This window comes from Leptodactylus fuscus, chromosome 2, assembly GCF_031893055.1.
Source record: "Leptodactylus fuscus isolate aLepFus1 chromosome 2, aLepFus1.hap2, whole genome shotgun sequence".
NCBI lineage: Eukaryota > Metazoa > Chordata > Amphibia > Anura > Leptodactylidae > Leptodactylus > Leptodactylus fuscus.
Genome location: NC_134266.1, coordinates 1 through 55000, shown reverse-complemented (window position 1 = coordinate 55000; position 55000 = coordinate 1). Strand labels below are relative to the sequence as shown.

The 55000-nt window shown below is 46.8% G+C and overlaps 1 protein-coding gene across 1 annotated transcript; it reads left to right on the top strand.

Moving 5' to 3' along the window:
• Positions 1–8799: 8799 nt before the first annotated feature.
• LOC142193525 (uncharacterized) lies at positions 8800–37452 on the top strand. Its single transcript, XM_075262498.1, has 10 exons — positions 8800–8899; positions 9000–9668; positions 23868–24200; positions 25703–25903; positions 27091–27306; positions 28708–28776; positions 29738–29840; positions 35338–35431; positions 35909–36031; positions 37164–37452. Exons 1-10 carry the CDS (start codon positions 8800–8802, stop codon positions 37251–37253), a joined length of 1998 nt encoding a protein of 665 aa, XP_075118599.1. The 3' UTR covers positions 37254–37452.
• The last annotated feature ends 17548 nt before the right edge of the window (positions 37453–55000 follow it).

Below are 55000 nucleotides of genomic sequence, written 5' to 3'. Positions count from 1 at the left end.
GAGAGAGAGGGACAGAAGGAGAACAGAAGGTGGAAGACAGAAATTTGCACGGCAGCTGCTGATGTGCTGAGCTCACAGAGCATTGTCTAGACTGAATACAATTGTAACAAACCCTCAGCAGTGCAGCTATGGACAGGGCGAGTCTCCCGTGAAATTCAGTCCATGTGTTGACCAGATTTCCTGGCTCGAACAGTGTGCTGGGGAAAGGGACTCCGAGACAGCACCGTACCTCTAATGAGGCGACCTGAGGCAACTGCCTCAGGCGCCGAAATGCCAGGGGGCAGCATTTTTACTGACCTAAGCCAGTCCAGGACAAGCTGTGTGCGAACTGTCCTGGACTGGCTTAGCATCACGGAAGCCCAGCAGGGGAAGCTAGTGGTGGTGTGGGGTGGGCCTGTGGCCGCCCCTCATCCCTAGCAGAGAGCAGGTCGTCTTCCTGCCTGCTCTCTGCATGCTAACGCCGCCCGCTCCTACTCCCCTCCCCACACGCCAGGTGACGTGGCCACATAATCAGGCCCGCACCCGTCATGTGCCTGCGCTCCTACATGGTCTCCAGTGACATGACTGCTGCGCAGGCAAAAGCAAGAGCAGGTAAGCTTCTGCTGAAAAAATACAGTGATTTTTCAAGTATTTAGTCTGTAGTGCTCCTATTAACCCCCAAGTGCAAGAATTGCAAGTGGGTGGGGAAAAAAAAAAAACAGTTCCCAAACCCAAGGATGGACCAGAAAGACATCCAAAAGCCCCCCGCCCCGTTCCCCAAACCCCCTCAGCACTCCAACCCTTCCCCAGCACCCCAACACAATAATGGTGTCTGCTGTTTTAAGCATTAACCCCCCAGATTTGACTGAGGCGCCATTTTACCAGCAATCGCAGGCACCTGGAGCAAGCTTCGGGGCCTGTGTGTGTTTTTCTGGCAGCCGGCAGCCTTGTGAAGGCTCCAACTTTTCATTCTATATTTCTATGTAGCCTGCAATAGAAATGCCGGATTTTTGCAGTGCATTGTATCACTGATCAGTCCCCTGGGGGGTCTAATAAGTACAAAAATAAAATGTAAAAAATTAAAAAATAAAAATAAAAAGTATTAAAAATTCAATTCCCCCCCCCCCAGAACACATATAAAAGTAGTGAACTACTGTGACACTCCTACACGTTAGGTCTCCCCGTGTCCTAAATCGCCGGCTCTACAAATCTATAACAATATTTTTCCTGTACGGTAATCGCTGTAGCAGGAAAAAACAGTCAAAAGTGTCAAAGTCATATTTTTTTCACTGTTTTGCCTCTGATAAAAATTTGAATAAAAATGATCAAAGCAATAAACAGTCCCCAAAATGGTAGAACTGAAAAGTACCCCCGGCCCTGCAAAAAAAGACGCCCTATACATCGCCGTGTAAAGCCCCCTTTGGCCACACCCCCGGGTAGTGGGACGTTCGGATAAGTATGCGTTGCCGTTCTACCTTGCTTAGCGCAGTGCCTCCACCCTTGTCGGTGATATTCTGGTGCTTCCGGGGTGACAGTACCTTTCTTCAGATCTCTGCCCGGGGCTTGACAAGGGAAAGACCCACCCACACCAACACGCCAGAGAGGATTGTGGTATAAACAAAGAAATTTTTATATGGAACTTAATAAAGTAATGGTGAAGTACAATATGCAATAACATTCACAGCATCAGTAAGAGGTGATACTGTAAGCCATAAACCAATCTAGAAAATGGCAGGTCTATATGGCAAAGCCCAAGGACAATGTATAACAATCACAAAGCTCAGTCTTAGTACAAGGCCTGTTGCCACGGTTCTGGAAAGAATCTTCTTTCGTTGGTGCACATGAAATATGTCAGAAATGAACAATGCTCCTTTAATCCCTAGCAGGGGAATATTCCTTAGTGCAGGAGATTTAGTACTGGCTACAATCATCTATCAGCAGCAGCGGCCGGCGCTATCCCTTACAATAGGACATGGCAGCACAGCAGGTGCCCGGATGCATCAAGTCTCTTTTACTCCTTCTGCAGGGCTTCAGCTTAAACAGTTATACCATACCGCCCAACTTTTGAAGAACCGAAAGAGGGACAAAATGTGCAGCGCGCGTAGTGGTAAATTTAGCCCCGCCCACTTTTGTGTTGACTCCGCCCACTCATTAATTTTTCATGTGCCCGCACACAGTATAATCCTCCTACAGTCACCCGTAAATTATATGTCCCCCCTCTATCTCTCCCCCAGTTTCATATACACCCTTCATCTGCCCCAAGATTCATGTCCCCCCATCTCTGCCCCCAGATTCATGTCCCACATCTCTGCCCCCAGATTCATGTCCCCTCCATCTCTGCCCCCAGATTCATGTCCCACATCTCTGCCCCCAGATTCATGTCCCTCCATCTCTGCCCCCAGATTCATGTCCCTCCATCTCTGCCCCCAGATTCATGTCCCTCCATCTCTGCCCCCAGATTCATGTCCCCTCCATCTCTGCCCCCAGATTCATGTCCCTCCATCTCTGCCCCCAGATTCATGTCCCTCCATCTCTGCCCCCAGATTCATGTCCCTCCATCTCTGCCCCCAGATTCATGTCCCTTCCATCTCTGCCCCCAGATTCATATCCCTTCCATCTCTGCCCCCAGATTCATGTCCCCACATCTCTGCCCCCAGATTCATGTCCCCACATCTCTGCCCCCAGATTCATGTCCCACATCTCTGCCCCCAGATTCATGTCCCTCCATCTCTGCCCCCAGATTCATGTCCCCACATCTCTGCCCCCAGATTCATGTCCCCATCTCTGCCCCCAGATTCATGTCCCACATCTCTGCCCCAGATTCATGTCCCCTTCATCTCTGCCCCCAGATTCATGTCCCACATCTCTGCCCCCAGATTCATGTCCTCTCCATCTCTTCCCCCAGATTCATGTCCCCACATCTGTGCCCCCAGATTCATGTCCCACATCTCTGCCCCCCGATTCATGTCCCTCCATCTCTGCCCCCAGATTCATGTCCCTCCATCTCTGCCCCCAGATTCATGTCCCTCCATCTCTGCCCCCAGATTCATGTCCCTCCATCTCTGCCCCCAGATTCATGTCCCTCCATCTCTGCCCCAGATTCATGTCCCCTCCATCTCTGCCCCCAGATTCATGTCCCTCCATCTCTGCCCCCAGATTCATGTCCCTCCATCTCTGCCCCCAGATTCATGTCCCTCCATCTCTGCCCCCAGATTCATGTCCCTTCCATCTCTGCCCCCAGATTCATGTCCCTTCCATCTCTGCCCCCAGATTCATGTCCCCACATCTCTGCCCCCAGATTCATGTCCCCACATCTCTGCCCCCAGATTCATGTCCCACATCTCTGCCCCCAGATTCATGTCCCTCCATCTCTGCCCCCAGATTCATGTCCCCACATCTCTGCCCCCAGATTCATGTCCCCATCTCTGCCCCCAGATTCATGTCCCACATCTCTGCCCCAGATTCATGTCCCCTTCATCTCTGCCCCCAGATTCATGTCCCACATCTCTGCCCCCAGATTCATGTCCTCTCCATCTCTTCCCCCAGATTCATGTCCCCACATCTGTGCCCCCAGATTCATGTCCCACATCTCTGCCCCCCGATTCATGTCCCTCCATCTCTGCCCCCAGATTCATGTCCCTCCATCTCTGCCCCCAGATTCATGTCCCCCATCTCTGCCCCAGATTCATGTCCCCCATCTCTGCCCTCAGATTCATGTCCCCTCCATCTCTGCCCTCAGATTCATGTCCCCTCCATCTCTGCCCCCAGTTTCATGTCCACTCCATCTCTGCCCCCAGATTCATGTCCCCACATCTCTGCCCCCAGATTCATGTCCCTCCATCTCTGCCCCTAGATTCATGTCCCCCATCTCTGCCCCCAGATTCATGTCCCCCATCTCTGCCCTCAGATTCATGTCCCCCATCTCTGCCCCCAGATTCATGTCCCCCATCTCTGCCCTCAGATTCATGTCCCTCCATCTCTGCCCCTAGATTCATGTCCCCCATCTCTGCCCCCAGATTCATGTCCCCCATCTCTGCCCTCAGATTCATGTCCCCCATCTCTGCCCTCAGATTCATGTCCCCCCATCTCTGCCCCCATATTCATGTCCCCCATCTCTGCCCCCAGATTCATGTCCCCCATCTCTGCCCCCAGATTCATGTCCCCCATCTCTGCCCCCAGATTCATGTCCCCCATCTCTGCCCCCAGTTTCATGTCCACTCCATCTCTGCCCCCAGTTTCATGTCCACTCCATCTCTACCCCCAGTTTCATGTCCACTCCATCTCTGCCCCCAGATTCATGTCCCCCCATCATCTCTGCCCCCAGTGTCATGCCGTCCCCTGCTTCATCTGCCCCCAGTTTCACGTTCCACCTCCACATTACACTTACCTTCTCCTCCGCTCCCTCGCCGCTCTCTGCCCGCCTCTCTCCCTGACACATGCGGCTGAAGCTGCTCGCGTGCTCGCTTCGCCGCTGCGTCTCTCTCTCGCTGACACATGCGGCTGAAGCGAGGAGCTGACCTGTGTCAGCTCCTCGCTTCGCCGCTGCCGCCGGATCCTGGTTTGTACATCGCGTCTACAAGTCAGGAGCCGGCGGCAGCAGTGAAGCGAGGAGCTGACACAGGTCAGCTCCTCGCTTCAGCCGCATGTGTCAGCGAGAGAGAGACGCAGCGGCGAAGCGAGCACGCGAGCAGCTTCAGCCGCATGTGTCAGGAAGAGAGGCGGGCAGCGGCGAAGCGAGGAGCTGACCTGTGTCAGCTCCTTGCTTCAGCCGCATATGTGTTCAACTCAGATCTGCGTCCTCTGGACGCAGATCTGAGTTGAAATCGGGACATACCTCCCTCCAACCGGGACCGCGGGACATGTCACCCAAATCGGGACTGTCCCGCGGAAATCGGGACGGTTGGGAGGTATGGTTATACTAGCCAAGAACCACTTACTCCTGGATCATAGGATGCAGTCTAAATAAGAATGCTGGTGGTAGGTACACTTACAGTCCCAGAGGGATTAACGCTGTCCTGTCCAACAGGCTGCCAAAGGGTTAAGTCTGGAAGAACGTTCCGGTGTAGCAGGGAGGCACCTCCGTCCGTTGTGGAGGGTATGGATACCCTGTCTATTCAGCAAATCGTCCTGTGGAGTCGGTAACCTTTTCTCTGAAGGAATTAAATCCTCTTTCCTTTTGCTTTCAGCCTCTGGGGGCTCAGGAGATCTTCCTCCTGCATCCACCTGTGATCCCTCTCTCCTGCAGACTGCCTGAGCACATGGTCTCCCCTACCAAGCAGCCCCTCCCATCCTCCAAGGATTAGATAAACAAACACAATTGCTTCCATGCTGCAGGCATAAGGTTTGCAAACTGTTAACCCCTCGTTGCCTTGAACTGCACACAGGGGTTACACCCGAACAAGGACATAGAAAAAAGTTACAGGTGTCAGAATATGGTGACTTTATTTAGGGACTGTTAGGGGCATTATTAATATAAGGGGGGGTATTATTAGTAAGGGGCGCTATTTAAAGAGGACCTTTCATGAGTTGGGACACATGCGGTTTTATATACCGCTGAATTCAGTGTACTGTCGGCTTTCCAGCGGTATATAAAACCGCATGTGCCCCAACTCATGAGAGGTCCTCTGTAAGGGGCTTTGTGCACGTGAGGACAATATGGGCCAGGTGCCTGGAGAAGTGAGGAGTCAGAGATGTCTGTGTTGCAAACCTTACAGAGACAAATCACAGCTGGAAGAAGTGGCCATGGCGGTCCAGACGGAAGAGATGGGAAATAATGTGAGCGATTAGTCAGGGACGTCTCCGGTAAGTCACCACAAAATGTCACATGTTACTCGCTGTATTGACTATTAATGTTACTACTAGCACACACACACACACACACACACACCCCCCGGTATTCAGTCCGGCAGGGAAGGGGGGGATGGGGGCGCCTCTCTGACGTCCGCCTCAGGCAGCAGAAATGTTAGGTTCCCCACCGCTCCGAGCCATACATGTATCTATGCTGCCCCCCAGTCACATACTGTCTCATAGAGATTATAGTATCAGACAGTATGGCGCCGGGTGTAAGGACTGATAGCAGCATACATAACTATAATACTAGTCCCTGTCCTGCTATAATGGACACATGGACTCAGAGGGTGAATCTAGGAGACCCCTGGGTGACCTCAGCCGTGTATATAGGAGTCCCTGCACCATACAGCATGAACTGATCATGTTACTTCTCTAATATATATGTATGAGGTCTATACAGTGTATATATATATATATATATATATATATATATATATATATATATATATATGGTATGTACAGTGTATATATATATATATATATGTATAAGGTCTATACAGTGAATATATATATATATATGTATAAGGTCTGTACAGTGTGTATATATATATGTATAAGGTCTGTACAGTGTGTGTATATATATATATATATATATATATATATATATGTATAAGGTCTGTACAGTGTGTATATATATGTATAAGGTCTGTACAGTGTGTATATATATATATATATATATATATATATATATATATGTATAAGGTCTGTACAGTGTGTATATATATATATATATATATATATATATATATATATATATATAAGGTCTGTACAGTGTGTATATATATGTATAAGGTCTGTACAGTGTGTATATATATGTATAAGGTCTGTACAGTGTGTATATATATGTATAAGGTCTGTACAGTGTGTATATATATGTATAAGGTCTGTACAGTGTGTATATATATGTATAAGGTCTGTACAGTGTGTATATATATGTATAAGGTCTGTACAGTGTGTATATATATGTATAAGGTCTGTACAGTGTGTATGTATATGTATAAGGTCTGTACAGTGTGTATATATATGTATAAGGTATGTACAGTGTGTGTATATATATATATATATGGTCTGTACAGTGTGTATATATATGTATAAGGTCTGTACAGTGTGTATATATATATGTATAAGGTCTGTACAGTGTGTATATATATGTATAAGGTCTGTACAGTGTGTATGTATATGTATAAGGTCTGTACAGTGTGTATATATATGTATAAGGTCTGTACAGTGTGTATGTATATGTATAAGGTCTGTACAGTGTGTATATATATATATATGTATAAGGTCTGTACAGTGTGTATATATATATGTATAAGGTCTGTACAGTGTGTATATATATGTATAAGGTCTGTACAGTGTGTATATATATATATATGTATAAGGTCTGTACAGTGTGTATATATATGTATAAGGTCTGTACAGTGTGTATATATATGTATAAGGTCTGTACAGTGTGTATATATATATATGTATAAGGTCTGTACAGTGTGTATATATATGTATAAGGTCTGTACAGTGTGTATATATATGTATAAGGTCTGTACAGTGTGTATATATATATGTATAAGGTCTGTACAGTGTGTATATATATGTATAAGGTCTGTACAGTGTGTATATATATGTATAAGGTCTGTACAGTGTGTATATATATATGTATAAGGTCTGTACAGTGTGTATATATATGTATAAGGTCTGTACAGTGTGTATATATATGTATAAGGTCTGTACAGTGTGTATATATATATGTATAAGGTCTGTACAGTGTGTATATATATGTATAAGGTCTGTACAGTGTGTATATATATGTATAAGGTCTGTACAGTGTGTATATATATATGTATAAGGTCTGTACAGTGTGTATATATATGTATAAGGTCTGTACAGTGTGTATATATATGTATAAGGTCTGTACAGTGTGTATATATATATGTATAAGGTCTGTACAGTGTGTATATATATGTATAAGGTCTGTACAGTGTGTATATATATGTATAAGGTCTGTACAGTGTGTATATATATATGTATAAGGTCTGTACAGTGTGTATATATATGTATAAGGTCTGTACAGTGTGTATATATATGTATAAGGTCTGTACAGTGTGTATATATATATGTATAAGGTCTGTACAGTGTGTATATATATGTATAAGGTCTGTACAGTGTGTATATATATGTATAAGGTCTGTACAGTGTGTATATATATATGTATAAGGTCTGTACAGTGTGTATATATATGTATAAGGTCTGTACAGTGTGTATATATATATGTATAAGGTCTGTACAGTGTGTATATATATGTATAAGGTCTGTACAGTGTGTATATATATATGTATAAGGTCTGTACAGTGTGTATATATATATGTATAAGGTCTATACAGTGTGTATATATATGTATAAGGTCTGTACAGTGTGTATATATATGTATAAGGTCTGTACAGTGTGTGTATATATATATATATATATATACTAGCTTTGGCAATGCCAAATATCCATTCGGACCTGCCAATAAAGCTTGTTTGATTTGCTATTCAGCAGCAGCTCAGAGTGTAAATCATTGTCAAGGGTTAAAGTCTCCAGAACTGGAAAGTGAAAGTAATTTTAGCGACTACAATGAGTTTTCCCGCCAGAAACATGTGGAGGAGCCGGCCACAGATCTGTGCACTGACTACAGTCACTATTACTATACTGGCCATCTCCCAGGTGATTCTCGGTAAGTTCCCACATCACACGTCCGGGGGCTTCTGTGTTATTTCCCTCCGCTCAGAAAGCCCACGGAACGGACCCAAAGGGATAGTGTAGGGGGCACATGACAGAAAATGGTATGCAGAGCAGACAGGTTCATGTAAAGGACAGAGGGGGGTCAGGAAAGGGACAATAGGTGGGGTTTAGTTATTGTTTAATAAACAATAGATGCTGGCAGACTCTCACTTAGTGACAGGAGGCTGTTGGAGTAACTTGTTCCTACTCACCATGTCCTTATCCGAGGATATCGATGCACTTCTGCGGCAGGTTCGGCAGGCTGCGGAGCTCCGTGGTCCTGGATGGCTGCAGGAATGCTTGGGGACCGCCCGTACAGATGTTCCTCCTGCATCTGATGGAGCACTTCGGCCGCGCAGGAGACGCGCGCGGCCGCCGGAGAGACTGAGCCCGGAGCTCTCCCCGCCGCCTAGGAGAAGCAGACGGAGCCCCGCAAGGGAACCTTCAGCGCGTGCTTCCGCTGGGCGCCTTTCCTCAGCTGGGGGCAGCGCTGGGAGGAATCCGGCCCCGCGGCCTAGGCGGGCGGCACCGGGGGGGTCCCGCCGCGAGTCCCCTTCCCCCCGGCGACGTGGACGTGAATCCCTGGAGGCGGCCGCTTCCCCCGCTGAGGCTCCAAGCGGGGGGCGGGCCAGTAGATCCCGGAGGTCCGGCAGTCGGGCCTCTTGCCTGCTCCAGCCCGGCGCCTAGGTCGGAGCGCCGGGCTTCCAGTGATGCGGATTGCGCTGCAGCCGCACCGGAAGTACAGGGCCGGCGGCCATCTTTGGTTTCTCCTCTGGCGGCTGGCAGTGGGGCGGGCCCGACGTCTCCTGGCTCCGCCCCCGGATCCGGAAGCGACGTGGAAGAGTGTTCCCTTGACGAGGAAGGGGCGGCGCCTCTGTCCCTGCTACGTCCTGATGCTGCGCAGAGCCGGAGAACGCCCGGGGAGCGGGCCTGCTGCAGGCGCAGCTCTTCTGTTCATCCTCCTGCCTCCGTGAGTGGCTTGATGCCGGCTCGGGTCGACGATCCCCATGGACTTCCTCCGCTGCCTGGAGGCAGCGGCATCAGTGAAGGGACGGCTGCTGGGGCGCAACCCCATAGAGCTGGTGAGTTGAACGTCACCCCTTCTGGGAGGGAGGATTTTGGGGAGGGTAGGGGACAATTGTTTGAGACTATGCAGGTTTTACTTAGGGATGTCCGTTTATTGCTTGGGCGTGGTGGGGGTTCCCCGGCTGGGGTGTGGGGTTCCCTAGGGCAGGGGTCTGTTGGGTCTGGGGCACTTAGTGGGCAGTCCGCGGTTCCTGAGGCGGTTGGGAGTGTGCCTGTGAGTGGTTCTGGGGAGGCTGTGGCGCCGGATAAGGTTAAGGATGACGTCCGGATGGCTGATTCTGCGCAGGGCGAGGTGTATGTTTGCTTTGAGGGCCCCTTGGGTGCCCATTTAAAGCAGGAGGTACGGGAGAAGATTTGGAGGAGGGAGTACGTGGAGATATTCTCCCTGCTCCCTTTGGAAAAGTTTAACTTGGACCGGGTTAAACCGGACGAGTGCAAAAAGGAGGAGGAGGAGCGCCGCCGTTATCGGTTGATCCCCCGCACCTTCTCTAATTGGTTGCAGGCATTTGCCATTTTGGCCAGTGTCGTGGGTGAAAAGGTGCCGGAGAGCTGTTCGGCCCTTTTCTGCTATTTAGATTCTATAGGCGAAGCGTACCGCGTGTATGGGGGTAATGCATGGCTGCGGTACGACGAGCATTTTCGGCAGCGTATGGCGGTTCGTCCTTCCTTGCGGTGGGACCATAAGGACATTAGCTCATGGATGAAGCTAATGGCTGCCCCTAAGAGTACGACTGGGCAGTCCTTTCGGGATGGCGCCGGCGGCTCAGGGTCTGGGCGTTCGGGCTCCGGAGGTAAGGGTTGCTGCTGGCAATTCAATGAGGGGCACTGTAAATTCGGCAGTGACTGTAAATTTAAACACGAGTGCTCCGGATGCGGCGGGGCACATGCCCTCACCCGCTGTTTTAAGAAAGGTAAAGGAAAGGGGGGCGATGCTGACCAAAAGAGGGGCGACGCCGGTGAGGGTGGCAAGGATGGCGGAGTTTCTCGGGCTTTACCCAGATAGGGCGGCGGCGGCGCGTTTACTTAAGGGATTTTCTGACGGGTTTTGCATTCCTTGTTCTAATGTTGGGTCTGGGGGGGAGCCGCGAAATCTGGCGTCGGCGTTGGCACATCCTGAAGTAGTTTTGGATAAGCTGGTGAAAGAGGTGGAATTGGGCCGCATGGCGGGGCCGTTTGTTCTGCCCCCGTTGGAGGGTTTGCGGGTGTCCCCTTTGGGGGTGGTGCCCAAGAAGGAGCCTAACAAATTCCGCCTCATCCACCATCTTTCCCATCCGCATGGGGGGTCGGTCAACGACGGTATAGATCCGGATTTGTGCGCGGTGTCTTACGCTTCGTTCGATGCGGCTCTGGCATGGGTGCGGCGTTATGGTCCTGGGGCCTTGTTGGTCAAAACTGATATTGAGGCAGCGTTCCGTCTTCTCCCTGTGCATCCGGATAGCTTCCACTTACTGGGGTGCAAATGGCAGGATAGTTATTATGTGGATTTGTGCCTCCCCATGGGGTGCTCGATCTCCTGTGCTTATTTTGAGGAGTTCAGCACCTTCTTGGAGTGGGTAGTGCGGCAGCACGCTCAGGTGGATTCGGTGCTGCACTACCTGGATGACTTCTTGTTCATTGGCCCCCCAGGGACGTGGGTATGTCCTTTGTTGTTGCGAACTATGGAGGATTTATGTCGCTGGTTCGGCGTACCGTTGGCGCCGGAGAAGACGGAGGGTCCAGCTACTGTGGTCAAGTTCCTTGGTATTGTTATAGACTCGGTTCAGATGGAGTGCAGGCTGCCGGAGGACAAGTTGGTGGAGTTGCGTGATCTGGTGGGGCGGGCGGCACGGCAGAAGAAGATCCGATTGCGGGATCTACAATCTCTGCTGGGGCGTCTTAATTTTGCGTGCCGTGTTTTGCCGTCGCCTGGCTGCGGCTACGGCGGGTGTTCGGCGGCCCTTTCACTTTATTCGTTTGAGTGCTGAGTTGCGGGAGGATTTGGTTGTTTGGGGGGAATTTTTGGGGCGTTATAATGGGAGATCACTGGTTCGGGCCGCGCCGGTCACCAACTCGGATCTAGAACTGTTCACGGATGCGTCTGGGTCGTTTGGGTTTGGGGCCTATTTTCAGGGTCAATGGTGTTCCGGCGGGTGGCCTGATAGTTGGCGGCGGGAGGGTCTGGTACGGAACTTAGCTTTACTCGAGCTCTTTCCGATTGTTGCGGCTACCGTCATCTGGGGCGAGCGGCTGCGTAACCGCAAGGTCCGCTTTCAATGTGACAACATGGGGGTGGTCCAGGCTATCAATTCCCAAACTGCTAATTCGCCGCCGGTAGTACGGTTGTTGCGTCACTTGGTTTTGCGGGGTTTGGAGCTGAATTCTCATTTTGTTGCGGTACACCTACCAGGGACTAAGAATGTAATTGCTGACTCCATCTCTCGTTTCCAGTGGGACCGGTTTCGGGAGGTGGCGCCAGAGGCGGACCCGGTTGGCATCCCTTGTCCAGGGGAGCTGTGGACGTTGGTGTGAGGACGGCAATGGCTTTGGTGAGGCGGTCCCTAGGGGACTCGACTTGGAAGGGTTATAGTCAGGTGTGGACGGAATGGGAACAGTTGGTGGGGGAGGTTTATGGGGATGGGGTGCCTGGGGACTGGGAATCGGTGTTGTTGTTTTTCGTAGGGTCTCTTTTTGGTTCCGGGGTTTCCCCATCGGGCCTGGCTAAGCGGTTGGCTGTATTGGCCTTTTGGTTCAAGTTTCGGGGTTTTAGGGATTTTACTAAGTCCTTTTTAGTCCGACAGGCCGTTAAAGGTTTTCGGAGGGGTTCAGGGTCTCGGGATTCTCGCCGACCTATATCATTTCGTGTTTTAGTGGATTTAGTGGGGGCTTTGGGACAGGTGTGCAGTTCAGAATACGAGGCGGTTTTGTTTGGTTTGGCCTTCTCTTTGGCCTTTTTCGGGGCGTTTCGTGTGTCTGAACTGGTGTCTCCGAGTAGAGGGCGTCCCGGCGGTTTATTGCTTTCTGATTGTTGGAGGTCCGGGGATGAGTTGGTGTGTCGCATTCGGAAATCCAAAACGGATCAGCTGGGGAGGGGTTTGTTAGTGCGGCTTCGACACCTACCGGGGTCGGCCGTTTGTCCGGTTGCTAACTTTGAGTCGTTTCTGCGGGTCCGCCCAGAAGGGGGACTTGCCCTGTTATTGCACGCTGATTCTTCTTGTCTGTCCCGTTTTCAATTTGTCCAGGTGTTGAGGCGGGGGCTTCAGGTTCTTGGTTTGCCTTCTAGGGACTATAGCTCACATTCATTCCGGATAGGCGCCGCGACCGAGGCTGCGCGTTGGGGATTGCCACAGGACATGATACGACGAATTGGGAGATGGGAGTCGGACCGTTTTAAGATTTACGTTCGGCCTCAGCTCCTGTAGGGTGGGATGATTTTCTTTGCGCATTGGTTCGGCTTCTTAGCTGCCTACTGTATTTTGGTGTGTTTTTCTTTGTGTTTTTCAGATCCGGCTTCATGTTTGGTCTGGGTCGTGGGCCACTCATACGTCTACTGGGGTGGAGCGCGTGCTGCTGTCCGTCCTTCAGGGAGGCAACTTGGTTTTGATAGGTCCGTGGCGCAGATCAGGTGGCTGGGGGTCCGGGGAATGTTGTGGTCCCGTCTTCTTTCTGAGGTGCAGTATTATTCTGATATGGATCGTCCCCCTGATGTTTTAGTTGTGCACGCAGGGGGCAATGACTTGGGTGTCAGAGCTTCGAGGGAGGTGATGCGTGACATTAAGCTGGATCTGCTGCGCCTGTGGTCGTCTATGCCTGGGCTGATTGTCGTCTGGTCGGACATTGTGGCCAGAATGCACTGGCGCAATGCCCGTTCGGTCGCGGGCCTTGATAGGGCGAGAGTGAAGATTAACAGAGGGGTTGGGCGTTTTGTGGCTAGGAATGGGGGTTTGGTTGTGCGTCATCGTGAGTTGGAGTCTGTTTCGCCTGAGCTTTTTCGCTCTGATGGTGTTCATCTTAATGCGGTTGGGATGGACATTTGGTTGTTGGGGATTCAGGACGGCATAGACCGGGCTGTGCGGGTGTGGGGTGACGAGCGCGTATAAGGTGTCATACGCCCTCGGCTTGGCGTGCACAGGAGGGGTCTTTGGAGGCACTACGGGGGTGGAGGACTAAGGGGTGATCCTCACCCCCCCCCCTTGGACGGTTACTGGTTGGGAAACCAGCTTAGTGAACAAGTCCTGTAGTAAGGGGATACAGGATGGAGTTGCCCTCCGATGGCGGTGCCCTTGGGCTAGGTGCATTACGGCCGGGGGTAATAAGCGGAGGTTCTGGTTGTGTCTTGGGGTTGGTGCCTTCAGAGGCCCCTCCTTTGAGGAGGGGAGGAGATTCTGTTTCCATGATTGTTTGGGATTCCAGTGTTATAGTAGTGGGTGGTGGTAATACATATGTTAATGAGATGTTAATGATATGTTAATAATATGCAAATGTCGGGATGACAATATGTTAATGTAAATGTGTATTATTGGTTTTGGTGGTTTATGGTAATATAAGGGATGTAATAATAAAATGCCGCTGTGGCCTTTCCTTCCAACCATTGTGTCCGTGTCCTTAATGGGTAGGTACAGGTAAAAGGGGGTTGGGGGGTTAGCCACAGGCTCTACTAGACCATTTTTATAGTCATGCTTTCCTTCTACTCTCTGTATATACTGGGGGGGGAGTTATCTAGTCTTGTCTGTCTTATTTTAGGTTACATGGACACGGCTGTAGGGGATTTTACAGATTCATATAATGCAATAAACTCGTCCACATTGCAGTAGAATGTCATCCGCAGTCAGGGCCGCTGTTAGATAAGTGTGACCCTGGGCAAAGGTAATAGCGGGGCCCCAAGTGCTGATATAGAAGCAGCAGCGTCTTCAGTGATGTCACAAGGCAGTGCAGCTCCTGACGTGACCGCCCCTCTAATAACATCCAAAAAGTATTAATAAGTATTTCCCACACACAATATCTATAACCATGTTTAGACCTGCTAGTCATCAGTTATTATATCGCCTCATTATAAATAATATTACACCTTATGTCCTTATAAATGACTAGCTGTTACCCGCGACTTGGTCTGCGGTGATTGTAGCAGTGGGTATATACAGGCGCGGGTAAGGTTTTCGTACTGTGTATAAGGTATGGGATATGAAATGTAACTTTGTATCTTGTTTTTGCTGTAATTCAGAGAATCCGTGAGACTTTTGTGTTGCAGTTACTTTGTATTTGAGCTGCTATATATACGGTGTTGTGAGAAACTTTACATAGTGACTTTGGGACAGAAGTATTTGAAGTTAACCCTTTCCCGCCGATGGCATTTTTTGATTTTCGTTTTTCGTTTTTGACTCCCCTCCTTCTAAACCCCATAACTTTTTTATTTCTCGGCTCCCAGAGCCATGTGAGGTCTTAATTTTTCCTGGGACAAATTTTTCTTCCTGATGCCACCATTATTTATTCTATATAATGTACTGGGAAGCAGGGGAAAAATTCAGAATGGGGTGGATTTCAAGAAAAAATGCATTTCTGCGACTTTCTTACGGGCTTTGGTTTTACGGCGTTCACTGTGCAACCAAAATGACATGTCTCCTGTATTCTGTGTTTCGTTACGATTCCGGGGATACCAAATTTATATGCTTTTCTTTACATTTTGACCCCTTAAAAAAATCCAAAACTGTGTTAAAAAAATTTTTTTTGAAAAGTCGCCATATTCCAACTTTTTTATACGTGTGTGTACGGGGATGTATAGGGCAGCTTTTTTTGCGGGACCGGGTGTACTTTGTAGTTCTACCATTTTCGGGAAATATTATTGCTTTGATCACTTTTTATTCAAATTTTTATCAGAATCAAAACAGTGAAAAAACGGCGGTTTGGCACTTTTGACCATTTTTCCCACTACGGCGTTTACCGAACAGGAAAAATATTTGTATAGCTTTGTAGAGCAGGCGATTTCGGACGCGGGGATACCTAACATGTATGTGTTTCACAGTTTTTAACTACTTTTATATGTGTTCTAGGGAAAGGGGGGGGATTTGAATTTTTAATCCTTTTTATTTGTTTTTATATTTTTTTTTTACTTTTTTTTAAACTTTTTTTTGCATTTATTAGACTGCCTAGGGGTATTGACATGGGTGGGCGGTGTTGCGGATTGTCAGAGCGTTGGGGGTCTGCAAACATGGCTGCTCCGGAGCGTTATAGAGCGCCTCCTGGAGTATCGGTAAGGTGAGGGGCAAAGTGGTAAAGTCTATGTATATGTGATTGTGTGGGGTTAGGGGCGAGGCTGTAGAGGGCAATATGAATTTTGTGGCTTGCTATGGTCCAAAGTGTGTGAAATTGCAGAGATGGTGGTGTGAGTTTGGGTTTTGTGGGGGTCCTGGCACAAACGTATGTGCGCTATTGTGACGAAAAGTAGCCTATTGCGCAATGGGGTGTATTAACTATGTTTGTGGAAACTTTCAGCCAAATCGGTCGAGCGGGTTTTGCGTGATTGAGGAACAAACATCCGAACATCAATATTAATAGGATAAATAGTGCCCTGTATCAGTCACCCCTTACAAATAATACCGCTGCGTTATAAAGAGCTCCTCCTTATAAATAATAGTCCCCATTATAAATAAACCCATTAACAATTAAACCCCCCTTATACCCCACATAATATAATGCTCCACAGTGCCCTGCACAGTATAAAATGTTCCCCCGACTCCCAATAGTGGCCCCACATTGTATATAATGCTCCACACAGTACAATAGGCTCCCCAAAGCCCACACACACTATAATACCCCTTAGTAGCACCACACAATATATTTCCCACAGTGCCGCCCAAGTATAATGTTCCACAGTGGCCCAATACAGTATAATATACTCCACAGTGGCCCAATACAGTATAATATGCTCCACAGTGGCCCAATACAGTATAATGTTCCACAGTGACCCAATACAGTATAATATACTCCACAGTGGCCCAATACAGTATAATATACTCCACAGTGGCCCAATACAGTATAATATACTCCACAGTGGCCCAATACAGTATAATATACTCCACAGTGGCCCAATACAGTATAATATGCTCCACAGTGGCCCAATACAGTATAATGTTCCACAGTGGCCCAATACAGTATAATATACGCCACAGTGGCCCAATACAGTATAATATACTCCACAGTGGCCCAATACAGTATAATATACTCCACAGTGGCCCAATACAGTATAATATACTCCACAGTGGCCCAATACAGTATAATATGCTCCACAGTGCCGCCCCAGTATAATGTTCCACAGTGGCCCAATACAGTATAATATACTCCACAGTGGCCCAATACAGTATAATATACTCCACAGTGGCCCAATACAGTATAATATGCTCCATAGTGGCCCAATACAGTATAATGTTCCACAGTGGCCCAATACAGAATAATATACGCCACAGTGGCCCAATACAGTATAATATACTCCACAGTGGCCCAATACAGTATAATATGCTCCACAGTGCCGCCCCAGTATAATGTTCCACAGTGGCCCAATACAGTATAATATACTCCACAGTGGCCCAATACAGTATAATATACTCCACAGTGGCCCAATACAGTATAATATACTCCACAGTGGCCCAATACAGTATAATATGCTCCATAGTGGCCCAATACAGTATAATGTTCCACAGTGGCCCAATACAGAATAATATACGCCACAGTGGCCCAATACAGTATAATATATTCCACAGTGGCCCAATACAGTATAATATACTCCAGAGTGCCCCAATACAGTATAATGTTCCACAGTGGCCCAATACAGTATAATATACTCCACAGTGGCCCAATACAGTATAATATACTCCACAGTGGCCCAAAACAGTATAATATACTCCACAGTGGCCCAATACAGTATAATATACTCCACAGTGGCCCAATACAGTATAATATACTCCACAGTGGCCCAATACAGTATAATATACTCCACAGTGGCCCAATACAGTATAATATACTCCACAGTGGCCCAATACAGTATAATATACTCCACAAAGACCCCACACAGAATAATATACTCTCTCCAAACCCCAAAGTATAACAATCAGAGGCCCAGAAGAGGGAAGTGAAAATAACAAACAGTTGTACTCACCTCTCCTGGGCATCATCACGTTGCTCTGCTGTCTCTGCCACCTTCCTCTACAGGTCTGTGGATGACTTCATGTGTCTCAATCACAGGCCTCTGCTCAGAAATGGCCAGAAGATGATGCTGGATCACTGGACTCCCAGGAGAGGTGACTAAAAATGTTTGTTATTTTTACAGACCTCCACTGGGCAGTTTCTATTGGAAAGGGGGCCCACGGTATATGATTCTGATTTCCATTATTGTCATGGCCGGACCTGATGGGATTTCAGTCATCAGGTTCTGCATCCCAGTGGGCCCCTTTGGGGATGAGGGTCTTGGGCAAATGCCTTAACGTTGGCCCTTTCCACAGTCACAAATGCACAAAAATACTGGTACGATCCCCTACACTTGTATGTGAGAGTCTATGACTTCCTCCAGTTTTTGTACTTTCTACAGCTCGGACACTGAAATGAATCGTTCCGTATACTAAATGCAATTGCTGACAATATACTAAAAACTACTATGGTGGTGTGAATGGGGCCTTATTCTGCACCATTTAAAATATTTTATTGCACTGTTTTCACAAGGCTTGTCACTTTGCTATTGGATGAGGGACGTGGGCGTGGCTTATCTATAGTAACATATTACAATCTATAGCATGTATCAGTTCTATTCTTAAAAAGAGACCCCTGCCCTCTGCTACATAAGCAAATAACAAATACAGTTTCATATTGAATTTGTACAAAGTTGAAGCAGCTGATCGGTGCAGGGTCTGGGTGTCGAACCCCAACCAATCTGATACTGATGATCTATTCTATTCTATAATATATATTCTATATTCTATTCTATTCTAGGTCATCAGTATCCAACTTTCCTGGTTCCTGGACAACCCCTTTAATTCCTCTGTCCTCAGTCTAATATGGCCACACCCTCACAATACCAGTCTGTTCTGTGGCGATCCATTATCTGCATCCCCCAATGGAGGTCCACTGACCACCACCGTACTTCCAAAGCATGCAGACCCCACTGCCTTAGACTATTAAGAATAAAGACATTAAATGGGTGTCTCAGTCTCATTTTTATACTGCCAACCTATAGTGACCTCTGTACCCGGCACTGATCAGCCTGCCTGGCTGTCTCTGAGAATCAGAAGCTACTGATGTGGAGAGGGCAAGATGTGGATTCCATCGATGTGGGCTCCATAGATGAGGGCTCCATGGATGTGGGCTCCATGGATGTGGGCTCCATGGATGTGGGCTCCATCGACGAGGGCTCCATCGACGAGGGCTCCATCGACTAGGGCTCCATGGACGAGGGCTCCATAAACGAGAACTCCATAGATGTGCACTACAGAGATGAGGGCTCCATAGATGAGGGCTCCATAGATGAGGGCTCCATAGATGTAGGCTCTATAGATGAGGGCTCTATAGATGTGGGCTACATAGATGTGGGCTCCATAGATGTGCGCTCCATAGATGTGGGCTCTATAGATGAGGGCTCTATAGATGTGGGTCCATAGATGTGGACTCCATAAATGTGGGCTCTATAAATGAGGGCTCCATAGATGAGGGCTCCATAGATGAGGGCTCTATAGATGTGAGCTCCATAGATGTGGGCTCCATAGATGAGGGCTGTATAGATGAGGGCTCCATAGATGAGGGCTCCATAGATGTGCGCTCCATAGATGTGCGCTCCATAGATGTGCGCTCCATAGATGTGCGCTCCATAGATGTGGGCTCCATAGATGTGGGCTCTATAGATGTACGCTCCATAGATGTGGGCTCCATAGATGAGGGCTCCATAGATGTGGGCTCCATAGATGTGGGCTCCATAGATGTGGGCTCCATAGATGTGGGCTCCATAGATGTGGGCTCCATAGATTGTGGGCTCCATAGATGAGGGCTCCATAGATGAGGGCTCCATAGATATGGACTCCATAAATGTGGGTTCTATAGATGTGGGCTCCATAGATGTGGGCTCCATAGATGCGGGCTCCATAGGTGTGGGCTCCATAGATGAGGGCTCCATAAATGAGGGCTCCATAGATGTGGGTTCCATTGATGAGGGCTCCATAGATGTGGGCTCCATAGATGTGGGCTCCATAGATGTGGGCTCTATAGTTGAGGGCTCCATAGATGTGGGCTCCATAGATGTGGGCTCCATAGATGTGGGCTCCATAGATTGTGTGCTCCATAGATTGAGGGCTCCATAGATATGGACTCCATAAATGTGGGCTCCATAGATGTGGGCTCCATAGATTGTGGGCTCCATAGATATGGACTCCATAAATGTGGGTTCTATAGATGAGGGCTCCATCGATGTGGGCTCCATCGATGTGGGCTCCATAGATGAGGCCTCCATAAATGAGGGCTCCATAAATGAGGGCTCCATAGATGTGGGCTCCATAGATGTGGGCTCCATAGATGTGGGCTCCATAGATGTGGGCTCCATAAATGAGGGCTCCATAGATGTGGGCTCTATAGATGAGGGCTCCATAGATGAGGGCTCTATAGATGTGGGCTCCATAGATGTGGGCTCCATAGATGTGGGCTCCATAGATGTGGGCTCCATAAATGAGGGCTCCATAGATGTGGGCTCTATAGATGAGGGCTCCATAGATGAGGGCTCTATAGATGTGAGCTCCATAGATGTGGACTCCATAGATGTGGGCTCCATAGATGTGGGCTCCATAAATGTGGGCTCTATAAATGAGGGCTCCATAGATGTGGGCTCTATAGATGAGGGCTCCCTAGATGAGGGCTCCATCGATGTGGGCTCCATAGATGTGGGCTCCATAGATGTGGGCTCTATAGATGAGGGCTCTAGAGATGTGGGCTCCATAGATGTGGACTCCATAGATGTGGGCTCCATAGATGTGGGCTCCATAAATGTGGGCTCCATAAATGTGGGCTCTATAAATGAGAGCTCCATCGATGTGGGCTCCATAGATGAGGGCTCCATAGATGTGGGCTCCATAGATGTGGGCTCCATAGATGTGCGCTCCATAGATGTGCGCTCCATAGATGTGGGCTCCATAGATGTGGGCTCTATAGATGTACGCTCCATAGATGTGGGCTCCATAGATGAGGGCTCCATAGATGTGCGCTCCATAGATGAGGGCTGTATAGATGAGGGCTCCATAGATGTGGGCTCTATAGATGTACGCTCCATAGATGTGGGCTCCATAGATGAGGGCTCCATAGATGCGGGCTCCATAGATGTGGGCTCCATAGATGTGGGCTCCATAGATTGTGGGCTCCATAGATGAGGGCTCCATAGATATGGACTCCATAAATGTGGGTTCTATAGATGAGGGCTCCATAGATGTGGGCTCCATAGATGAGGGCTCCATAGATGAGGGCCCCATAGATGAGGGCTCCATAGATGTGGGCTCCATAGATGTGAGCTCCATAGATGTGGGCTCCATAAATGTGGGCTCCATAGATGAGGGCTCCATAGATGAGGGCTCCATAGATGAGGGCTCTATAGATTGTGGGCTCCATAGATGAGGGCTCCATAGATATGGACTCCATAAATGTGGGTTCTATAGATGAGGGCTCCATAGATGTGGGCTCCATAGATTGTGGGCTCCATAGATATGGACTCCATAAATGTGGGTTCTATAGATGAGGGCTCCATAGATGTGGGCTCCATAGATGTGGGCTCCATAGATGAGGGCTCCATAGATGAGGGCTCCATAGATGTGCGCTCCATAGATGCGGGCTCCATAGATGTGGGCTCTATAGATGTGGGCTCCATAGATTGTGGGCTCCATAGATGAGGGCTCCATAGATATGGACTCCATAAATGTGGGTTCTATAGATGAGGGCTCCATAAATGAGGGCTCCATAGATGTGGGCTCTATAGATGAGGGCTCCATAGATGTGGGCTCTATAGATGTACGCTCCATAGATGTGGGCTCCATTGATGAGGGCTCCATAGATGTGGGCTCCATTGATGAGGGCTCCATAGATGTGGGCTCTATAGATGTGGGCTCCATAGATGTGGGCTCCATAGATGTGGGCTCCATAGATGTGGGCTCCATAGATTGTGTGCTCCATAGATTGTGGGCTCCATAGATGAGGGCTCCATAGATATGGACTCCATAAATGTGGGTTCTATAGATGTGGGCTCCATAGATGTGGGCTCTATAGATGTGGGCTCCATAGATGTGGGCTCCATAGGTGTGGGCTCCATAGATGTGGGCTCCATTGATGAGGGCTCCATAGATGTGTGCTCCATAGGTGTGGGCTCCATAGGTGTGGGCTCCATAGATGTGAGCTCCATAGATGTGTGCTCCATAGATGAGGGCTCCATTGGTGTGGGCTCCATAGAGGTGGGCTCCATAGAGGTGGGCTCCATAGATGTGCGCTCCATAGATTGTGGGCTCCATAGATGTGGGCTCCATAGATGTGGGCTCCATAGATTGTGCGCTCCATAGATTGTGCGCTCCATAGATTGTGGGCTCCATAGATGAGGGCTCCATAGATATGGACTCCATAAATGTGGGTTCTATAGATGTGGGCTCCATAGATGTGGGCTCTATAGATGTGGGCTCTATAGATGTGGGCTCCATAGGTGTGGGCTCCATAGGTGTGGGCTCCATTGATGAGGGCTCCATAGATGTGTGCTCCATAGGTGTGGGCTCCATAGGTGTGGGCTCCATAGATGTGAGCTCCATAGATGAGGGCTCCATTGGTGTGGGCTCCATAGAGGTGGGCTCCATAGAGGTGGGCTCCATAGATGTGCGCTCCATAGATTGTGGGCTCCATAGATGTGCGCTCCATAGATTGTGGGCTCCATAGATGAGGGCTCCATAGATATGGACTCCATAAATGTGGGTTCTATAGATGTGGGCTCCATAGATGTGGGCTCCATAGATGTAGGCTCCATAGGTGTGGGCTCCATAGATGTGGGCTCCATAGATGTGGGCTCCATTGGTGTGGGCTCCATAGATGTGAGCTCCATAGAGGTGGGCTCCATAGAGGTGGGCTCCATAGATGTGCGCTCCATAGATTGTGGGCTCCATAGATGAGGGCTCCATAGATATGGACTCCATAAATGTGGGTTCTATAGATGTGGGCTCCATAGATGTGGGCTCCATAGATGTAGGCTCCATAGGTGTGGGCTCCATAGATGTGGGCTCCATAGATGTGGGCTCCATTGGTGTGGGCTCCATAGATGTGGACTCCATAGATGAGGGCTCCATAGATGTGGGCTCCATAGATGAGGGCTCCATAGATGTGGGCTCCATAGATGTGAGCTCCATTGGTGTCGGCTCCATAGATGAGGGCTCCATTGGTGTCGGCTCCATAGATGTGGGCTCCATAGATGTGGACTCCATAGATGAGGGCTCCATAGATGTGGGCTCCATAGATGTGGGCTCCATTGGTGTGGGCTCCATTGGTGTGGGCTCCATAGGTGTGGGCTCCATTGGTGTGGGCTCCATAGATGTGGGCTCCATAGATGAGGGCTCCATAGATGTGGGCTCCATTGGTGTGGGCTCCATTGGTGTGGGCTCCATAGGTGTGGGCTCCATAGATGTGGACTCCATAGATGAGGGCTCCATAGATGTGGGCTCCATAGATGTGAGCTCCATTGGTGTCGGCTCCATAGATGAGGGCTCCATTGGTGTGGGCTCCATAGATGTGGGCTCCATTGGTGTGGGCTCCATTGGTGTGGGCTCCATTGGTGTGGGCTCCATTGGTGTGGGCTCCATAGGTGTGGGCTCCATAGGTGTGGGCTCCATAGATGTGGGCTCCATAGATGAGGGTTCATGTGTTTAATGAAGAAACTCAGGTGGCCGGAGACAGCCCTGAATTCACCCCCATCCAACACCTTCGATGAACTGGAAGGGCAATAGTACCCCATCTCCCCAGCATCAGTGCCTGACCTCGCCAGCACAATTAGCACTGACACATCGAAATGTTGTAGAAATCTTTCCTATCAGACTGGAGGTTGTCATGACTGCATAAAGGGCCCAGCTCAATATGAAGATATGCCGGGGTTCACATACTTTTATGTAATACTGATTATCCATATACTACAATGTCATTTATTTTTTTCATATCCATAACCCTGATTTTCTTCTTTTTAGGACTAGATCCCCTGGTAAACTGCACACACACAAGCAATGGAGGCAACGCTAGCGTTACGTGTAAGATCCCACCGCATATGGAGGTCATACAAGTCACCTGGCAAAGGAGAGCCGGGAAATCTTATGAGACCTTGGTGACACACAGTGAAAAATACGGGGTAAAGATCTCCAAGCAATACGAAAACCGTCTCTCAGTGACTCAAACCAAAGACCAAAGGACGTCGTCCATCGCGATATCACAACTGGAAAAAGAGGACCAGGCCTGCTTTATGGTTATCTTCAACATCTATCCTGCAGGGGCTCTGAAGGGCGAGGTCTGTCTGCCGAAAGTGCGTAAGTACAAGACAACAATCCGATGTGACGTTCCCTCTTTTATTCAAGACAACTTCTGGAGACAATGGTGAGAATGAAGACCCCCCCCCCCCATAGTGGGCATCACCATGATAACAGCCAACACTAGTCAAAGTCCCCAGTTGTTCAGCCGCCCCCTGTAGTCACAGTACGCCCTCCCTCCATAGTGGTCACAATAGTGCTCTGCTCCTCCAGTGGTCCCAGTAAGGACTAAACTCCTTTACCCCATCAGTAGTGCCCGAAGTCCACTCCATCCCATACACTTCATACATACACTCCATCCCATACACTTCATACATACACTCCATCCCATACACTTCATACATACACTCCATCCCATACACTTCATACATACACTCCATCCCATACACTTCATACATACACTCCATCCCATACACTTCATACATACACTCCATCCCATACACTTCATACATACACTCCATCCCATACACTTCATACATACACTCCATCCCATACACTTCATACATACACTCCATCCCATACACTTCATACATACACTCCATCCCATACACTTCATACATACACTCCATCCCATACACTTCATACATACACTCCATCCCATACACTTCATACATACACTCCATCCCATACACTTCATACATACACTCCATCCCATACACTTCATACATACACTCCATCCCATACACTTCATACATACACTCCATCCCATACACTTCATACATACACTCCATCCCATACACTTCATACATACACTCCATCCCATACACTTCATACATACACTCCATCCCATACACTTCATACATACACTCCATCCCATACACTTCATACATACACTCCATCCCATACACTTCATACATACACTCCATCCCATACACTTCATACATACACTCCATCCCACTCATCCTATGAAAGTAATGTTATGATGTCTATAAGGTTTTGTTCACACAGAGGTATTTGACGCAGACAAATCCACTACACAAACTCTTCTAAAATAAAAACATGAGATTTATACAAAGTTTAGGATGACATTTTTGCAGTGGCCACAGCTATGAGGATGTGATTTTGATGAGGTGAGGTTTTGGTGAGGTTTTGGGGGTTTCCGCCTTGATGCCGCACATTTATATACATTCCAAAATGGCGCACAAGCATGAAAACTCCAAGACACCTACTGTATATGGTCATCTAAGAATATACAGGAGGTGACAATGCAGGGGGACAATACATATGGAGGATTGCTAAATGTCCAAACCAAAGCTCTGGATCTAAATCCCACTGAGATGATGTAGGGATGTAAAACATTCTGTGCAAGCAAGAAAATGCCCACACGGTTCCAAAAATTCTCCTAGTCAATATGAAGGAGACACAGACAGCAGGTCCTGCCGGAGGTCACAGGAGGTGGGAGATCAGATTGTAGTTTTTGATCTATCATCGGTTCTTGCTTGAGAAATTGTTGCAAAGCTGTTTGTTACTTTGCTTTACTTTGTTCCATTTCTACCATCCAGGTGGGGTCAGAGAGGTCATCTGTAAGGGTCCGGCCGACTTCAGTGTCACCTTAAACCCTCCACAGATAAAGACCCAACACCAAGAACCACCTGGAACCAACATACAGAAAGGTCTGTGGCTGAACAGTAACAACAATATATCTCCGGGGTGTAACTTCCAGCTACGAAGTAAAACAAAAAGAAAGAGAAGAAGTGTCGCAGGTGAGAGCAGAGCGTCCCAAATATGGATATTGAGGGGGAATTTACAAATACGGTGCCGCCATATTGTGTCGTCCTTGTATCCTGCTCACCACCAAACCTGTCCAGGACCAGAATGTCCTGAACTGTCAGATTTATTATAACTCATGTCAGAAAACTGGTGCGAGTTATAGCTGAGATCTAGGCCAGTGCAGATATCAATGCGCTGGATCACACAAGAGGAGGCAGAGAGGAAGAGGGGGACTTGATAATTTGGGCACATCTGCCGACAGGGCTCACAGTATTAAGACCAGCGCTTCCATCCTTCTATCTTAGTTCTGATACCATGTGTGGGACTGAGGACACAAGTTCCAGGTGCCCTTTTCTTTGACGTGCATGAAGGTTATTGCTGCAGTCCGACACTCAGGACCCCTTCTGCACCTTGTGGGAGGTACAGGCAAAAACCGTAACCCCGATTACACTGAGTACAAATGACAATGCAACTTAAGCTTACACATAGTGAGGTTCATAGTGTGCAAGGTCTTGTCCCAGACGACATTGAAGACTGAAAAAAAAAAAGTCAAAAGTTGCTTTACAAAAATTTCAAAAATGAAAATATTCTTGAGCAGGAAGGCTGAGGAATATTATTACTTGGTCTGTTCAAATGGACTGGTGCAGGATTCCTTACATAAGTCATGTAGAGACTGACCTAAGGCGGCCTATTGGCAGGCCTGGGAGGGGACAAAAAATGTGGCCGGCATTTCGAGTATTGAGTCTCTGACTGCTTTTAAGATCCCTTGACAGGCGCTAATATATGAGAACCATGACTAATGTAAGGCTGCATTCTCAGCTCAATCTCCTACACACAAATCCCAGACAAAGTCCTGACAGTCCCTCTTATGGCCAGTGGAGTTCCTGGAGACCCGCTGCTGTCCATTGGCTCGTTGTCACTATTTCTGGTCCTGCAACAGACCAGAACGGATACAACGTTCCAGATGTGAACTCAGTGTGCAGGGACACTCTGGGAGGACTATAGAGATTGGTGCGGGTGGCTCAGTATCCTGGATGGTCACAGGACAGAGGGGAATTGAACCGATTTATAATAAGAAGATGATGTCATTATACAACACAAATCAATCTGCGGGGTTTATATATCAAATTGTATAAAAAGAGCAAGAACATAAATGTAAACTTATAAATTTCTTTTTGAGTTTCTGAAGATCAGGATGAAATCTTTACAATCGAGTGTAAGACGTCCGGATCACAAAGAGCCTCAATAACCTGGAACAATGGAGGAGATCCCATAAGTAGGGAAGAAAGAGTGACCAGAACCGGAGACCTGATCACAGTCACCAGCTCGCTGCACCACAACCTGTCCACATTACCCAAAGGCGAGGAAATAAGCTGCAATATATCCTACGGCACAGGTACGTTTCTGGCCAGACTTTTATATACTTCGCACATCTGTCCTGAGATGTTATTCCACTTTCTATGACACGTCTACAGATAGGAGATTGTAACAATTTTTGCAATTTTTTTTAAGAAGTTGCATTTCATAAATTGAGGTACATCTGCCTGCCCGGCTGTCTCCACCCATGTGCCGGGCTGTCTCCACCCATGTGCTGGGCTGTCTCCACCCATGTGCCTGTCTGTCTCCACCCATGTGCCCGGCTGTCTCCACCCATGTGCCGGGCTGTCTCCACCCATGTGCCGGGCTGTCTCCACCCATGTGCCGGGCTGTCTCCACCCATGTGCCGGGCTGTCTCCACCCATGTGCCAGGCTGTCTCCACCCATGTGCCAGGCTAGCTACTTTAGTGCCCACTTTTCGCTGTTACAGAAATCCAAAATGTTTCAAATATTTATACAACTACTATAAGCTCAAAAAGATTCTATTTTGTGACTTTTTGTTGCCATAATTGTGGTGAAAAATATGCAAATCTATTCTCCAGGATGAAATTAGGAGAACAGTGCACTCTGAATGCCGCCCTCTATGATTATCCCCTGACCCTGGTCTATAGTCTCTCACTCTGCCAAATCAGTATCCCTGCGCTATCCTGAGGAGGTCCAAAAGACCGAAACAGCGCTGTCCATAGCTGGGAATCTGTTCCTTTTGGAATAGAAATACTAATTTGGCAATAAACTCCGCACCATGTCAGTAGGCTTATTAACTGAGTCATGCATGATGTTAAGGAGGCTGTCCTCTATAGGGTGGCGTACAGAGGCACTGATCTCCTAATTACATCCTGGAGAATAGATTTGCATATTTTTACCCAGAATCCCTAGCAGAGCAGGAATGACTTGTAAGTCTCCGTACTGCCTATGTAGGCACACACTCTCCCTGATGTGTACGATTATCCCCTGAGAATTGTGGTGCACAGGGATTGATCGATTCCTCTAAGTAGTTGCTAAAATGAGCGGATAGATGCAGATAGAACCGGATTTAGCACAAATGTTCCAAATATTTCGGGCTTTACCTGAATGCAGAACTTTTGGTTATGCACCCATAAAAGACTATTATACTCTGGGGTCTCCTCAGACCCCAGAGTATAATACGTGAAGGCCCGGTGGAGGCGAGTAAAAACAACAAACACTTATACTCACCATGTCCAACCTCTCCTGGAAAGAGAAGAGGAGAGACACAATAAGCTGCTGTCAGACATTGATGTCGTCTATTTCCAGGAACCAATAGAGAGAGCTTGTTAACATGCAATGTCTGAAGATGCCCCCGTGTGACCCCAGCCGTATGGTTTCCATTATATCACTCACTGCATTACGGTATTCTGTGTCCTTATCACTTATTATAATCTCTCTCTTTCCTTTATTGTAGACAGTGCAGGAGAAGAAACAAGTGGAACGATGGAGAAGAATTGTCTCTCCTCCTGCCCACCCTGTGCTGGTAATGCAGAGCCCTCTGGGATATTACAGATTACACGACGTGTTGTACATGAGTGACGCCTGTTCACATGAAGAGGCTTGGGAGAATCTAGGTGGAGAGTCTAGGTAAAACGTCTAGGTGGAGAGCCAAAATGGAGCGTCTAGGTGGGAGCCTTAATGGAGCGTCTAGCTGGAGCGTCTAGGTGGAGAGCCTTAATGGAGCGTCTAGGTGGAGAGTCTACTGTAGGTGGAACATCTAGGTGGAGAGTCTAGGTAGAACGTCTAGGTGGAGAGCCTAAATGGAGCGTCTAGTTGGAGCGTCTAGGTGGAGAGCCTTAATGGAGCGTCTAGGTGGAGAGTCTACTGTAGGTGGAACATCTAGGTGGAGAGTCTAGGTAGAGTGTCTAGGTGGAGAGCCTAAATGGAGCACCTAGGTAGAGTGTCTAGGTGGAGAGTCTACTGTCGGTGGAGCGTCTAGGTGGAGAGCCTTAATGGAGCGTCTAGGTGGAGCATCTACTGTAGGTGGAGCATCTAGGCGGAGAGTCTACTGTAGGTGGAGAGCCTAAATGGAGTGTCTAGGTGGAGCGTCTAGGTGGAGAGTCTACTGTAGGTGGAACATCTAGGTGGAGAGCCTAAATGGAGCATCTAGGTGGAGAGTCTACTGTAGGTGGAACATCTAGGTGGAGCATCTAGGTAGAGTGTCTATGTGGAGAGTCTACTGTAGGTGGAGCATTTAGGTGGAGCATCTAGGCTATTATCAATGGTTTTTCTTAGAGGAAGAAATCTGTAACATATTATTATTATTGTTGCCTGACGCTGGAGACAACAAGGTGCTTGTGCTGTCAGTGACTGGGGATAGGGGGCGCCATATAGGAATGGCCGTAATTACTCCAGGACGCTAACACGGATGCATACCATGGTCTGTAACCTATAGGAGTGCTTGGATGTCTCGGAGATAACAATTCCTTCTTCTTATCTCTTAGCCCCCCTACAAGAGAACAATCATGGAGGCGTCATTGTGAGAATCGTCATTCTGTCACTGGTGGTGCTGCTCTTGGTGGGGGTCGTCTGGGTTGTAGTTAGACAGTAAGTGACACTTATTATTCCATATTATAATATTTATATCCCATGCATGGCCACAATGCACAAAATCTGTTTCCTTGCTACAATTTTTGCTGAAAATCAGGGGAAAAAACCTTTGTAATATGATGATAAAAGCGTCAAATGTTGGCTGACCTTTCTGAAGGCCCCGAGCCCTGGTTTCAGTTTCCACATACGCCTGAGCGAGGCGGCCTTTACATCTCCGCATTAGCATTGCCGTGTGTTGTATTAGTGATCAGATCCCCCGAAATTAAAGACCCCCTAGAGGGTGTAAAAGTCAAATATCAAATATTCCCAAAAAATGGTATAAAAAGAAATAAAAAATCCCCTGAAATAATTACAAAGTACATCAATACATGTATGCAAAGTATAGACAAGGTGACGGGTGTCTGGATTTGGCAACTCCAAGAAAAAAGTTTCTATTTCAAAGATTTGGAATTTTATTTAAGGTGTTAAAACTGAGGTTGAGCGATCGGGATCAGAAAAGATCGGATTCCGATCGGCGATTGAGAAAATTTCACGATCGCGATCGGAATTCCGATCCTGATCTTTTCGGACGGGATCAAGATCATAGGTTATTTCCTACAATGCTTGGATACTGACCAATCATTGTGGGAAAAGCTTAGCACCCATAGGAATGAATGGAAGCGGCCGGCCACTTAACCCCCTGTGTGCCAGCTGCGCCCATTCATTCCTATGGATTTACCGCTGCCTGCCACTCTTCTGCTTCGTCCCTGTTATACTCAGCTGAATATACGGTAAAACAGGGACGAAGCAGAAGAGTGGCAGGCTGCGGTAAATCACTGTGTGCTGAGCTGCTGTGAGGACGACGAGGCAAGTTCATGAGTAGATAGATACTACTGTACACTGACCTGTCTATCTACTGTACTCATGAACTTTACTCAACTTACCTGCACAGAAGTTCTGCCACTGCCCTCTGCTGCTCCGCTCCTCTGTCCTTCACATGACTCCGGAGCGCCCTGCACCCCGCCTCCTTAGACTAGTATTAGGAGAAGGCGGGGCTTAGGAGATTGTGGGCGGGTACTGGGAGGGGAGCCGCATCAAGCCCCGCCTACTCCCTGCATCTCTACAATACTAGTCTAGGGAGGTGGGGGGGCGCAGAGGACCCGTGTCAAGGACAGAGGACCGAACTAAGAAGAACTGGGAGCTGCAGCTGTGCAGGTAAGCGGACACCGGTGAGGGGTGGGGGTTAATCACTACACAGCATAGGGTCCAAAAATTGAAAACATTTTTGGACTACATGCAGTGGCGGATCCAGGGTTTGCGGGGCCCTGGGCAATTGACTTTGGCGGGGCCCTACTTACTGGGGGTCTTGCACTTCTAAACTGTACTTCCCAACTGTTGAAGACTAGAAAGAGGGAATAAAGCGTGCGGCGCGCGCCGCAACAAATTAGGCCCCGCCCACTTTTATGTTGACTCCACCCATTCTCATTCAATGTTCATGTGATTCCACACAGTATAATCCTCCTACAGTCACCCGTAAATTATATCTCCCCCATTTTCATATACACCCTTCATCTACCTCTAGTTTCATGTCCCCCCTCTATCTCTGTCCCCAGTTTCATGCCATTCTCCCCCTTTATCTGCCCACAGTTTCATTTCCCCCGTCTCTGCCCCAGTGTCATGCCATCCCCCCCTTCATCTGCCCCAGTGTCATGCCGTTCTCCCCCCTTCATTTGCCCCAGTGTCATGCCGTTCTCCCCCTTCATCTGCCCCAGTGTCATGCCATTCTCCCCCCTTCATCTGCCCCAGTGTCATGCTGTTCTCTCCCAGTTCATTTGCCCCAGTGTCATGCTGTTCTCCCCCTCTTCATCTGCCCCAGTGTCATGCCATTCTCCCCCCTCCATATGCCCCAGTGTCATGCTGTTCTCCCCCCTCCATATGCCCCAGTGTCATGCTGTTCTCTCCCCCTCTATCTGTCCCAGTGCCATGCCGTTCTCCCCCTCCATCTGCCCCAGTGTCATGCTGTTCTCCCCCTCTTCATCTGCCCCAGTGTCATGCCATTCTCCCCCCTTCATCTGCCCCAGTGTCATGCTGTTCTCTCCCCCTCTATCTGTCCCAGTGCCATGCCGTTCTCCCCCCTTCATCTGCCCCAGTGTCATGCCATTATCCCCCCTCCATCTGCCCCAGTGTCATGCTGTTCTCTCCCCCTCTATCTGTCCCAGTGCCATGCCGTTCTCCCCCTCCATCTGCCCCAGTGTCATGCTGTTCTCCCCCCCTTCATCTGCCCCAGTGTCATGCCATTCTGTCAGCTCCTGCTTTAACGCTGAGCTCAGTTGGAATCGGGACATGCCGACCGGGACCATTTTGTTAGGTCCCGGCCGCGCCGCGGGGCCCCGCTAAGCGCGGGGCCCCGGGCGGTTGCCCGGCTCGCCCGGCCCTGGATCCGCCCCTGACTACATGCCGTTTAGGGAATAGGATCATTTTAAAAATCCGATCTCCGATTATTAAAAAAATTCCATTGACTTGCATTGGGATCGGAAATCGGATTTTAAAAATGATCCTGAAATTTCAAGATCGGCTCCAGCCTAGTCATCAGTGATTGTCTCAACTGGCACAAATGGGACGTCACTGACATCAGCCAGGAGACCTGTATACAGAAGGCCGAGCCATCACACGGCAAACAGAGGTCCAAGGAGAGGTGAGTAATGGTTTTTTATGTTTATGGGCCCACAATATTGGTTTTAAATAATAAAAAAAGAAGTCAGAAAATCTTTTTAAAAAATAGAATTTTTAACAGTGCGACACCATTATCTACCGTATGAAAGCAACAAACAGTGTTATGGCATTATTTATTCAGTATAGCTATATATATATATATATATATATATATATATATATATATATATATATATTATGGCTGGCTGGATGTATACTCAATGGCGGCATTTTTTATACATGTCATGATGGTCTTATATATGCATTTATGCACAGTATGTTACAGTATGGGAGTATTATTTATGTACAGTAAGGGGGTATTTATTTACACTATGTTACAGTATGGGGGTATTATTTACACTATGTTACAGTATGGGGGTATTATTTATTTACGCTGTTACAGTATGGGGGTATTATTTATTTACACTATGTTACAGTATGGGGGTATTTATGTAGTGTATGTTACAGTATGGGGGTATTATTTATTTACACCATGTTACAGTATGGGGTATTATTTATTTACACTGTTACAGTATGGGGGTATTAATTTATGTACAGTATGGGAGTTTTATATATGTACAGTATGTTACAGTATGGGGTATTGTTTATGTACAGTATGTTACAGTATGGGAGTATTCTTTATATACAGTATGTTACAGTATGGGAGTATTATGTACAATATATTACAGTATGGGAGTATTATTTCTGTACAGTATGTTACAGTATGGGAGTATTTATGTGCAGTATGTTACAGTATGGGGGTATTATTTATTTACACCATGTTACAGTATGGGGTATTATTTATTTACACTGTTACAGTATGGGGGTATTAATTTATGTACAGTATGGGAGTTTTATATATGTACAGTATGTTACAGTATGGGGTATTGTTTATGTACAGTATGTTACAGTATGGGAGTATTCTTTATATACAGTATGTTACAGTATGGGAGTATTATGTACAATATATTACAGTATGGGAGTATTATTTCTGTACAGTATGTTACAGTATGGGAGTATTTATGTGCAGTATGTTACAGTATGGGGGTATTATTTATGTACAGTATGTTACAGTATGGGAGTATTCTTTATATACAGTATGTTAAAGTATAGGAGTATTATTTATGTACAGTATGCTACAGTATAGGAGTATTTATGTACAGTATGTTAAAGTATGGGGGTATTTATGTGCAGTATGTTACAGTATAGGAGTATTATTTATGTGCAGTATGTTACAGTATGGGGGTATTATTTATGTACAGTATGTTACAGTATGGGAGTATTCTTTATATACAGTATGTTACAGTATAGGAGTATTATTTATGTACAGTATACTACAGTATAGGAGTATTATTTATGTCCAGTATGTTAAAGTATGGGGGTATTATTTATGTGCAGTATGTTACAGTATGGGAGAATTATTTATGTACAATAAGTTACAGTATGGGGGTTTATTTATGTACAGTAAGTTACAGTATGGGGCTATTATTTATGTAAGGTATGTTACAGTATGGGGTATTATTTATGTACAATATGTTACAGTATGGGAGTATTATTTATGTACAGTATGTTACAGTATGGGGGTATTATTTATGTACAGTATGTTGCAGTATAAGAGTATTATTTATGTCCAGTATGTTACAGTATAGGAGTATTATTTATGTACAGTATGTTACAGTATGGGGTTATTCTTTATATACAGTATGTTACATTATGGGGTATTATTTATGTGCAGTATGTTGCAGCACAGGAGTATTATTTATGTCCAGTATATTACAGTATGGGGGTATTTTTTATGTACAGTATGTTACAGTATAGGAGTATTATTTATGTACAGTATGTTACAGTATGGGGGTATTATTTATGTACAGTATGTTGCAGTATAAGAGTATTATTTATGTCCAGTATGTTACAGTATGGGGGTATTTATGTACAGTATGTTACAGTATAAGAGTATTATTTATGTCCAGTATGTTACAGCATGAGGGTATTATTTATGTACAGTATAGGAGTATTATTTATGTCCAGTATGTTACAGTATGGGGGTATTATTTATGTACAGTATGTTGCAGTATAAGAGTATTATTTATGTCCAGTATGTTACAGTATAGGAGTATTATTTATGTCCAGTATGTTACAGTATAGGAGTATTATTTATGTGCAGTATGTTACAGTATGGGGGTATTATTTATGTACAGTATGTTACAGTATGGGGGTATTATTTATGTACAGTATGTTGCAGTATAGGAGTATTATTTATGTCCAGTATGTTACAGTATGGGGGTATTTTTTATGTACAGTATGTTACAGTATGGGGGTATAATTTATGTACAGTATGTTACAGTATAGGAGTATTATTTATGTCCAGTATGTTACAGTATGGGGGTATTATTTATGTACAGTATGTTGCAGTATAAGAGTATTATTTATGTCCAGTATGTTACAGTATGGGGGTATTATTTATGTACAGTATGTTACAGTATAAGAGTATTATTTATGTCCAGTATGTTACAGTATGAGGGTATTATTTATGTACAGTATAGGAGTATTATTTATGTCCAGTATGTTACAGTATGAGGGTATTATTTATGTACAGTATAGGAGTATTATTTATGTCCAGTATGTTACAGTATGGGGGTATTATTTATGTACAGTATAGGAGTATTATTTATGTCCAGTATGTTACAGTATGGGGGTATTATTTATGTACAGTATAGGAGTATTATTTATGTCCAGTATGTTACAGTATTCGGGCCTGTAGATATTGAGTTTTGTGTTTGATACTTTTTGCCTATTTCTATAGTTTGGTTTATAGCAGGAGGCAGAAGAATTCCTCAAAGAATTTTAACAAAGTAGAAAATGGTTCTTCAACCCCTTTACATGGAAATGTGACTTTGGTAAGTTTTCGAAGGATCGGCTACTTTTCCCTTAGAATATGAATCTCTAGTCCTAGGACACAACATTTCTTTCCAGGGTATTTCTGGTCTTTTTTCTTTATTTTCTACATTGTAGATTCATATAGAAGAGATGAAACCTGTGAGGGGTCACATATAGAAGTAGTTTTTATATTTTAGCTTTAGTGACGGTTTTGCTCCTGTCTCTTGACATTCTCTCGATCTGCTGCTAAGTATAATGGGGGGGGGGGGTCATTAGTATAAGTGACACTCTGCTTCCAGGAAATGGAACTCTAACGGAGTATCTGACAATGTGTCTGGGCTGGTCACATGACGCTCCGGTCATCTGGGGACATATATAGAAAGTACATCGGATGTAACGTCACCATAATTCACTGTATCGGCTGGTTCCACCAGATAGATGACACTTGTCCCTGGTAAGATTTGTCGGTTTCTTATACTCACATGTTTGGTTCTTAGAATCTCCCAAGGACCCCGGGAACTGAGATAAAGCAAAGAAAATGGTCAACTGTTAAAAAGAATAAAAATAATAATGAGAGAAATAACCTAAACTCCAGTTTTGATGTCATTCCCATCGGTGAGGTAGGTAACGTTCTCTATCGTGTCTGTACAATATATTACACCAGAGGTCGGCAACCATAGAGGTGTATAACAGTGACACAAAATGTACTTAAGGAAGAACTCTCACCACCTCCACCAAATCAAGCTCTTTCACTTTTTGATTTTGGCACAGTTGGAATTTTTTCTCTCGCCCCCACCATTCCTGAGCAATCACTGCTGTTTTGGTGCCTGATGTACTACTTAGACTCTGTACTGTCAGGAGGGTGGTGTCATACAGGAACTGACAAGGGGGCGTGATTCTGAGATCCAATTAGTAGTGTCAGAGCTCTGAGTCACACTCCTTTCTGTTCCTGCATGACACCGCCCTCTTGACAATACAGAGGATAAATCAGACACCAAAAGTAATGGCACGGATTGCTCAGAAATGGCGGGGCTAGAGAAAAAATCTGGCTGTGTCCCAACCAATGAAGGGAGGGCTATTGACAGATGCAAAGAGCTGGACTGGGCAGAGGTGGTGTTTGTATATCGCCGGTCCCGCACACTCTATTTTTAGCAGTGTCGTTGCGAGTTGAAGGGTTTCACCATGTACAGAGATCACGGCACTCGCCTTTGGTTGTTAACAAGCAGTGCAACCGTTTCAGCTATTTACTAGTTTTTCCAAGACAAGAGTAATCATTTCACACATCCCAACGCCATGTTATATGGTAGCAAATAATGTTGTAGTAATGCAAATCAAAATTGCAAGCAACGTTTCGGTCAGGTCTTTGACCTTCTTCAGGTTTGATCTCTGTAGCGTTGAGGCCAATGCCAGACTGTTAGCAGCCATATTGTGTCTACGAGTAGAGGAGCCAATACGGAACCATCACTAGTAGGGGGCAGCTCTAATATACAACCAACATTCTGCTCCGATGGGGATACCTGCTGCCGAACCACCTAGTATATAGTGACTGCTATAGAAAGGGGTCTCATCAGCTTCAAGTACATAGCGGCACAAAGAGGATATTAAAGTTTAGTAACAAAGTTTGGCAAAAATAACTCAAATGTACAGAAAAAACAAAAACTAAAAAAAAATTCCAATTTCCATTTCCATTTTCCAGGCTTCCCGTTGTATTTCAGTTATGATTTTCAGTTTTATTTTGCCTTTTATATTTAGGAGATTGGTGGAACTCCTGGAACCAACAAAAAACTAAAATATGGCTCAAGAGGGAAGCAAAATAAGACTGCGAAAAAACTGACATTCTAAAGAATTCTACCCCGAGAACCAGGGAAGACTGGCGGACTTTATACAAAATACCTAGAACAGTGATGGCGAACCTTTTTGAGACCGAGTGCCTAAACTGCAACCCAAAACCAAATAAATTATCACGGAGTGCCAACACGGCAATTTAACCTTAAAACTCTGTGGGTCCACAATTGCGGACCCACAAATTACAGTCATGTGACTGGGGCTTTACAGATCTTGTACTGAAAGGTAAAGGTCTCTGCATTCTGTACTTTTAAACAATTAATTTTCACTATTTACATCGCACAGGATCTGTTTTATAGTTTACCATGCAATGTTATTACATCCTGTACTAATTTCACGTCTGCTATAAAACAAATACTGTGTGATATACATAGTGAGGGGACCCCACACAGTACAATCTGCCCCTCAGTGGCCCCCCACACAGTACAATCTGCCCCTCAGTGGCCCCCCACACAGTACAATCTGGCCCACAGTGGCCCCCACACAGGATTATACCTGTATACTCCACAGTAGCCCCCTCCCACACAGCATGAACTGGTCCACAGTAGCCCCCTCCCACACAGCATGAACTGGTCCACAGTAGCCCCCTCCCACACAACATGAACTGGTCCACAGTAGCCCCCTCCCACACAACATGAACTGGTCCACAGTAGCCCCCTCCCACACAACATGAACTGGTCCACAGTAGCCCCCTCCCACACAACATGAAATGGTCCACAATAGCCCCCTCCCACACAACATGAAATGGTCCACAGTAGCCCCCTTCCACACAACATGAACTGGTCCACAGTAGCCCCCTCCCACACAGCATGAACTGGTCCACAGTAGCCCCCTCCCACACAGCATGAACTGGTCCACAGTAGCCCCCTCCCACACAGCATGAACTGGTCCACAGTAGCCCCCTCCCACACAACATGAAATGGTCCACAGTAGCCCCCTCCCACAGAGCATGAAAGATCCACAGTAGCCCCCTCCTACACAACATGAAATGGTCCACAGTAGCCCCCTCCCACACAACATGAAATGGTCCACAGTAGCCCCCTCCCACACAGCATGAAATGGTCCAGAGTAGCCCCCTCCCACACAACATGAACTGGTCCACGGTAGCCCCCTCCCACAGAGCATGAAAGATCCACAGTAGCAGCATAAAATGGTCCACAGTAGCCCCCTACCCGCACAGCATGAAAGTCTACAGTAGCCCCCTCCCACACAACATGAAAGGTCCACAGTAGCCCCCTCCCATACAGCATAAAATGGTCCACAGTAGCCCCCTACCCACACAGCATGAAAGTCTACAGTAGCCCCCTCCTACACAACATGAAATGTCTACCGTTGCCCCCCTCCCCTGACAGTGCAAACAAACACAATATAGTTACCTGAAGAGCTGCCGGGTGTTCTCTCTTCTGTTCACTGCGCGCGCTGATGACTTACGTCATCACGCCCGCGCTTGTTCAGAGGTCACACTCTGTAGTCAGTGTAGGCCGCGTAGTACGCGTGGCCTACACTGAGCTACACTGACAGCTTTCAGCTGGATGCGCATTTGCACAACCAGCTGAAGGCAGCGATCGCTCACTAACGGGGAATCCTGCATCGGATTCGCCGTTAGTGAGCGATCAGGGCGACAGCACGCGTGCCAGCAGAGGGGGCTCTGCGTGCCCTCTCTGGCACGCGTGCCATAGGTTCGCCATCACTGACCTAGAATATGGGCTATGTAATATACAAGTATATACAACCCAAGCCCGGCCCATTCAGGAAGCCAAGGACTTCCTCCACCAACCAGTTAATGGGATCCTCCAAGACACGATACTAGAGATGGCGGAACAGACTCGTTCCACGTTTGACCCAAATATTCCAAATTGTTGATATTTTACGAAACCGAACTAATTGAGATTCATCGACAGGCGAACAAAAATGGCCACTGCATTATATTATAGACTCTAACACATCCATGGTCCAGAAGAAGGAACCCAAATCTGATGGCTACTCTGGTCTATTCCTGAGGGGTTTTATATGGTGGGCCCATGAACCCCCAGTCTGTCACAGCTACCAAACACGGCTCCGGGCAGGAATATTCTGTGACCAACATCTCAGCTAACCCACATACACTAAAGACATATCAGGTAGTTTTAGGATTTACTTAATATGTAATTTTTTTTGTTATCCAACAATATGTGTCAGAAGTTTAAAATAAAACATAAAATAATATAATAAAACAAAATCTGAGTTGTCGCATTTATTACATAAGTAACAAGAGTTTGTAGAGAAAATCAGATGGACTATCTCATTGCTGTAGACGGGGATGGGGGTGGGGGGGTAAATCCAGGGTACATTCTCACCTGGGACCAGGAGCCTTAAGGGGCCCATAACCACTGGTCACAGTAGCGACCGGGCCCATGAGTCAGAAGATCCTCGAGTTGTCCTCACCACACTAGAGATTGATAAGCTGCCTTGATCTCTTTTCTTATCCCTTTTGATGGCCGGCAGTCTGTACATCATAACTGTATTTCCCCTGTCTGGTGCACTGGAGTGAAAAAGAGCACGGCCTCCCACTGTCCGAAAGGAGAACAATATCCCTTTAATGGCAAAAGGAGCAGCTGGCCAGCAGTTTATAGGCAAGGAGGGATTCTGTGGGATGCATTACTGTGTGTAGGGAACAACAGGGAACAGGAATAATGGGAAGCTTATGTGCACAGACATGGCGTCATGGTGGACTGGACCAGATAATGAAGGGAAATGGAAATACTGTTAAAATGTATGGATGAGACGGGACTGATGGCCATGAGGAGAGGGTACGCAGAGGGACCCTAAGCTAAGCTTTTGTACCATAGCCCATGACCCTCTCGTCATAGAGTGATTCAATAATAGCAGACGGCGATAATAGTGGGAGTGTCTTCATGAGCAATACCAAAAGTATTTACCGTATTTTTTGGACTATAAGACGCACTGGACTATAAGACACACCCAGGTTTTAGAGGAGAAAAATAGGGAAAAAAACATTTCAGGCAAAAAATGGTAAAATATTTAATTTTTTTTTTTTTTTTTCTTATGGTAGAGTTGGAAGGGACCTCAAGGGCCATCGGGTCCAACCCCCTGCGAGTGCAGGTTTTCCTAAATCATCCCAGCTATATGTTTATCTAGATTCCGCTTGAAGATTTCCATTGATGGAGCGCCCACCACCTCCCGTGGCAGCCTATTCCACTCTCTCACTACCCTCACTGTCAGAAAGTTTTTCCTAATGTCTAATCTGTATCTCTTTCCCTTTAGTTTCATCCCATTGCTTCTTGTACTTCCTTGTGCTAATGAGAATAGGGGAGATCCCTCTGCACTGTGACTACCTTTCAGATATTTGTAGACTGCTATTAAATCTCCCCTCAGCCTTCTCTTCTGCAAACTAAACAATCCCAGTTCTTTTAGCCGCTCCTCATAGGACATGGTTTGCAGACCTTCCACCATTTTGGTTGCTCTTCTCTGGACTTGCTCCAATATATCGATGTCTTTCTTGAATTGAGGCACCCAGAACTGTACACCGTATTCCAGGTGTGGTCTGACCAGGGAAGAGTACAGCGGAATAGAGATGAGCGAACACTAAAATGTTCAAGGTTCGAAATTCGATTCGAACAGCCGCTCAATGTTCGTGTGTTCGAACAGGTTTCGAACCCCATTATAGTCTATGGGGAACAGATACTCGTTAAGGGGGAAACCCAAATCCGTGTCTGGAGGGTCACCAAGTCCACTATGACACCCCAGGAAATGATGCCAACACCTCTGGAATGACACTGGGACAGCAGGGGGCGCATGTCTGGGGGCATCTAACACACCAAAGACCCTCTATTACCCCAACATCACAGCCTAACAACTACACACTTTCCACATTCAAAAAAACCACTATCAAAGTGGGAAAATACCTGGAAACCTTCTTTACTCCCCAAATGGATGGACACAAACCCCAATTTAAGCTCAACAAACAGTAACAACCACCCCTTTAAATCACGTTCCCCATGACAACCACAAATGGAATAGGCAATGGGAATTCCAAAAGCCCTCACCCTTAACTGTCATTTTGAGTGTGTGTGTGTGTGTGTGTGTGTGTGTGTGTGTGTGTGTGTGTGTGTGTGTGTGTGATGTGGTAAGACCTTCCAAAATTCACTTTTCTAGCCCTTAACATGAGCCCTTCCAAACAAAGTTACAGGACCTTAAGCTGAGCTACCAGCAGAGATTGAGGCCCTTGGCATGAGTAGAGCCTTGCACCAGCAGTGTTTTTGGCACTTAGGGTGAGTTGAGCCTTGTACCAGCGTGTGTCCCTTAACATCAGGCGGGCCCTAAGTTCTGCGCTTTGCACAAAAGTTCCACATTAACTAGGCTGAATGGTACAAAGATTAGTAGGCCCGAGAACCAGGAACAGGTCTTGCAATGGCTGTCGGATAACGCTTAAAGCACATTGTCCACCAGCCAGTCAGCCTCTACCTCCTCTTACCCAACAGTCTTGTCCTCCTTCCACCCAAAATTCCCAATCTTCCCAGAACAATAACCCCAACTGTCCCTGCTCCCCAGAGCTGTTCTCCCTTCCTTTGACTGTACCGCAACCTGCCCCTCCATTTTGCGATTCCACGGACCTAACAGACGAGTATCTGTGTCCAGATGCTCAAACACTAGAGTCTCCTCCATTCCATCTCCGGTCGATTTGGTGGCGGATGACCAGCAACCCACCCTCATCGACGACGATGAGACGCAGTTGCTGTCAGGGCAGCCAGTTGACATGCGCATTGTGCAGGAGGAGGAGGCGAGACAGGAGTTGGAAGAGGAGGTGGTGGACGACGAGGACACCGACCCCACCTGGACAAGGCGGATGTCAAGCTGGGAAAGTAGTGTGGATGTTGAGGCAGGTGCAGCACCAAAAAGGGTAGCTAGAGGCAGAGACATGTCCAGAGGCAGAGGTCAGCTGCTTTGCCGAAGCCAGGCCAGACCCGGAATGTCCGAAGATGTTCCCTTTTGTACCCAGCCCAGAAAAACTCCCCCATCGAGGGCACGTTTCTTGAAGGTGTAGAGTTTTTTCAAGGAATGCGCCGAGGACAGATATAGTGTCGTCTATACAATTTGCCTCTCGAAATCGAGTAGGGGCCCTGAGAAGAGCAACCTGTCCACCACTTCAATGCACCGTCATTTGGAATCCAAGCAATGGAATCAGTGGCAGGCAGCAACGGCAGGACAAACGTCGCCCGCCGTTCATGCCACTGCCTCTGCTCACAGTGCTGGCGATGCACTCCAGAGGACGAGCCAGGACATCACTTCATCTGCCTCCGCCACTTTGTTGACTTCTCCCTCATCCTCCCCTGTTTCTGTCTTATCTCCTTCTCCTGCACCATCAAAGGCACCATCAGGCGCTTCTTTACAACAACCCACCATCTCTCAGACATTGGAGCGCCGGCATAAATACACCGCTAACCACCCACCCACGCAAGCCTAGAACGCCAACATCGCTAAACTGCTGGCCCAGGAGAGGTTGGCATTCCGGCTTGTTGAAACTCCCGCCTTCCCGGACCTGATGACAACTGTGGCACCTCACTATGCCGTCCCTAGCCGTCACAACTTCTCCCGGTGTGGCGTCCCCGCCTTGCACCAGCACGTGTCACTCAACATCAGGTGGGCCCTTAGTTCCGCGCTTTGCTGCAAGGTCCACTTGACCACCGACACTTGGACAAGCGCCTGTGGTCAGGGATGCTGCTTATCTTTAAGGACAGGCAGGGTGAATGTGGTGGAGTCTGGTCCCGGGGTGCAAACTGAGGTACCCTATCTCCTCTCCCAGGCCAAAATTCATGGCAGGAGTAGACTGAAACCCTACGACGCTGCAATCTCCACCACAGCTACTAGTGGCAAACGCTAAAACACTGGTGTGGGGAGACGTCAGCAGGCGGTGCTGAAGCTCATCAGCTTGGGGGACAGACAGCACAATGCCTCCGAGGTCAGGGATGCCATCCTGGCTGAGATGGCATTTTTTTTTCCCTGCTACACCTGGGGCCTGGCATTTTTACGCCTGTGATAATGGCTGGAACCTGGTAGCGGCTCTGGAGCTTGCCAGCCTCCAACACGTTCCATGTTTGGCCCACGTCTAACCTAGTGGTGCAAAGTTTTTTGAAAACATACCCAAATGTACCGAAGCTACTGTTGAAAATGCGGCGCTTGTGCGCCCACTTTTGCAAGTGTACAGGAGTCTCTGCTAGCCTAAAAACACTCTAGCAAGGCCTACATCTGTCCAAACACAGGCTGTTGTCCGTCATTCACACACGCTGAAACCCTACAATACCATATCTTGAGCAGGGTGTGTGAGCTGCACAGACCTTTGATGGAGTTCCATCTACAAAACCCAAGGGTTCCTCAAAGTCAGCTCCCAAAGTTTCTGCACCATGAGTTTCCAGGGGTGGCAGAGTTATGGCTAGGGGCAGAGGCATGGATAGGGATGATGTCTAGGGGCAAAAGCAGTGTGGATGTGGAGGCAAGCTAAGCACGAAAAACTGGGGGTACAAGCTAAGGCATGGACTGGGGTGATGTCTAGGGGCAAAAGCAGTGTGGATGTGGAGGCAAGCAAAGCAGGGAAAATGGTGGCTAGAGGCAAAGGGATGTCCATAGGCAGCAAGGGCAAAGATGCAAAACTCTCCCCTGTTTCAAGAATTTTCCTGACTTGTCTCCCCACAAAACATTCCTGGGAGGAGGGCTGAAACACCACCCTCCTCCTCCTCCGCTTTTAGATTGACCCCAGCTACGAGCTGAAAACGCTGCAACACTGGTGTGGGGAGACGTCAGCAGGCTGGGCTGAAGCTCATCAGCTTGGGAGACGGACAGCACACTGCCTCTGAGGTCAGGGATGCCATCCTGGATGAGATGGCAATTTGTTTATCCCCGCTGCCCCTGGGTCCAGGCTTTTTTGTCTTGTTGGAGGGCTCTGGAGCTTGCCAGCCTCCAACACGTTCCATGCCTGGCCCACGTGTTCAATGTAGTGGTGCAATGATCTTTAAAAACATACCCCAAATTAGCTGAGCTAAGGGTGAAAGTGCGGCACTTGGACACCCACTTTCCCAAGTCTACAGTACCTGGAGCTAGCCGCAATACACTCCAGCAAGGCCTACATCTGCCTGAAGCACCTACTGTTGTGCGAGGTCACCACACGCTCTAACCCTAGATACCGTATGTTCAGCAGGGTGTGTGAGCAGCAGAGACCTTTGATGGAGTACCAGCTACAAAATCCAAGGGTTCCTCAGAGTCAGCTCCCTCACTTTCTGCACCATGAGTTTCCATGGGTGGCAGACTTATGGCTAGAGGCACAGGCATGGATAGGGGTGATGTGTAGGGGCAAAAGCAGTGTGGATGTGGAGGCAAGCTAAGCAGCAAAAACTGGGGGTACAAGCAGCCGGTGACATCATCACTGACAAGCACAGCTGTCTGTCAGCTGACAGGCTGACTTTCACCAAAATGAACAGACAATGGATAGACTCATCATATACATGTCAGTTACATGACAAATTTAGTGCAATTTGCAAGTCCAAGATGGGTTGGAGATCTGCAGAGAGGAATCTCACCACCTCTTGCGGGTGCCATCATTTGGAAGGCAAGCCCTGGGCTCAGTGGGTGAGAGCAAGCGCAGGATAATCGTCGTTTGGCCTTGCGGCCACTGCCTCTCCCACTGTTGACAGGGCTGGCGCTGCAGTCCAGACCAGCAGCCAGGACACCTCCACATCTGCCTCTGACACTTTGGGGAGTTCACCCTCATCCTCACCTTTTCCTGCCATTTCTCCTTTTGCCCGCGCCATCATGCGCCTCTTCCCAGCAACTCCCCATCTCCCAAGCCTTTCATTTCATGCTAAAGTACAGCGCAACCCACACACATGCCCAAGGCTTCAACGGCCTCATCTCAAGAAATCTGGCCCAGGAGATGTTGGAATCCCAGCTGGCGGACACTCTGCCCTTTTTGGGCAGAGTGTCTACTGCGCCACCGCACTGTGCCGTCCACACCAGCACTTTCCCCCAAACATGAGGCGGTCCCTAAATTCAGCGCTTAGCCCTAAAGTTCCACGTGACCAGTTACGAATGGACAAGTGCATGCGGACAGGGACGCTACCTTTCAATTTTGGCACAGTGGTTGAATGTAGTTGAGGCGTGGACCGGGTCGCAAAATGTGGTGGCCTGACTTGTCTCCCCACACAACATTCCTGGGAGGAGGGCTGAAACACCACCCTCCTCCTCCTCCGCTGTTAAATTGACCCCAGCTATGAGCTGGAAACGCTGCAACACTGGCATAGGGAGACGTCAGCGGGCCGTGCTGAAGCTCATCAGCTTGGGGGCCAGACAGCACACTGCCTACAAAGTGAGTCATGCCATCCTCGATGAGACGGCAATGTGGTTTTTGCCACTGCACCTGGGCCCAGGCATGTTGTCATGTGTGATAATGGCCGTAACCTGGGATCGGCTCTGTAGCTTGGCAGCCTGCAACATATTCCATGCCTGGGCCACGTTTTTAACTCATTGCTGCTAATCTTTTGAAAAAGGTACCCCAATGTTCCTGAGCTACTGGTGAAAGTGTGGCGCTTGTGCGGATAGTTTTTAAAGTCTATAGTTGCCGCTGCTAGCCTCTATGCACTCCTACAACGCCTGTACCTGCTGGAACAACGGCTGTTGTGCGACGTCTCCACACTGCTGGCACTAAACATATCATGTGTTGAGCAGAGTGTGTGAGCAGCACAGACCTTTGATGTAGTTCCAACTCCAAAACCCTCGGGTTCGTCAAAGTCAACTCCCTCAGTTGCTCAACCATGAGTGGCCATGGGTGGCAGACTTATGTGAAATCCCATCCCATCCATTGCACTGGACACGAAACATTAGCATGCGCTCAGCACAACTTCGGATATGGCAGATGCGTTAAGCAGGGTGCAGGGTACAACACAGACCAGGCCCGAGCACCAGGAACAGGTGTTAGAAATACTGCAGCATCCGCCATTTCCTTCCAATTTTGGGGTTTTGGACCCGCCACCGACTTGTCTGGACCTAAGTGGGGATCATAAGACACAGTTGCCATCAGGGCAAGCTGTGGTCATGAGCGGTTTGCAGTAAGGGGCCAGTGCGCAATTGGAAGAGGAGTTGGTGGATGACGAGGCCACCGACCCCACATGGACAGGGGTGATGTCTAGGGGCTAAAGCAGTGTAGATGTAGAGGGAAGCTAAATCAACAAAAAACCTGGGTAGAAGCAAAGGCATAAACTGGGGTGATGTTTAGGGGCTAAAGCAGTGTAGATGTGGAGGGAAGCTAATTCAACAAAAAAAAACAGGGTAGAAGCAAAGGCATAAACTGGGGTGATGTTTAGGGGCTAAAGCAGTGTAGATGTGGAGGGAAGCTAATTCAACAAAAAAAACAGGGTAGAAGCAAAGGCATAAACTGGGGTGATGTTTAGGGGTGAAAGCAGTGTAGATGTGGAGGGAAGCTAATTCAACAAAAAAAACAGGGTAGAAGCAAAGGCATAAACTGGGGTGATGTTTAGGGGCTAAAGCAGTGTAGATGTGGAGGGAAGCTAATTCAACAAAAAGAACAGGGTAGAAGCAAAGGCATAAACTGGGGTGATGTTTAGGGGTGAAAGCAGTGTAGATGAGGAGGGAAGCTAAGCAGCAAAAACAGTGGGTAGAAGCAAAGGCATGCAAAACTCTACCCTGTTGGAAGACTTATTCCTAGGTCTGGAACACGTTAATGGCCCCCCTGGACAAATTACTGCCACTCGGGGGCCTAGTGTCACCAGGAGGGACAAGTATAGGCGCATGTTGTGGGAATACCTGGCCGACACCAGCTCTGTCCTCTCCGATCCCTCTGTGCTCTACAGCCTACACTTATTTTCTCATCTTTTTTTCTGCACTGCACATCTCTTGCCTGCTTCCTTTGGGATCTTACAAGTGGTGGTCCACTTCCAAAGATGGTAATTTCACTAGACAGTGTAACGGGAGTAGCTGAGGGATCGCTGTCTTAACCACTTTTTGGCACAAAATTAACTTCCAAAGCCAAATATGGTGCAAGTATATGATGCAAGGACACCTACACACCTATCTCTGACACATTGGGGAGTTCACCCTCATGCGCCCTTTTGGCCTGCACCATCATGCGCCTCTTCCCAGCCACTCCACATTTCCCAAGCTTTTCATTGCAGGCAGAAGTACAACACAACCCACCCCCATGCCCAAGCCTTTAACAGCCTCATCGATAAACTGCTGGCCCTGGAGATATTGGTGTTTGTTTATGCTTCTGGAGACCCAGGCCTTCCGTCAGCAGATGGCAGCTGGGGCACCTCCCTATGCTGGGCCTAGCCGTTACTACTTCTCTTGGTGTGCTGTCCCTGCCTTGCGCCTGCATGTGTCCCATAACATCAGTCGGGCCCAGAGATCTGCGCTTTGCTGCAAGGTCCACTTGACCACCGACACATGGACAAGCGCCTGTGGTCAGGGATGCTGCAGTGCTTATCTTTAATGACAGGCAGGGTGAATGTGGTGGAGTCTGGTCCCCGGGTGCAAACTGGGGTGGCCTATCTCCTCTCCCAGGCCAAAATTCATGGCAGGAGTAGACTGAAACCCTACGATGCTGCAACCTCCACCCCAGCTACTAGCGGAAAACACTGTAACACTGGCGTGGGGAGATGTCAGCAGGCCGTGCTGAAACTGATCAGCTTGGGGGACAGACAGCACAGTGCCTCCGAGGTCAGGGATGCCATCCTGGCTGAGATGGCATTTTTTTTTTCCCTGCTACACCTGGGGCCTGACATTTTTGCGCCTGTGATAATGGCTGGAACCTGGTAGCAGATCTGGAGCTTGCCAGACTCAAACACGGTCCACGCATGGCCCACGTTTTCCAACTTGTTGGTGCCATGTTTCTTTGAAACCTACACCATTGTGCCTGATATACAGGTCAAAGTGGGGCCATTTTCATAAGTGAGAAGTAGCCTCTGCTAGGCAGAAAACATTCAGAGCACACTCCTCTCATCTTCGCACCATTGGCTGGCGGAGGAAGACGAGGGGGTTGGAGTGGCATCTGATGTCCCTGTCCCACACGAGGCTAGAGGGTGCACTTCAGTGCATCCCATTGCTTCACCACAAATGGTGTGAAGGGGAGTGGAAAATGGAGGAAATGGAGAGTGACCCTTACAGTTGGGGCCAGCAAAGGCATGCCAAGTAACACACTGGCACACATGGCTGACTTCATCTTGGGTTGCTTTTCAACACATATTTCACATCATGAAGAACAAATAATACTGGATTTTTACAAGCCTCGAACCCCGGTCTAGGTCTAATGTCTGTTCCTTTCTTATATTAGGGGAGAGGGGAAAAAAAATTACTTCAGTGATACGTTTAGCGTACATAGACTGACTATTAATGTGTATCCCACTTAGTGTTGTTAGGGTTACACACTGTCACAACCTGGCTAAAGCTTCTATAGCTGTTAATAAAGTCAACATAACTTTACGGTATCCAAAAAGACAGCTGGTACCGACAGAGAGCAAGACAAATGTCAACCAAAGCTGTGAGCTCTGAACACCCACAGTGACTTTGGCGTCATCATCATTATAAGGGAGCGGGTGGTAATAAATAACTTGGCAGTGCCTAAAACCCAAAAAGCTTATACAACTATATTTACATTAAGATACACAAATGACACTTTTCAGTAGCATGTCATGAGACAAGCTGATAAGCTCTTCCTTTGTGCAGTGCTATTTGAAAGTTAAATGCTGCCTTTATTTTAATTCTGGAGAAGGTGCAGACATTAGATTTAGAACATGTTGTCTTCATTGTCCAAATCCTCTATATAGGTAACGTGTTTTTCGGGCCGAGCTGTCTGGGAACGAGCTGGTGCAGCACTGACAACCTGGGTGAATATGGCAAGAGCCTGAGATGTAGGGTGAATGAATCCCCAAATTATTTGTGGAATTCCCAGTGAGACAATGGCACTATATACCAGTAGCAAAAATTGTGGGTGCACGTAACCCCCATATATTCTTTGAATTCCCAGTGAGACAATGGCACTGTATAGCAGTAGCAAAAATTGTGGGTGCACGTAACCCCCATATATTCTTTGAATTCCCAGTGAGACAATGGCACTATATAGCAGTAGCAAAAATTGTGGGTGCACGTAACCCCCATATATTCTTTGAATTCCCAGTGAGACAATGGCACTATATACCAGTAGCAAAAATTGTGGGTGCACGTAACCCCAATATATTCTTTGAATTCCCAGTGAGACAATGGCACTATATACCAGTAGCAAAAATTGTGGGTGCACATAACCCCCATATATTCTTTGAATTCCCAGTGAGACAATGGCACTATATAGCAGTAGCAAAAATTGTGGGTGCACGTAACCCCAATATATTCTTTGAATTACCAGTCAGAAACTGGAACTATATAGCAGTAGCAAAAATTTTGGGTGCATATAACCCCCATATATTCTTTGAATTCCCAGTGAGACAATGGCACTATATACCAGTAGCAAAAATTGTGGGTGCACATAACCCCAATATATTCTTTGAATTCCCAGTGAGACAATGGCACTATATACCAGTAGCAAAAATTGTGGGTGCACGTAACCCCAATATATTCTTTGAATTCCCAGTGAGACAATGGCACTATATACCAGTAGCAAAAATTGTGGGTGCACGTAACCCCAATATATTCTTTGAATTACCAGTCAGAAACTGGCACTATATAGCAGTAGCAAAAATTGTGGGTGCACATAACCCCAATATATTCTTTGAATTCCCAGTGAGACAATGGCACTATATACCAGTAGCAAAAATTGTGGGTGCACGTAACCCCAATATATTCTTTGAATTCCCAGTGAGACAATGGCACTATATACCAGTAGCAAAAATTGTGGGTGCACGTAACCCCAATATATTCTTTGAATTACCAGTCAGAAACTGGCACTATATAGCAGTAGCAAAAATTGTGGGTGCACATAACCCCAATATATTCTTTGAATTCCCAGTGAGACAATGGCACTATATACCAGTAGCAAAAATTGTGGGTGCACGTAACCCCAATATATTCTTTGAATTCCCAGTCAGACAATGGCACTATACACCAGTAGCAAAAATTGTGGGTGCACATAACCCCCATATATTCTTTGAATTCCCAGTGAGACAATGGCACTATATACCAGTAGCAAAAATTGTGGGTGCACGTAACCCCAATATATTCTTTGAATTCCCAGTGAGACAATGGCACTATATACCAGTAGCAAAAATTGTGGGTGCATGTAACCCCCATATATTCTTTGAATTCCCAGTCAGAAACTGGCACTATATACCAGTAGCAAAAATTGTGGGTGCACATAACCCCAATATATTCTTTGAATTCCCAGTGAGACAATGGCACTGTATAGCAGTAGCAAAAATTGTGGGTGCACGTAACCCCAATATATTCTTTGAATTCCCAGTGAGACAATGGCACTGTATAGCAGTAGCAAAAATTGTGGGTGCACGTAACCCCAATATATTCTTTGAATTCCCAGTGAGACAGTGGCACTATATAGCAGTAGCAAAAATTGTGGGTGCACGTAACCCCCATAAATTCTTTGAATTCCCAGTCAGACAATGGCACTATATACCAGTAGCAAAAATTGTGGGTGCACGTAACCCCAATATATTCTTTGAATTACCAGTCAGAAACTGGAACTATATAGCAGTAGCAAAAATTGTGGGTGCACATAACCCCCATATATTCTTTGAATTCCCAGTGAGACAATGGCACTATATACCAGTAGCAAAAATTGTGGGTGCACGTAACCCCAATATATTCTTTGAATTCCCAGTCAGACAATGGCACTATATACCAGTAGCAAAAATTGTGGGTGCATGTAACCCCCATATATTCTTTGAATTTCCAGTGAGACAATGGCACTATATAGCAGTAGCAAAAATTGTGGGTACACGTAACCCCAATATATTCTTTGAATTCCCAGTCAGAAACTGGCACTATATACCAGTAGCAAAAATTGTGGGTGCACATAACCCCCATATATTCTTTGAATTCCCAGTGAGACAATGGCACTATATGGCAGTAGCAAAAATAGTGGGTGTATATAGCCCCAATTCTATTGCTAGGGGACTTGCAGGGTATTTCTGGGGTGAAGGTGGGGGGGCACACCGTTGGAACGGGTATCGGGGGTATATATGGGGTATACGGGAATACACTGTCAGTGTATTCCATTCAGGATCCTGGGAAAGCTGGGTTGCGGCGATTGAGCCCGTCAGTGCCACGTTACACTGACAAGCTTCTCCCTGGAATTTAGCTCTTATAAGAGCTGTTAGTTGTCTTCTCCTTCCTATCCTAGCCTGTCCCTGCCTACCCAGAATCTAACCCCTAGCTAACTGGACGGAAACCTCCGTCCCCGGTGAATTGCAAGCTCAGAATGACGCTGAATTTGTGATCTACTATTATGCCCAAGTCCTTTTCCCCTATGCTATCACTTAGTTCTATTCCTCCCATACTATATATGTTTTTTACATTTCTGTTACCCAGATGTAGAACTTTGCATTTGTCCCTGTTAAATACCATTTTGTTCGCCTCCGCCCATTGTTCCAGTGTGTCTAAGTCCTTAGACACACTGGAGTTGTAGTTTTGGAACAGCTGCAAGGCCACATTGACAGGTGACCCTGCAGCTGTACGGGGATGTATAGGGCGTTTTTTTTGTGGGGCCAGGTGTACTTTTTAGTTCTACCATTTTGGGAAATGTTTATTGCTTAGATCACCTTTTATTTAATTCAGAGGCAAAACAGAGAGAAAAACCCGGCAGTTTAGCACTTTTGATTTTGACGTTCACTGTACATAAAAATATTAGTAGACCGGGCATTTTCAGACACAGGGATACCTAATGTATATGTTTCACAGTAATGTTATACTTTTATATGTATTCTAGGGGAAGGAGGTGAACTTTTATTTATTTTATTTTTTATTATATTTTTTTTAAGTGTTTTTTTTTTTTTTTTACTATTTTAATATCCCCCGCCTAGGGGGCTTGAACCTGCAATCATTTGATTGCAAGTCCCATAGACGGCAATACAAGTGTATTGCCGTCTATGGGAGATTCTATACATTACTATCGCGGAGGGTCATAGACCAGCCGCGATAGTAATATATATCTATGACAAGCCTCGGAGCCTTCATTAGGCTCCCAGCTGTCATCGGAACAGGTCGGCTCCTGCGGCCTCGCCGTGCAGGAGCCGGCCTGCATCACTAAAGGTATGGGGCCGGTGGGGGGGGGCTAACTGACTGCCGGGACCTGTGGAGGAGGAGTGGATTTGCAGCATGGCCGTGCTACTGCCACCGCTGGTTTTCTTCAGCGGCAGTAGCGCGGCAATCTGCAGGCCCCGGCAGCTAAGACAGTCCCCGGCATCTGCTGTAATAGACCGGTGGATGCCGGGGAGTGTCTTAGCTGCCGGGGCCTGCAGTATAGTCACACTCCTGCCGCTGAAGAAAACCAGCGGTGGCAGTAGCGCGGCAAACTGTCTGAAAAATACGGTAAACCCCATATAATAATATCAGACCCCAAATAGTAATATCAGGCCCTATATAATAATATCAGGCCCCATATAATAATACAAGATCCACATAATAATATCAGGCCTCATATAATAATATCAGACCCCATATAAAAATATTAGACCCCATATAATAAAATCAGACTCATATAATAATATCAGAACCCATATAGTAATATCAGACCCCATATAATAATATCAGACCCCATATAATAATATCAGACTCCTTATAATAATATCAGGCCTTATATATAGTAATATCAGGCCCCATATAATAATATCAGACCCCATATAATAAAATCAGACTCCATATAATAATATCAGACTCCATATAATAATATCAGACCCTATATAATAATATCAGACCCATATAATAATTTCAGACCCCATATAATAATATCAGACCCACATAATAATATCAGACCCCATATAATAATATCAGACCCCATATAATAATATCAGACTCCTTATAATAATATCAGGCCTTATATATAGTAATATCAGGCCCCATATAATAATATCAGACCCCATATAATAAAATCAGACTCCATATAATAATATCAGACTCCATATAAGAATATCAGACCTCATATAATAATATCAGACCGAAATAATAATATCAGGCCCCATATAATAATATCAGACCCCATATAATAATATCAGACCCCATATAATAATATCAAGCCCTATATAATGATATCAGACCCACATAATAATATCAGACCCCAAATAATAATATCAGACCCCATATAATAATATCAGGCCCCATATAACAATATCAGACCCCATATAATAATATCAGACCCCATATAGTAATATCAGACCCCATATAATAATATCAGACACCATATAATAATATCAGACCCCATATAGCAATATCAGGTCCTATAAAATAATATCAGGCCCTATATAATAATATCAGACCCCAAATAGTAATATCAGGCCCTATATAGCAATATCAGGTCCTATAAAATAATATCAGGCCTCAAATAATAATATCAGAACCCATATAATAATATAAGAACCCATATAATAATATCAGACTCCATATAAGAATATCAGAACCAATAAAATAATATCAGGCCCTATATAATAATATCAGAACCCATATAGTAATATCAGACCCCATACAATAATATCAGACCCCATATAATAATATCAGACCCCATATAATAATATCAGGCCCCATATAATAATATCAGACCCCATATAATAATATCAGACGCCATATAATAATTAGAGATGAGCGAACAGTGTTCTATCGAACACATGTTCGATCGGATATCAGGCTGTTCGCCATGTTCGAATCGAATCGAACACCGCGTGGTAAAGTGCGCCATTACTCGATTCCCCTCCCACCTTCCCTGGCGCCTTTTTTTGCTCCAATAACAGCGCAGGGTAGGTGGGACAGGAACTACGACACCAGTGACGTTGAAAAAAGTAGGAAAAACCCATTGGCTGCCGAAAACATGTGACCTCTGATTTAAAAGAACAGCGCCGCCCAGGTTCGCGTCATTCTGAGCTTGCAATTCACCGGGGACGGAGGTTTCCGTCCAGCTAGCTAGGGCTTAGATTCTGGGTAGGCAGGGACAGGCTAGGATAGGAAGGAGAAGACAACCACAACAGCTCTTGTAAGAGCTAAATTCCAGGGAGAAGCTTGTCAGTGTAACGTGGTACTGACGGGCTCAATCGCCGCAACCCAGCTTTTCCCGGATCCTGAATGGAATACACTGACAGTGTATTCCCGTATACCCTATATATACCCCCGATCCACATTCCAACGGTGTGCCCCCCCACCTTCACCCCAGAAATACCCTGCAAGTCCCCTAGCAATAGAATTGGGGCTATATACACCCACAATTTTTGCTACTGGTATATTGTGCCATTGTCTGACTGGGAATTCAAATAATATATTGGGCCTACATATACCCTCAATTCTTGCTACTGCCATATAGTGCCAGTTTCTGAGTGGAAATTCCCCAAATAATTTGGGGATACATTCACCCTACATCTCAGGCTCTTGCCATATTCACCCAGGTTGTCAGTGCTACACCAGCTCGTTCCCAGACAGCTCAGCCCAAAAAACACGTTACCTATATAGAGGATTTTGACAATGAAGACGACATGTTCTAAATCTAATCTGTCTGCAACTTTTTTGACTTTATTAACAGCTATAGAAGCTTTAGC

Bases quoted from the DNA above. Each gene is read 5' to 3' on its own strand.
- LOC142193525 (XM_075262498.1), top strand. From the start codon at position 8,800: ATGTCCTTATCCGAGGATATCGATGCACTTCTGCGGCAGGTTCGGCAG. The intron at 29,841-35,337 runs GTAAGTGACACT...CTATTTCTATAG, and splicing joins GTCTGGGTTGTAGTTAGACA to TTTGGTTTATAGCAGGAGGC. The intron at 35,432-35,908 runs GTAAGTTTTCGA...TTTGGTTCTTAG, and splicing joins TACATGGAAATGTGACTTTG to AATCTCCCAAGGACCCCGGG.